Below are 60,948 nucleotides of genomic sequence, written 5' to 3'. Positions count from 1 at the left end.
CCGTCACCACAGGGTTGCTCACTGGGGATAGATTAGGGATAAAATTAGCTCATGTTTTAAGTCGTTCAAATTCTGTAAAGCTGCTTTGCAACAATGTTTATTGTTAAAAGCGCTATACAAATAGACTTGACTTGATTTAATTGGGTCAGATACAATATTTTGAACGATGACATAACCCCGACATCTGCTCAGTTCTCAAACCTGTCAAAATGGGGATAGTTCTCAAAAGGCACCAAGGCAGAACTGTCTCTGCACAATCATCGTCACCATGACTGTTCTGGTGTAAAAGAGCTCTTGGTTCTAGTGAAGGGGAATTGGAATGCTCTAACTAACCTACAAAGACACTGTGACCAGTGGTGTCGTTAGGCCCCATCACTCGGGGCTATCTTCTTTAGTGTTCTGCCTAATGCCAGGTCCAGCTCTGATGTCCATCGGAGTTTCTAGGGAACATTACAGTGGTGGTTTCCCGTTGCCTTCTACTAGATTATTATAAAGGTTTTCTCCTCTCAACCATTTACACACACATTCACACATCTGGACAATTTAGAGTAGCCAGTTAGGCTACATCCACACGACAACGGCAACGAGATTTTTTTTTTTAAATGTCGCGTCAACATGGGCAACTGATCAGTAAAATTTCAGGTACATATGGCAACGCTTGCTGAAAATGATGCAATACACATGCCACACCTCTAGGTGCGCTGTAAGACGGTCCCGTCGGAGACACCAGAACAATAGAAGAAGGGGTTTACGCATCCGCATAAACCCCTTCTTCTGTAGCATCAGCCACATAGTTTTGATTATTAATCAGTAGTGTAAAATAGTATCTATTGTCGAAGACACTTTTTTTATATTTCATATTAAAACGTCTATGTAAATTAATACATAGAAAGCCTGGCCAGGCGCTGAACGTTCTTCTGCTTTCACTTTAAGAGAAATTCAGGGCGAGCATGAGCCTAGCTTCTTCCGTGTCACTCACCCTGTCACTGTCACACGCACACACCTTCGTGCTCGTTTTTTGAATGGAGACGCGAAAAGAGGAATGAATGGGGATAGATGGAAGCCGGAACGCCAACATTCTGATATCCTCCAGAATTCTTTAATGGTCCTGAATAAATTGAATGCTACACGTTGATGGATTACTTTGTTCTTCTACGCCCTTTTTGAGGAATGTATTGTCGGACTTAAACCAACATCTGAAGAGGTGAGATCGCTCCTTTTTTTCCTTTTTTTTTCCTTTTTATTTGTTGACAACTCGCATCGAGTTCGTTACACTTCTACCCGGCGTGAAGCACTCACAGTCACATGGTTGTGACGTCATCGTAAACAAATCCGTTCTACTCATCCAGACTACTTCGCAACGGCGCCATTGCCAGATTTTTCCACTCTGGAACCCGTTCTCAAAAGATTTCGTTTTGGGGCACCCAAAACGCCGGTGCCGTGTGGACGCCAGGCCGAAACGATAAACAATTTTATCAGATTCACCTGAATCCGTTGCCGTGTGGACAGGGCCTTAACCTAACCTGCATGTCTTTGGACTGTGGGGGAAACGGGAGCACCCGGAAGAAACCCACGGGGAAAACATGCAAACTCCACACGGAAAGGCCTGCCGTTGGCCGCTGAGCACGAACCCAGAAGCTTCTTGCTGTGAGGCGGCAGGGCTAACCACTACATCACCGTGCACTCCGGCTATAGCCCCGGGTATTTTCGCCCTCAAAAAAAGTAAGAGATTAATAGAAAACAACTGACTGAAACAGATCAGAACTTAACTTGTAGCATCCAACGACAGAGGGGGGAACACAGAGAAAGCGGGGTGGAAACGACATAATTGAGTACTGCACAGTGCACATTCAAAATTTTGTTTACAGCCAACAGAAGAACTGGTTGTAAGATGACTTTAAAAAAAAAATCCACTATTGTTGGATTTTCCAAGATGAAAACAGATGGTAAGTCATCGACCATGGGTGTATATATAGGACGCATCAACAGTGTAACCTATCGAATTATGATGATGCGCAAAAACGCTCCATGTAGCCTGGTTGTGTTGAATTTACAGTGTAGGGTCTGTATGACTAGTGTTCTAAGCCAGTTCAAAAGTTCGAGTGGTTTAATGAATATCTACAGTGGTGGTCTATTTGCCCCAACTAAGTTTATTTAACAGGTCAACAATTTGTGTTTATGTAGACACCGATAGTTGTCCTGACATAATTTAATCTTATGTTTTAATGCTACATGTAGCCTACACAGAACCAGCCCATAGCCGGCCTTTGGCATATTAGTCACATATAGGGATAAAATAGGTTTTTTGTTTTGCCATGCAATATTAATGTCAACATAAATTTGTGTTGTCCCGACACCACAAATGAAGAGCTGCAGTCAACTGAGCCTGGATGCACTTGAGAAAATGGTATGTGTGCGTGTGTGAGAGAAGAAAGAAAGAAAGCACAACTTTATTCATCACACACTTGTGAAATTTCCTCTCTGCATTTAACCCATCTGAAGCAGTGAACACGCACACACCCAGAGCAGTGGGCAGCCATGCTAACGGCACCCGCGAAGCAGTCAGGAGTTAGGTGCCTCGCTCAAGGGCACCTCAGCCCAAGGCCGTCCTATATTAACCTAACCGCATGTCTTTGGACTGTGGCGGAAACCGGAGCACCCGGAGGAAACCCACGGGGAGAACATGAAACCTGGAAGACATATTTATATGATCATAGTCTTGTGAGATGGGATGTCGTCATGGGATTTTGAAAGTTGTAATACAGGGCCGGATCCAGGAAAATTAGAAGGGGGGGTCCGGAGGCCGCCAGAGGCCCCTGGAAGCTCTGCAGTTTTTAAATGCCTGGAGGTGCATTTTGAGCTGTTAGAGACATGTTATAAATGAAATCTCTTAAAGCTAGACAACCTTTCGATTTCATAAAATCGGTGAAATGTAGTTCCCTCTGAAATTTGGCCATTGTGATACATGTTTATTTCTGTAATATCTAAAAAAAAAAATCATTCTGTGGCTGGGAAGTTATTTAATTTGGGGAGATTCCCGAGCAAATAATGCGCATGAAATCGCTTGCTTCAGGCAGTCAAGCAGACAGAGGAAGTCTGTGTGCGCATGCACATAGTTTACCTTCTTCTTTTGGGTTTTACAGCAGCTGGCATCCAGTGTTGCATTACTGCCATCTACAGGTTAACCTTGACTGTGCACTGACGGTTACATCATTCTGTCATGAAACGAACAGCTGATCACACCGAGGTGCTCGCTGACCACCGATATTTATTAGTTTGGTCCTGCGTTTCCTTTCCTTCGCAACATATCGTCTTTTCTTCTCGCTTTCCGTTACTGTAGTCGGTCTTTCAGGTTTCATTCGCACGCTCACGTCCTCCATTTTCCTCTCCTGTTTCAAATTTGTATCCCACAATGCCTTGCGCGAACGGGGAAAGCCCACCACGTGATGCATGACGTAGTATCTTGAATTGGGTCATGGTGAAGCAGGAAAAAATAGCAGAGAATTTAGGGCCACGTGGGCCTAAATTCATTAATTGTTCTATTTAAAAAAAAAAACTACTAAAATTGGAAGTCTGTGATTCGAATTCAGTGGCTTTTGGTCCACTAAACAAAAATAATTGGGTGTCAGGGAAAATTCGTTTTATGACCTACACTTGAAAAATCTGAAAGGCCGTCTGCCTTTAAAGAAAATTGCCATGTCAAAAATGTGTTTAAAAAGTAGGAACTTTCAAAACCATTTTATTAGTCACTGAAAACGATATTGTTAGAGTTGCAGGTATACGTGTAGAACACAATTACAACTGATATATGGTAATATTTATGAAGGTTGCATTATCATTTACCACATGACACTACAGTGTAGCACACTGACCACAAAACACATATCAATAAATTATTACTATTTTAGCAACTGCAATCTGAGCTCCTGCTCAGGACATTCAATGTACATATACACTACCGTTCAAAAGTTTGGGGTCACTTTGAAATGTCCTTATTTTTGAAAGAAAAGCACTGTTCTTTTCAATGAAGATCACTTTAAACTAATCAGAAATCCACTCTATACATTGCTAATGTGGTAAATGACTATTCCAGCTGCAAATGTGTGGTTTTTGGTGCAATATCTCCATAGGTGTATAGAGGCCCATTTCCAGCAACTCTCACTCCAGTGTTCTAATGGTACAATGTGTTTGCTCATTGCCTCAGAAGGCTAATGGATGATTAGAAAACCCTTGTACAATCATGTTAGCACAGCTGAAAACAGTTGAGCTCTTTAGAGAAGCTATAAAACTGACCTTCCTTTGAGCAGATTGAGTTTCTGGAGCATCACATTTGTGGGGTCGATTAAATGCTCAAAATGGCCAGAAAAAGGTCTTGACTATATTTCCTATTCATTTTACAACTTATGGTGGTAAATAAAAGTGTGACTTTTCATGGAAAACACAAAATTGTCTGGGTGACCCCAAACTTTTGAACGGTAGTGTAAGACAGTGAATATACCCAGGGAAACTGAGGTAAGTGGCCACTTAAGACAGAGAGAACTATAAACAACGACTACAAGAGTTGCATGTCTCTAATATAAAGTCAGTAACTGCAATCTGAGCTCCTGAGTCTAACAGACTGAGATAACTATACAATAATTGTGTGAGTTGCATGTGAACAAGTTTGTTAAGTCTTAGGCTACATCCACACGACAACGGCAACGAGCTTTTATTTAAAAAAATATTGCGTCTACATGGGCAACGGATCAGTAAAATATCAGGTACATATGGCAACGCAAGGCTTGCTGAAAACGATACAATACACATGCCACACCTCTACGTGCACTGTAAGGCTACGTTTACATTACGTCGAATCAGCGGATCATCAGATTAACGTTCTTAAAACGATTCACGTTTACACTAAAACCGTTAGCCGTGCACACAGCAACGCCAATACGCGGATACGCTCGGCTCCGCAGGCATCCTGCGCTCCAAATCACTCCGTCCTGAACAGTGAGTGCCCTCTGGAGGGTGCGCACTCCGGCCCTGCGCAGCTCACAGAGCGCGCGAGTGAAGTGCACAAGCCACGATTCGGGACTGAGCCGCTGTGTGTGAGATCCCAGCGCATATCACTTACTACTTGCAAGTGGAAGGATGGCAAGCCTAAAGACAATCATAACTACACAATGGGCAGTATTTGCATCAGTATTTGCAGTATTTTCATACTTTTATACTCTTTAATGAAAGGTGATACAAGGTGGACGTCCGCGCCGTTTTTCAGCAGTCGCGTCACATGACCAACGCCAGCGAATCAGGAAGGTGGATGTCACAGTGACGTTGTCCAATGAGACGCCAGCTAGAGCTCAGCACAGCGTATCCGCGTATTTTGAATGTTTACACAGCACCGGAGCTGACGTGATCTGGATTGAATACGTGGACGCTGGCGGATTCCCGTTTCCAGGCGGTTTAATGTAAACGGACAGTGCATCTGCGAAGAAAACGAGACAGATACGGTCTAGTGTAAACGTAGCCTAAGACGGTCCCATCGGAGACACCAGAACAATAGGAGAAGTAGGACGCATGCGCATAAACCCCTTCCTCTACCCGGCGTGAAGCACACTCAGGAACAAACACACAACAACAAGAAGATGGCTGCGACTACGCGAGGAAATCATGCCTTCTGTGTGTACAAATTAGTTTTGTTAGTGTGCATAGTTTTCTCATCTCATTATCTCTATCCGCTTTATCCTTCTACAGGGTCGCAGGCAAGCTGGAGCCTATCCCAGCTGACTACGGGCGAAAGGCGGGGTACACCCTGGACAAGTCGCCAGGTCATTACAGGGCTGACACATAGACACAGACAACCATTCACACTCACATTCACACCTACGCTCAATTTAGAGTCACCAGTTAACCTAACCTGCATGTCTTTGGACTGTGGGGGAAACCGGAGCACCCGGAGGAAACCCACGCGGACACGGGGAGAACATGCAAACTCCACACAGAAAGGCCCTCGCCGGCCCCGGGGCTCGAACCCAGGACCTTCTTGCTGTGAGGCGACAGCGCTAACCACTACACCACCCTGTGCATAGTTTTATATAACTTAATTTTCTTATTGTGTGAACATTTTGAAAAGCATTTTTATATAATTTATATAACTTTTTATATTGTGGGTGAACATTTTGAAAAGCAGTCTTATCCAATAAAAAAAGAAATTCAAGAAATGGTTCAGTTACTTGTTTATTTAAAAGAAAAGCTGTATACAAACGTGAATGCAATGCAGTGGTTCATACAAAACAGCGAGAGTGCTGCTTGTTCTAGTCATGTGGTTGTGACGTCATCGTAAACAAATCCGTTCTACTCATCCAGACGACTTCGCAACGGCGCCGTTGCCAGATTTTTCCACTCTGGAACCCGTTCTCAAAAAAAATCGTTTTGGGGCACCCAAAACGCCGGTGCCGTGTGGACGCCAGGCCAAAACGATAAACAATTTTATCAGATTCACCTGAATCCATTGCCGTGTGGACAGCCTCTTAGTTCCCAAGACTCGGGGGATTTCAAGCAGATTTTCTTCAGAGCCATTGCAAAAATCAACATCTCTCACAGACCTATCCAGCTGCTGTCGTAAAAATCAAAGTGAGGCTCACTCCCCAAAACGGCACGTGTCCCATGTACATACACAGGGTATAGTGAGTACAGGGATACACTATTAATGAGTACGAGCAGTAGCCGGACAGCTGACACCTGTGTGTACACAGTGAGCCTGCTGCAGCATCTTATCATTTTGGCTTGTGCATATGCGTGTTAATGATACCATAAACATAAAAGGACGTCGCACACCCTTTACAGTGCAGTCCGGGAATACAGTATGTTATGTCGATGCACGAAGTTCCCACACCCTGTTAAAATCCAACAGGACTCGCCCAGCTTGCTTTTCACTGCATTTGTGTCACGAGCGAAAAAAACTGAAGCTAGGACCTACTATTAAATATACATTTATACCATAAACTCTTCAGCTCAATCCCACAGAACAACTTATTTTGTTTATTTTTTTAACCTTAATAATGTAGCTGAGAATTTGTCTTTGTGGTTCTAAAAGAGAGATATGTGAGAGAGAAATTATGTATTTTTATTCAACTGATAATAAATTTTACTTGAGCGGCGGCTATAATTATCGACACCTTCACAATCTTTCGGCCATTGCAAAAGTAGAAAAGACTTTCAGGACGTAAATTGTGCAGGAATATAATTACTCAAACTTTCACTTGGAAAAAAAAGGATTCCTGATTACTTAGCGTATCAGATCACACGACACTGTTCCACAATTATTGACACCTTTGTCCACAGTTATCGACACCATTCCACAATTAGTGACATCCAGATGATTATTTATATATTAAAAATAATCTGTATGTGGTATTAACAGAACATAGTTTTTTATTTAAAATCTGTTTTACATAGACTTATATTTAGTACAAAATATATTTTCTATAAATATATCGATGTCGGGCAGCACGGTGGTGTAGTGGTTAGCGCTGTCACCTCACAGCAAGAAGGTCCTGGGTTCGAGCCCCATGGCCGGCGAGGGCCTTTCTGTGTGGAGTTTGCATGTTCTCCCCGTGTCCGCGTGGGTTTCCTCCGGGTGCTCCGGTTTCCCCCACAGTCCAAAGACATGCAGGTTAGGTTAACTGGTGACTCTAAATTGAGCGTAGGTGTGAATGTGAGTGTGAATGGTTGTCTGTGTCTATGTGTCAGCCCTGTGATGACCTGGCGACTTGTCCAGGGTGTACCCTGCCTTTCGCCCGTAGTCAGCTGGGATAGGCTCCAGCTTGCCTGCGACCCTGTAGAACAGGATAAAGCGGCTAGAGATAATGAGATGAGACGTCAAGTTTTTGAACTATAGGATCCCCGTTTTCTTAAAAAATATGAAAAATACTGTACTTAACAGATATGTGCTTGTTTTATAAAAATGTACAAATATTGACATACAGTGAAATATGAAAGAAACAGGCATGACTGCAATGTTTATTTAACACTATGTTTTTACAAAGGATATGGCTACTGTAATTATAATTGTGTGCAAGAAGAAGAAACCTTTATTCGTCACATGCACACTTCAAGCACAGTGAAATTCATCCTCTGCATTTAACCCATCTGAAGCAGTGAACACACGCGCGCACACACCCAGAGCAGTGGGCAGCCACACTACAGCACCCGGGGAACAGTCAGGGCTCAGGTACCTTGCTCAAGGGCACCTCAGCCCAAGGCCGCCCCACGTTAACCTAACTGCATGTCTTTGGATTGTGGGGGAAACTGGAGCACCCGGAGGAAACCCACGCAGACACGGGGAGAACATGCAAACTCCACACAGAAAGGCCCTCGCCGGCCACGGGGCTCGAACCCAGAACCTTCTTGCTGTGAGGCGACTGTGCTAACCACTACACCACCGTGCCTCCTGTGCAAGTAGTTAAGGTAAAAAATTTACGTTTATAGCTCTTTCTGGAGTGTTCAACTTGAGGACTATCGCGTTTGATGCTCCAACAATAGTCAGCCATCATATGTACATCCCATCTACCCTGATAACGTTCTTCCATAACCTTCAAATAGTCTTACTACAGTGGAATTTTGATTATCTGGAGGGTAAGCTGTGGAGAAAAAACTTGATGTGCTAGAAAAAAAACTGACTGCAATTTTGGAATCAGCATGCCAATTTTAGTTTTAATCAGCATAAAAATCGAACTCAACAGAAAAATTTTTAAAAATTGTTCCCCAGTGTAATCAGCATAAATTGAAATTAGTGTATGTGTGTGATTACATATGAATCAAAATACAATCATCATAAACCAAATTATTGTTTATATGATGACATCAAGGCATGTATGCATGGTTACATTTAGGATATAAAATGACCACACTACTTCAACAATGTTATACAAAGATCGATCCATAACAGTTATAAATGTCACTTAATTCCACAGGGTGTCGATAATGGTGGACACCAGTGAAAGTGATCTCTATTATCGGCACCTCACGTGACTTCTCAAACGCGCGTTTAGATACAAAATGGCGACTGTCAAATGAAAGAGTAAGAAAGAAAGTAGGTTTTGACAAGGAGATCATGAAATATCGGTGAATTTGATCAGTAAAAACATGTCCATGACCTTTCCACCATGCTTACCTGCGATGATAACGTCCGGGTTTTCCTCAAATTGCTGATCGTACGAAACAAAATCCCATCCAAGGTAACGAGCTGTGTCATCAGATAAGATCAAAGGGTGAGGCGGGTCTTCCGGTTGATTAATTAACCAATAATAACTGTTGTAACTGAAACTCACCTTTTGTAAAATTGTTTTTTATTGGTAAATCTGAAAAGGTGTTTATAATTATGGACCGTCGATAATTGTAGCTGTTGCTCTAGTGATATTTAATAGTCGATTGACACATGCGTCAGTTTCCTGAGACATTATGGGTGTTGATGATAATCATAAGGAGACATAAACTGAAGTGAAGTACATAAATTTAAAAAGAACAGTGAAAAAATCAGTAATAAAGATGGCATAACCTTTGAATGTGTGTGGGTGATAATATTATCTTGTAAAGTTAGCTATAACCTCACCAACCTATCTATGCCAATCCAGAGGTGGACAAAGTACCCAACTTCATTATTTTAGTCAAAGTACAGATCCCACTGGTCAAATGTTACTCCGCTACAAGTTAAAATTGTACAGTCAAATTTTTACTAAAGTTAAAGTACTGAAGTACTTCCTTTTAAAAATACTTAAGTATTAAAAATACATTTTCTGTCAACGCATCGTTATATTATTGCCACAACGCTTACAAAGCCTAATGCCTCTGAAGCAACCTACTGGATTTACTGACCAGCTTGTCGAACCTGTAGAATAAACACCTGGTAGAATGTTACAAAATGAAACACAACTGAACTGAAAAAGTACTATTGTCTTTTTTTTTTTTTTTTAATTGTAACACTCCTCTCCACTCCCACAAAGCAGCATGGTAGGGTTCTGACCCAGCTCTGGCAGTGTGTGCACACATGCATGTGTATGTTAATCAGGAAGACAGTGGAGTAGCTGTAAATGCAGCTTGCTCAGAAAATAAAAAGGACAATCCAGCCTGATTAAACCCAGGTCCACACCTCGAGCTTAATAACTACCCAACAGCAACACTGCTTTAAGCAAGACAAAAAAAAGCAAGACCATCATCTGATGTCAAAAACAAAAAAATTCCAGCAATTTGTTGTGACTGACTAGTACAATACTGTCCATCTCACAGGTCTCACATGCACGCGCATGTATTCATGCACATATGAATCTGGCTGTGGAATCATGATGGTTTAATGTTAATCTAGCTAGTCAGTGAAGCTCCACCTGCCATGCTGGCAAACTCTTTTCAAACTCAAAATCATATTGGGTAGCTAACGTTACTAGAAAAGAAAGATTTCTACATTTTTTTTAATTTGGCAAGATTATGCTAAAACATTTCTGAAAGCACTTCAGATAAGTTAACGTTATTCATGTTAGCGTAACTATGTTTTTACATGCTAACTAACAGTGTCCGAGTTAATGTTAACATTAGCCAGGGACAAGGCTACAGCAACTTGGCGGGTAAATCCATAGAAAGTAATTTGACTAACCAGACTGCATAGCTATTGCAATGTTATCACTAGCTCTAAAAGCACATAAAATTTCATTGCAAGCTTTCTCTTGGAATAAAATGTTTATATACCTCAATATGCTTCTGCAGGTCGGATGGCAAGTTTTTGTAGGCTGATGTGCTCCATTTTAGGCAAACGAAGCAAACATTTAAAACGAAACAACTCTTTATTCTTTTCAGAAAACTGAAACATGGGTTCTAGCTATAGCCGTGGGTGCGTGCCTTCCATTCTGCCATCAACTGATCGTGTTTAAATAACGCTGCGGAGAAGTCATTGAACTTGATTTTATACAGTCTATGGACGTAATGTGACCCTAGTGATTACTGATAGGCTGTCTCAGTGTCACCTGCAAAAAAAAAAATCACGTTTTAGAAAAGAAAAAAACATCCACTTTCAAAGCTGTTTCACAGTAACGAGTAACGAGGAGCTTGATAGAAATGTAGTGGAGTAAAAAGTACGATATTAGTCTTTCAAATGTAGTGAAGTTAAAGTCATACATTTCCAAGAAAAATTAATACTCAAGTAAAGTACAGATACTCAAAAAGTGTACTTAAAGGAAATACGCAGAACCTTTATTTTTAAATAAATTTCTGAGTGGATAGTATCTCCACCCTTCAGCAAGATGGAGATACTATCCACTCAGAAATTTATGCATCTAAGGGTGATGCTGCATAAATGGGAATTTAAAAAATATATATTTTTGAGAGTTAAAATTGACCGCAAAGTTGGCTTTCGCGCTGCCCCGCTGAGCCAGCCAGCCCTGAGTACGTGACGTCACTGCGGTAACCGGTTTTAAGGCCGAGGCCTTTGACAGCTGTAGACCAGAGTCATATAAATAAAAATTTATGGTGAAAGTAAGAAATACCGTTACCGACTTGCTCAACTAAGACTGATGTACTTCATTACTGTCCACCTCAGGGGCGTAGCTGTGGGGGGTCCTGGGGTGCTCGTGACCCCTCCTTTGTCAGACCATACATTTTTTCAATAGCTGCATAAGAATCTTAGAAAAGCGCCCACTGCAATTTTTCTAACATTTTTTTTAAACTAGATTGTCACCTCAGCCTCATTAAGGTATAACCTTGTATGGACTTCCTGTGGTTTGGGCGCGAAAACCCAGTTCTGCGCAAGCGCAACACGATCGCACTAGAAAGCATGATCAAGCTGCCAGTGTAGCTGCGGTCTTTTTAGTTGCGAATTATGAGTATTTCCTCGTGTTAATAATTTGCCATGTCAAAACAAGTGTAACTTTCCTCCTTCTTTCGACGTGAAGAGAGGTAAAGGCCCCGTCACTGTTAGGACTAGGACTGTTTTGGCCTCTAGAGGCCGCTGTTATTTCCTTTTCATGTCGTGTTTATTTTGGCCTCTAGAGGCCGCCACTGTTCCTGTGTTTTGTGTTTGTGTTAATTGCCTAATTATCTTCACCTGTGTCCTTAATTAGTTTGTCTATTTATACCCCTGAGTTCAGTCCTCTTGTCACGGAGTCTTTGTGCTGTTATGTTTATCTCCAGTTTCCTTTGTACTGTGTTTTTTGATCTTCTTAGCTTTTGAATTTTTGCACTTTGCTTTTCTTTTGGATTATACTCTTTGGTTTTTTTTGTCTTTTGTTTTGCCCTGTATATAGTGTATATAGTTTAAATAAACCTTTTGATTCTTTTTCTACTTCCGCCTCACGCCTCTGCATTTGAGTCATCCCCCTGGTGGCCTAGTGGGGGTTTGCTGGATTATCACACCAACGAACCAGGTTCGAATCCCAGCAAAACCCTAACAGAAAGACTCCGTCATGACCGACTCAGCAGAGGCTGCTTCAACTGTCTACCCGGCCAACCTTCAGGGAATTATGGCAGCTTTGACACGCTTCGGAGCGACCATGGACGCTCATGGACGTACGCTCACCAGCCAACGTGAGGCCCTCGCTCGCCACGAGGAACTGCTTCAGCAAATTGGGAAAACCCTGGCACAGCTGACATCTCTGCCTGCATCTCCTGCTCCTGATCCAGTTCCTGCTCCTGATCCAGCTCCCACTCCTGCTCCAGTGCCTCCTGCAATGCTGCCTTCTTCACCTCGCGAACCCAGCCTTCCTGCACCACAGAGGTATGACGGCAAGCACAGTGAGTGCCGAGAGTTCCTTACCCAGTGTCAACTCACCTTTGAGCTTCAGCCTACCACCTACACTACGGATCGCCGCAAGATTGCCTTTGTGATCACCTTATTAGCTGGTAAGGCGCGAGCCTGGGCTACTGCTATCTGGCAAAGACAGGGACCTGAGTGCTTTGATTTCCAGCTGTTTTCTGAAGAGATGCTTCGGGTCTTCGATCAGGCAGACATCAGTACCGACGCAGCCCGAAAGCTCATGTCCATCCTGCAAGGAGGAAGCGTCGCAGATTACGCCATCTCGTTCCGAACACTCGCAGCAGTAAGTGGATGGAACGAGACTGCCCTGGTGTCAGCCTTCCACCATGGTCTGTCTGACCCCATCAAGGACGGTCTGGCCTCTATTGGATGCCCAAGTGACCTCGAAACCCTCATCTCACATGCTATTCGTCTGGACAACAGGATGAGAGAACGCCACCAAGCCTTGAGCCCCCCCAGCCTCCCTATCTCTACCTGGAGACCGTCTACCTCCTTCAGTGACTGTCCAGAACCCATGCAAGTGGGTCGTACTCGCCTCTCCGCATCTGAGAGGGAGCGCAGAAGGAGGGACAAGTGCTGCATCTACTGTGGCAAGCCTGGTCACTTCCGAGCATCATGTCCCGAACTCTTGGGAAAAGGACCGCCCCGTCCAGCCGAGGGAGGGTTGTGACGGGGCCTACCCTCTCTCCCGGACTCCCTGGCCAAGGAATCTACATCCCGGTCTCCATCTCCTGGGGTGAGTCTGTCCACTCTTGTCAAGCTTTGATAGACTCAGGGGCGGCTGGGAACTTTATGGATATTCACTTCGCCCAAAGCATCAATATTCCGACTGCACCTCTTGAAGTCCCACTGTCTGTGTCTGCCCTCGATGGCCAAGCGTTAGGTGATGGAAGAGTCACCCAAGTTACTTCTCCAGTTTTCCTCCAGTCTCAAGGTCACAAGGAAGAAATATCCCTGCACCTGATTCCTTCACCTGAGTTCCCAGTTATTCTAGGCCTTCCTTGGCTTACTCGCCACAACCCTCGCATAGACTGGGTAACAAGCCAGGTTGTGGAATGGGGCCCTGCATGCCATGCCTCTTGTCTGCTCTCTAGCTCTCCTGTGTCTCCTGCCGAGCCCCCTGATCTCACCGAGTTATCTCAAGTTCCCACAGAGTACTGGGATCTCAAGGAGGTATTCAGCAAGAGCAGGGCCGCCGTTCTTCCTCCGCACCGGGCCTACGACTGTGCCATCGACTTGCTCCCTGGGACTACCCCTCCTCGTGGCAGACTGTTTTCACTCTCTCAGCCAGAACGCAAGGCCATGGAGGAATACCTCAAAGATGCCCTGGTCTCTGGGTTTATTCGACCCTCCACTTCACCTGCTGGAGCCGGCTTCTTCTTTGTCGGCAAGAAGGATGGGGGGCTCCGACCATGTATTGATTACAGGGGCCTGAATAAGATCACTGTGCAAACTCCCCTCTGCTCTTGAAACTGCGAAACTTTTGTTTAATCATGTCTTCCGAGTCTTTGGTCTTCCACAGGACATCGTCTCAGACCGAGGGCCCCAGTTCTCCTCCCGAGTGTGGCACGGGTTCTGCAAGGTCATCGGAGCCACTGCCAGCCTCTCCTCTGGGTTTCACCCACAGTCCAATGGTCAGACGGAGAGGCTCAACCAGGACCTGGAAACCACCCTGCGAGGCCTGGCTATGGATAACCCGACATCGTGGAGCACCTGGCTGCCATGGGCGGAGTACGCCCACAACACCCTGCAGTCATCGGCCACCAAGCTGTCGCCATTCCAGTGCCAATTCGGGTTCCAGCCACCTCTGTTCCCGGACCAGGAGGAGGACGCGGGGGTGCCCTCGGTCAACCAATATGTGAGACGGTGTCGCAAGACCTGGAGCAAGGTCAGGAAGACCCTCATACAGACCTCCAGAACCAACCAGACTCAGGCCAACCGCCATAGAAGACCTGCACACGCTTTCCGCCCTGGGCAGCGTGTTTGGCTGTCCACTAAGGACCTTCCACTGCGGGTGGAGAACCGCAAGCTTGCTCCTCGCTACATTGGCCCCTTCAAGGTGGTGCGCAGGGTGAACCCTGTCTCCTACCGGCTCCAGTTGCCCCGGACTCTGAGGATCAACCCCACTTTCCATGTTTCCCTGTTACGGCCCGTACTGACGTCTACGTATGCCCCTGCCCCTAGGAACCCCCCACCCCCCCGCATCTTCCAGGGGCAGACTGTGTTCACTGTGAATCGCCTGCTTGACTCCCGCCGGGTCCGCGGCGGGTTGCAATATCTGGTGGACTGGGAGGGCTATGGTCCTGAGGAGCGCTGCGGGGTTCCTGCTCGGGATGTCCTTGATAAAGAACTATGTCGGGACTTCCATTCGGCCCATCCGGATCGCCCTGGGAACGTCAGGAGACGCTCCTAGAGGGGGGGGTCCTGTTAGGACTAGGACTGTTTTGGCCTCTAGAGGCCGCTGTTATTTCCTTTTCATGTCGTGTTTATTTTGGCCTCTAGAGGCCGCCACTGTTCCTGTGTTTTGTGTTTGTGTTAATTGCCTAATTATCTTCACCTGTGTCCTTAATTAGTTTGTCTATTTATACCCCTGAGTTCAGTCCTCTTGTCACGGAGTCTTTGTGCTGTTATGTTTATCTCCAGTTTCCTTTGTACTGTGTTTTTTGATCTTCTTAGCTTTTGAATTTTTGCACTTTGCTTTTCTTTTGGATTATACTCTTTGGTTTTTTTTGTCTTTTGTTTTGCCCTGTATATAGTTTAAATAAACCTTTTGATTCTTTTTCTACTTCCGCCTCACGCCTCTGCATTTGAGTCATCCCCCTGGTGGCCTAGTGGGGGTTTGCTGGATTATCACACCAACGAACCAGGTTCGAATCCCAGCAAAACCCTAACACTCACACTTATTCGGAATTAGCAGGAATCAAACAGAACCAGCCGGAATGAAAAATTTTTCAAAATTCGTGCCACATTCGGGCGGGAATTTCAAACTGACCAACATTCTTACAGCTTTGTAAGAATGCCGTTCGAATACTTAGAATGTGCTTTGAACCCGCCTCGAATGATTCTTGCACATTCCAGCTGTATTAGCTTTCGAATGCAGTTCAAATGTAGTTGGAACACAGTAGGAATACCTGGAATGCTGTTAGAATGCAGTAAGAATATTAAGAATGCACTTCAAATGCCGTACGAGCGCGGTTCGATTGCTGCCCGAATACCACCCGAAGTCTGGTCGGAAGGCGCCTCGAATGCTGTACGAATTCACCTCAAATGCAGTCAGAACGCTCCCGGAATAGCCGCTGAATATGTATCGAATGTCTAAGAATTCAAAGAGAATGCAGCTCGAATACTTAGAATGTACTTTGAATATCCCGGAATATACGAAGAATTTTCATTCCGACGGTATTCCGGCTCATTCGAGGCACATTCGGGACATTCTGGCAGGATTTGAAGCGGCTTGCAGTTTTGATTTTTCCCTCGAATGCGATCAGAATGTTTCGAATGCTGTTGGAATGCCCTAAGAATATTTAGAATGCAGTCAGAATGCAGTTAGAATACACTTCGAATGCCGTTCGATATTTCTGCTCTTCGAATGCACCTCGAATGTTTTGAGCATGAGCAAAACATTCGGGCCGGCCACAAGAATGGGCCCGAATGTTTGGAATGCAGTCAGAATTTTTAGAATGCACTTCAAATATCCCGGAATATACGAAGAATTTTCATTCTGACGGCATTCCGGCTCATTCCGCCTCTAGTGTGACTACCCTATAAGCAATTTATTATATATTTTTTCCATCAAAGTTGCATTTTGTGGCTTCGAAGCTAAGTTTTAGTGCCGTTACTAGAACACAACATCAAGAAAACGTGGAAGAAACAGCGATAATGGAAGAGCCGGTTTCTAAGCTACCTAAAACTAGCAATGGTAATTATTTTTTGTTCCATAATGTATAATGTGACCAGATGTCCCAGTTTGACCGGGACAGTCCTGATTTTGAGTTGCATGTTCCCAGTCCTGACAAAGGTCCGTCGGGACGCTGAAATGTCCCGGTTTACACCAAACACTAACAAACTGTCCCGGTTACAGCGATCATATATAGCCAACGAGATGTCAATAAAGCTTCTAGCAATTCAGCATCAATGTGCGTGTGCGCAGTCAAGCTTACAATGTATCTATTTGTACAATGTTGCAATATAGAGACCGCGTTATAACGTTTTTTTTCGCTAGCGGCTGTCAACTACTGCGCGACAATGCCGAACGGATGAGCGCTGGGCGGAGATGTTCGCGCACTTCAAGAGTAGGAAGATTCCTTACAGCAATGTCAGCCAGCTTTGCCAGTTTGCCATGTGCCTACCTGGCACCAATGCTACAGTTGAGCGAATATTTTCACTCATGAGCAACACCTGACTGACGAGAAGAATCGCATGACCGTGCCTACTCTCGAAGCCTTGCTCATTACCCGGGCCAATTTCGACGATACTTGCTCACAGTTTCACAGCAGGTTCTCGGGCAATAAAGCGCTACTGGAGCAAATTCACTCATCATGTAAATATATGCAATAAAATGGCATCTTCTTTAGGGTGGGTGGGTTGGGTGGCTGTGTTTCTGAAACATTTTTTGTTGTCTTTCATCTGTTTCATCTGTCTTTAATCTGTATCACAGATTGTCTTGACTTATTTGATGCTGTTGTCAACTCAGGGTTCACGTTTTCAAACTAGTTAAAAGCCTACACTGGTTAAGATTAAACAGAGGCATTTTGGGTAAAGGTTCGGAGGTGACAACGATTAGGCTCATGCGCTCATTCCTGTTACAATGCATAGCCTATTGTTTAAAAAAAAAAGTTCATCGCATAAAATGTCGATGTTAATATGCAAGCAATGCATTTTCTTGGCGTTTTCACAAAGGTGAAATAAATCAGTTGAAATTTAGGCTGTTGGCCTATTCCCTATCACCACATCTGCTGTCTGATTTTCTTACTTTAACTGAATTGTAATAGAAGTGCATGTCGATAACAAGAAAATACTTGATTATTCTCTGAAATGTTGATAAAAGTGAGCTTCTACAAAATGATAAAAGCACCTGTCTGAGCCATGGTTTGAGCCGGCGCATGTTTACATCAAAATGCGTGTGCGTGCACGAGTATCACGGTTACGCGCAAACTGTCCCGGTTTTAGACTCAGGAAATCTGGTCACCCTAATAATGTACTCAGGCTGCCAGTCAGTGTGTGACCCTCCACTTTGAAAAATCCTAGCTTGGCTCCTGCACCTCTGTGCCAATTTACTTTATAAAAGTACAAGCCCCAGGAAAACTGGACTGGTTTTTTCAATAGCTAGAAACGGCCCTGGGTGGCACGGTGGTGTAGTGTTTAGCGCTGTCGCCTCACAGCAAGAAGGTCCGGGTTCGAGCCCCGTGGCTGGCGAGGGCCTTTCTGTGTGGAGTTTGCATGTTCTCCCCGTGTCCGTGTGGGTTTCCTCCGGGTGCTCCGGTTTCCCCCACAGTCCAAAGACATGCAGGTTAGGTTAACTGGTGACTCTAAATTGACCGTAGGTGTGAATGTGAGTGTGAATGGTTGTCTGTGTCTATGTTGCCCCTTTTCCACCAAATCAGTTCCAGGGCTGGTTCGGGGCCAGTGCTTAATTTGGAACCGGGTTTTCTGTTTCCACTGACAAAGAACTGGCTCTGGGGCCAGAAAAACCGGTTCCAGGCTAGCACCAACTCTCTGCTGGGCCAGAGGAAAGAACCGCTTACGTCAGCAGGGGGGCAGAGTTGTTAAGACCAACAACAATAACAAGACCACAAAAAATTGCCATTTTTAAGCGACAAGAAGCAGCAGCTGTACAAACGCAGTCATCCATTATTATTTTTTTGGGGGCTTTTTTCACCTTTATTGGATAGGACACTGTTGAGACAGGAAATGAGCGGGAGAGAGAGATGGGGAGGGATCGGGAAATGACCTCGGGTCGGAATCAAACCCAGGTCCCCGGATTTATGGTATGGCGCCTTATCCACCTGAGCCACGACGCTCCCATTCTTATTGTTGTTGCTGCTGCTGCTTCTTCCGTGTTGTTTTTGCTTCGATATTCGCGCCAAGGTTTATGCAAACGTAGCGACGTAACTGACGTATACAGCGACGTAACTGACGTATATAACGACGTAATGACGTGGCTCCCCTTAGCACCACGAGCTATGGAAAAGCAAACTGGTTCTCAGCTGGCTCGCAAGTTGAACGAGTTGTGAACCAGCACCAGCACTGGCTCCGAACCAACCCTGGAACTGATTTGGTGGAAAAGGGGTATGTGTCAGCCCTGTGATGACCTGGCGACTTGTCCAGGGTGTACCCTGCCTTTCGCCCGTAGTCAGCTGGGATGCGATCCCGTAGAACAGGATAAAGCGGCTACAGATAATGAGATGAGATGAGAAACGGCCCTGGCTGTGATGACCGCGTGTCCAGAAACTTTTGGCCATATAGTTGTTTCTCCTCCCCCCAGTGTGAGCATGCTACAATGGTACAGGCATACATGATTCGAGGTGCAATTTATACTTGACATGTCCTTGTGGTGTTTCACTGCAATCCTTTCTGTGCATATGGAAGCCATTTTAAATGAAAGGTATTGGCGGGAAACTTCGGAAAGGCGGGAAATGTGCGCGTGCTCATCGCGAGATGGGAGGAGCCTAAGTGCAAAATGACTTGTGGGAGGGAGGGGCTCTGTTTTTTTTTTTTTTAAATACATATACATTAAAAAAAAATAATTTAAATAAATAATAATAATAATAAATTTAAATATACATACATATATAAAGAACAAATTCGTGAAAAATAAATATACTGTATATTAGTAAATGTGTATATTGTTGCCATGGTTATAAAGTGAAGAAACAAAAACACAAGGTTAACACAACTGTGGACAGAAGAGGTGTTCAGGGGGGAAAGGGACGTGTTTTAGGATATTTTATATTATATTATATTATATTTGAAGTAAATTGTGAAGTGGTGGAGTTCTAGAGAGGTGAAGGAGGAGGAGGGGGAGGAAACAGCCGTAATTATGCGCGTGGTTGTGCGGGGAAACATCATACATGCGCATTTGGCGGTATTTATGCAGCTGAATTAGCCATGGAGCTAGCTGACCTAGCTTACTGACTCTGTTAGCTTGTGTGGACGAAACAAAACGATTTAATTAGATTTTTTTAAATTATAAAAAGTGTTGGTTTTAAACACGAATCCGTGGAGCATCACGTTGTGTAGATAAATTAAAAAAAAGTACAGAACTAAAAGAGAAAAGACAACACTCAGGCGGGTTTGTTTGTTGCAAGGCGTGTGAGGAGGGAAAAAAAAAAACAGACCAGAAAGCGGATATTTGTGACATTCCGGCCTGTACCGGAGCCGGGAGCTGGAGTTTGTGGTCAAGCTGAAAAGCAGAAATGACGGTGAACTTGGACAAGGAGGCCTACTATCGCCGGATTAAACGACTGTACGGCAACTGGAAGGTAAAATGCATCCAATATGGACGGAGTGAAAATCCGTGTAGCTGCGTTTTGACATGGTGTGTGTGTGAGAGAGGCCTGTAGTGTATTTAGCCTTCAGTGGTGATGTAGCTTTATTAAAGCGTTAAATTATAACCTGTTTGGAGTTATTTTATACATCAATTTTGCTTGTAAAGCAGGTCTTTCTTTTTGTCTCCAGGGTTAGTTTTGTACTGGAAGACGCGTCGGGTTTTCTTGCTAGATGCTAGCGTTATATCTATTAGCATAGCATAGCAATTACCACCAGGCTATGTTGCTATGCTATGTTGCTATGGTAGCTCGCGCTCTCTGTGTGTGCGTGTATTTCTTTTTTTTTTTATCCACTAAACCATATAAAAGTGCAGCCGAGGGCTGGAAAGAAGTATTTGTTTTTTCTTTTGTTGGTTTACCCGTAGTTAGTTTGCGAATTATCCGTAAATGTTGCCATTCTAGTTAGTTAGCATAGCTAGCACTTGCAGCCACGCTTCAGTCCTGTAGCTAGCATTTTCACTTGACTAGCTTAGCAAGCTAACCGACTGGTTCGCTTGTTCACGGGTGAAGTTTTGCAGCTTTCTATTCGAAAGGTGAACAGGAAAAGGAAACCTTTCCATCAGTTACTGGTGAATTGTTAACGCATTATTATATTAGCTGAAGGTGTGTGTGTGTATGTATATATAGATCAGTGTGCAGTTTCTCGCCCTTGAAGCCATTCCGCCGCTGCACATGATGTAATTCTCATCATTTCTCTCCCTTTCCGGTCTGTCTGTCTGTCTGTGCATTTTACAGAAAGGTGAAGATGAGTTTGGGAAGGTGGATGCCATCGTGGTGTCTGTTGGAGTGGATGAGGAGATCGTGTATGCCAAGTCTACTGCCCTCGAGGTAAACTTCACTGAAAGAAAGAACTTTATTTATCACGCACTTGTGAAATTTCCTCTCTGCATTGAACCCATCTGAAGCAGTGAACGCACACAGGGGGCACCTCAGCCCAAGGCCGTCCCATATTAACCTAACCGCATGTCTTTGGACTGTGGAGGAAACCCACGCAGACTCCGCACAAAAAGGCCCTCGCTGGCTGCTGGGTTCGAACCCAGAACCTTCTTGCTGCGTGCTAACCACTACACCGCCGTGCCACCCAAGGGTTTGGCAGTGGTGGGATTCGAACGCACACCATCGAAATGACTCGAGCCTAAATCCAGTGCCTTAGACCACTCGGCCACGCTTTCATAATGTCTTTAATTATCTCATCTCATCTCAGGCAAGCTGGAGCCTATCCCAGCTGACTACGGGCGAAAGGCGGGGTACACCCTGGACAAGTCGCCAGGTCATCACAGGGCTGACACATAGACACAGACAACCATTCACACTCACATTCACACCTACGCTCAATTTAGAGTCACCAGTTAACCTAACCTGCATGTCTTTGGACTGTGGGGGAAACCGGAGCACCCGGAGGAAACCCACGCGGACACGGGGAGAACATGCAAACTCCGCACAGAAAGGCCCTCGCCGGCCACGGGGCTCGAACCCGGACCTTCTTGCTGTGAGGCGACAGCGCTAACCACTACACCACCGTGCCGCCCGTCTTTAATTATGAAATTTAAATTATTAATGTCGAGCACAGTGAGATTTCATCCTCTGCATTTAACCCATCTGAAGCAGTGAACGCACACCCAGAGCAGTGGGCAACCATACTACTTGCTCAAGGGCACTTCAGCCCAAGGCCGCCCCACGTTAACCTAACTGCATGTCTTTGGACTGTCGGGGAAACCGGAGCACCTGGAGGAAACTCGCGCAGACACAGGGAGAACATGCAAACTCCACACAGAAAGGCCCTCACCAGCCGCCGGGCTCGAACCCAGAACCTTCTTGCTGTGAGGCGACAGGGCTAAAGCCAGTACCTCACTGGGCTGCGACTAGTTGGGGAGACAACAGTTGTGATAAATATGCAAATTAATGGCAATTTTCACTTGGAATCACACTGAATTGATATTCGCATATTTTATCGCAATTGTTGTCTCCAACTAGTCGCAGGCTGTCGCAGCTCAGTGAGGTACTGGCTTTCCCTTGGCAGGCAGGGAAGTAGAGGAAGCCTCATGGAAACTGACTTGAGAAGGGTTCGCGACGCATTTGCGGCTATTTTGAGAGACATTTTGTCGCACAAATTTTTTGAACATGTTCAAAACTTCAGCGGCGAAGGAGCGACACTTTGCGACTCACGCGAGGAAATTGAGAAGCCCCGCGAATGTTTCAAGACACTTTTGAAACTCTCTCGCGAATGACGTTCGCAAGCTGTCGCAGCCCAGTGAGATACTAGCTTAACCACTACACCACAGAGATGCACCAGTCTTATAACTGTTCATTCTTCATACACGACATAGCAGAAGAGTTGGTGTCAAACTTATAATACTGCTACTGATGAATATAGTGCTGATGCTCGGTCTTTACAGGCATATGGATCACGAGAAAGCAGAAAGCCATGAGCTAGAATCTTTCAGCTGACACCCGTGTAGGAAAAGTGTTCAGGGAGAGACGGTCCAACACTTAGTCATAATATTACTGTTTGAATTTTACACTGTAGAGGTTGTTTTGAAGCAGTTGTTTTGAAATTAGGTTTTTTTTTTTTAAAAAAAGGTTTGCTCTCATACAGACATGGCTGTTTGGCTACGAGCTGACAGACACTATCATGGTGTTCTGCGAGACCAAAATCATTTTCTTGGCCAGCAAGAAGAAGCTGGACTTCCTTAAGCAGGTGGCTGTCACAAAGGGAAATGAGAACGCCAACGGGATCCCACCCATCACGCTCTTGGTTCGAGAAAAGGTAGAAATGCTACAAATCTCCTTGCTCGTTTTGTTTTGCTGTCAGAGATTGCATCCATCTGTTATGCCATAGCCTTGGGGATGTTATGGCAATGTTATTTTGAACTGATATAAAATTTGTCAAAGTAATCATTATTATTATTCATAAAGATTGTGTATATAAATATAGCCATAATCAGTTATATTACAGACATGAGTGTTTTACTGGGAAATACGAGTGGCGCATTTCTTCATTTGCGCTCCCGCCTGGACATGGAGATTTCACAACCGTGACACACATCTGTCACTCGTGAGGAAATCAATGAATTGTTTCGATAAATTTGGGTACTTCTTGTTTGTGTCGATATAATAAAAAGAAAATCGCATGTTGGCTTGAAGGTTTGAAGTTTATCTTCTTGTGTTGAAAAGCTCGCGTTTTTCTTACAAAATACATTGCGGATCTGAGTGACACGTTTAAATAATATTGGCTGGCTTTGAGTGGTATATCGGTTATCTTCCATTCAGCTAGCATGAGTCAAAGACGAGTTCGGTATCATGCTTGCTGAATGGAATATATCTGCTGTACCACAAAAAAAGCTAATAATTATTATTACACTCTTCATATCGGCATTCTCGAAGGCCAACGCGAGCTTACTTGCAAATTGGCGCTGTTTGCGCAGCAGTGAGGTCACCTTCAGCTGCTGTAACGTTCATCGGTAGCACAGGCTAATGACCGAGAAACTAAGATTTCTGTCTCCAGACTCTTCTTCCATGCACACTCGTCACAGCATTTTTCACTCAGACTTAAGTATTCATTTCCTTGTGTAATTTACTTTTAAAAATCAACAACAGTTGCATACAACTGAGCGACGTGGCAGCCAAAATTTTCTCAGTCTTCTGCTTTTAATGAAGCAAACTTCGTGGTCATGTTTGTGTACAGACTGTCAGTCACTCAGCGCGGAAGTCAATGTCCATTGGTATATTTTTCTCTTGTAAACACGCGTGAAGATTATATAACTAAGTTTTGGTAGCCTTTCGGGGTGTTCAGCGCATCTTTAGTTTCAATTTTCAGTTTGTTTATTTAGTGCTGGGTTAACCCCGTCTTCTCTCTCTCCCGGCCGACAAAGAAATGATTGTGCTCGTTTGCGGCAGAAAAGTTTTGTCATTGTATCTTTGCATGAGCTCCGTTGTGTGATTGTGTTGTCTTAACATGCAGTATTATAATATTGCACGCTCATTCTCCGTTGGGGAGAGTGGCGTAATACATGAAGGGTAAGTGATATAACAGTGTTGCATACCGTCAATAAACCCACTAGAAGGGAATAGAATACATGTTATTTACCAGCTGGGAGGTCTGTATCGTGAAAGTTCTGACTGAGGCCCTCTGGGCTGAGATCAGCGTTCAAGACCGAGGTCACGGTATTTCACCATATGGACAGACCTTAAGCTGGTAAATAATATATTTATTTTTTCTTTACCAAATTCTAACAGAAAACGAGAGCGCCCGAAAGGGAAAGCCGCGCCACCGTTTTGAATGCTCATTGACAGCTGTAATGCAAATTGCTTCCTCCTCGGTATACAAGTGCACTTCCATGGCAGGAAAAAAAACTACATTTTGCCGCCTATGTAGTCCCCTATTTATACAAAATTGAGTCATTCAGGATTCAGTCATGATTTTGCTCAGCATTGGCAGCAGTTAGAGGTTTTTAGCTTTCTCCTGAAATGTTTCTTTTATTTCTTCTTCCTCAGGGTAGTAAAACTCGCTTTCACTGTGAACACTGTCGTTATCGCTATCCATGCTGTAAAATTAATGCTATTCTCCTGAGAAATGTGAAAATGAATGTTGACACACATTGCTATGATGTTTGTTGTTGTGAACGAACGAGTGGCCAGAGGTCCGTGACCGGGGTCCGTATCATAGGGTACGGACCCAGTTGCCAGCCAATCAGAGCGCAGGATTTGATGGAAACCGGACCGCGAAAAAAAATAAATGCTTTTATTCCATGGAAAAAGTGGCTTGTATGTATAACAGTTCCTGATATTTCACTCTGATTATGTCACTCCCAGTGTTTTCCCACTGACTAGATGCACATTGTCAAAATAGTGTACTGGTTCAAAATGAAAATTCTTTTGATTTTAACTTGCTTTTTTTGTGTATAATATAAAGAAAATTGCATGGTGGCGTGAAGATATGAAGTTTATCTTCTTGTGTTGAAAAAATATTTCATTCATTCACCTGTGATGTATCCATTCACCACTCAAACTTTCTATCTTCATGCAGCTGCGTAATATCCTCTATATGTCGACAAATTTTTGAGGCAATTATAATTTTGTTTGGTTTGATATATGTACATAATTTGTGTTATATAATATTTAAATTCTTTTTTTTTTTAATTTTATATATTGGATATTTCTTATCAGATGGTAAGATTAGCAGTGCTAAATTGGCTCCATCTTTAAAGATTATTATTACATCTTGGATGAGTGGTGGGTCTGGTTTGCTGATCAGAAGGATGAGTTCCAGCACTGCCAAGTTGCCGCTCTTGAGCAAGGAAGGAAACCCAGGCAGACACGGGGGAGAATGTGATGCTAATTGGATTCGTAGCTGTTTGTGTACGTCTGCGGTTTTTGCCCAACCAGTTATCACGTTCTTACTCTGTGGTGATGGTGTGCCTGTAAAATGTTGTAGTATTTCATTTCATCTGTGTTCAAGATTTCATCCACTTTGTTGTTGACTCAGAATGAAAGTAACAAGGCTAACTTTGAGAAGATGATCGAAGCAATCCGTGGCAGTAAAGCAGGGAAAACAGTGGGTGTATTTATCAAGGACAAGTTTCCTGGAGAGTACATGAAGAGCTGGAACGACATGCTCACTGCTGAGGGTCTGGAGAAGGTGAGAACGATTACATCAAGACCCAGAAGTGAAGAATGACCGTGGCTATAGAGAGAACTGGAATTGTGTGTGTCTCTCTCTCTTAGGTGGACATCAGTGCGGTAGTGGCTTATACAATGGCAGTAAAGGAGGATGGAGAGCTGGCATTGATGAAGAAAGCAGCCTCAATCACCAGTGATGTCTTCACAAAGTTTTTCAAGGAAAGAGTCATGGAAATTGTCGACGCAGATGAGGTGACCACAAGGGTTCTGGGGTTGGGGCTTTTTTTTTTTTTTAACTCTTCAAAAATAAGAGGTGCTTTCTGAGTTTTTAAAGAGCACGTTTACTTTGGTCATACCCCTGTCTTGATGTCACTTAAAAAAAAAAAAAATTATGGGGTGCTGACAACTTAATGGGATCTAGTCTTTGACTTCTGTATATTTTTGCATTATTTGAAATTAAACAAAAATGAAACTGCTTTCTAGAAAAGTTTGTTAAAAGTTTTGATTTGTTCCTGTGACTTTAGGGTGAGAGCTTGTGGTTCTGCAGAGACTATTCATACACTTCCAGGCCATACTAACTAGCTAACTGTAGATTAGGTCACATGCATATCAAATCCATCTTTCTCCCCCTTCCCTTTTGTTACTTCTCCCATTTCATCAAGAAGCTCCTCCATCAGCAGCGGTTTTGTTATGAGCTCCTCATTTAGTTTTGCACTGGACGTGCACGACTACACAGCTTGTTCATGTGTTAACAGAAAGTGAAGCACAGTCGGCTGGCGGAGTCGGTCGAGAAGGCGATCGAGGACAGGAAATTCTTGGGTGGCGTCGATCCTTCAACTGTAGAGATGTGCTACCCTCCTATCATCCAGAGCGGTGGTAACTACAGCCTCAAATTCAGCGTGGTCAGGTGAGAACGTGATACCAAGACGTTTTTTTTTTTTAAATGTATAGAAATGTATTAGTTATGAACACACTTGCTTCCTTTTTCTCTTAGTGACAAGAATCACATGCATTTTGGCGCAATAACGTGTGCGATGGGCATCCGCTACAAGTCCTACTGCTCCAACTTGGTGCGTACACTCATGGTAGACCCACCACAGGAAATGCAGGACAATTACAACTTCCTCCTACAGGTGGAGGAGGAGTTACTCAAGGAGCTCAAGCATGGTGAGGCGGTGTGAGGAAAGTGTGTTCTGTGTGGATTTATTTTTTTTCAAATGTTTTTGGGCCTCGTCTTTGAAACGAGTGAACATATTTTCCCTTTCCCACTTGTAAAAATCAGTAGGATTAATCCGCCTTTATGTTTAAACCTAGGGGTTAAGATCTGCGATGCCTACAATGCTGTCATGGACTACGTCAAAAAGGAGAAATCGGACCTTGTTAGCAAGCTCACAAAGAACTTGGGGTGAGTTTACCGCAAGTAGATACAGAACCACAGTCTCCAAAAGCACATTGCTGTTTTCAGTAGGTGCGCTGTTATGATGTAAATCTCCTGACTCCGATGTTGCTAGGCTATTACAGGTGCATATTTTTAAACCATTTTCTCTGGCTCTCATTCTGGGGCTTTTAATTATTTTTTTACATTTATTTTTAATACCGTTTACAACACAGCTTAGATTGTGATTTATATCTGGTTTGTATTACACACGTCATTGTACTGTGTGTTTCAGGTTCGCCATGGGGATCGAGTTTAGGGAAGCCTCCCTGGTCCTGAATGCTAAAAATCAATACAAATTGAAGAAAGGTAAGAATGCACACCAAAGGCTTGAGGAAGAATGCTAGAATTGTTTTCAAGAATGGGGTTTATATAAACGTACCTTTTCTTAAGCAGTGTTTTGGTATTGGATCCAGAAATCTCATGATTGAGGCTAAACCTTTAAAAGAAGCGATCTAAGATTGCACAGCTATGGCCCTTATTATCCCCTGCTGGCTGAAAGGTCCGTAGGGGGATCATTACCCCTTTTCCACCAAATCGGTTCCAGGGCTGGTTCGGGGCCAGTGCTGGTGCTGTTTCACAACTCGTTCAACTTGCGAGCCAGCTGAGAACCAGTTTGCTTTTCCATAGCTCGGGGTGCTAAGGGGAGCCACGTCATTACGTCGCTGTATACGTCAGTTACGTCGCTGCGTTTGCATAAACCTTGGCGCGAACATTGAAGCAACAACAACACGGAGAAGAAGAAGTAGCAACAATAATGGATGACTTCGCGTTTGTACAGCTGCTGCTTCTGGCTTTACGGTGCTTCATTGGGATCAGAAAACGGCAGATCCAATATGCTTGTGTTGATCGACAGGTTTTGAGTGGACGGCAATTACGTTCTAGGAGACGGGTAATAACCTAATAACGTTTTGACTCTTACACTGAATGTGAGATGGTTATGTTAGCCTTTGTTATGAGCTAACGTTGGTCTTAACAACTCCGCCCCCCCGCTGATGTAAGCGGTTCTTTCCTCTGGCCCAGCAGAGAGTTGGTGCTAGCCTGGAACCGGTTTTTCTGGCCCCAGAGCCAGTTCTTTGTCAGTGGAAACAGAAAACCCGGTTCCAAACTAAGCACTGGCCCCGAACCGGCCCTGAAACTGCTTTGGTGGAAAGGGGGCATGTGTCGTGGCAATTTCTGTCTGTCCTGGGAAGGGTGCTTGCCTTCTGAAATCAACTCCTTTCAATTTTTGGAGGAGTTTCATGAAACTCAGCAGGATTCTTTGTTATATGTCGGGTATTACGCATATTGTAATTTCATTAAATTGGGTCGCATTTTACCAGAGTTGCAGCCCTTGATTAACAAACTCATACTTTGACAATTTTCACGAGTGTTTTCCTTCTGAAATCAACTCCTCTCTCAATTTTTGGAGGAATTTCATGAAACTTGGCAAAAGGCCTTGTTATATGTCGGTAGTACACGTGTATTATTTTGTTCAATTTGGTCACGTTTTACCAGAGTTGTGGCCCTTGATTTAACAACCTTGTACTTTGTCAAATTCATGAAGGTGTGCTCGCCTTCTGACATCAACTCCTTTCACGATTTTTGGACGAATTTCTCAAAGCTTGGCAAAAGGCCTTGTTATATGACTGTAGTTGCGATTTAATTTAGTTTCTGAAAATTTTACCAGAGTTTTGACCCTTGATTGACTAACTTTGACAATTTCACGAGTGTTTATGTTCTTCTGAAATCAACTCCTCTCACAATTTTTGGAGGAATTTCACTAAACTTGGCCGAAGGCTTTGTTATATGACCGTTATACGCATATTGAAATTTCGTTTAAGTTGGGCAAATTTTGCCAGAGTTATGCCCTTGATTTATTAACAAACTTTGGTAATTTCATCAGGGTGTGCCAGCTTTCTGAAATCAACTTCCCTCACAATTTATTATCCCCTGCTGGCTGAAAGGCTCGAAAGGGGATTATGTCATGGCGATGTCTGCTTGTCCCGGGAAGGGTACTTGCCTTCAGAAATCATCAACTCTCTCAATTTTTGGAGCAATTTCACGAAACTTGACAGGATTCTTTGGTATATGTCGGTAGTATGCATATTGCAATTTTGTTCAATTCGGTCGCATTTTACCAGAGTTATGGCATAGTTGCCAGCGGGGTATATTGCGCTCTTGGAGTACTCTTGTTCATCATTCAGGGTGTTCCAAGTAGCTTGATAATCACAATTGATTCAATGTGACCTGTAACCGTCCACACACGGTTAGATGTTGCCAATATCAGTAATGGCTGTCAACTGGCTTATTTCCTGTGATTCCCCCCCCCCCCCCCCCCCCCTTTTTAAATTGGCTTACTGCCTCTTAGCTGAAACTGTCATCAGTTGTGATCAAATCACTGCTCGCTTCCATGCTGTACAGTAGGTCCGTGAATCAGAAGCAGGTTCGTTGGTGTGTCCGCTTCAACAAAATGATGGTTGTCGTGAAGTAAAGTGATTCAGCAGTAAGCTTTTATTGTGACTTGTATGTGTGTAGGCATGGTGTTGAGCGTGAGTCTGGGATTTGCGGACATGATGAACAGCGAGGGAAAGAAGGAGGAACAGAAGAAGTATGCCCTGTTCATTGGAGACACGGTTTTGATCAACGAGGTAAGCTGCATTGACCTCTCCAGATCAAGTTTATGGCTGCCATCTTTCATGTAATTGAATGGGAAATGAAGTCTAGCTAACTGAACATGCGTTTGTAAATACAAAATGTATCACATGGTTGGGTGCAAATGGCATCTTTCTGATATCTTGTAGGAGGATCCAGCCATCATTCTAACGCCTGTCAAAAAGAAGATCAAGAATGTTGGAATTTTCCTCAAGGTACGTTATTTTATAAAAATGTTCCGTGTACGGAGGCAACTTGAAGTTGTGTGTGTATTCAGGGTGGCCGCGGGTCCTTAAAAAGTCTTAAATTTAATTTTCCTAAAATAAGGCCATAAAGTCTTAAGTTGTCTTAAATTTCAAACCCCGTGGTCTTAAATTTTCAATCTTAAATTTATGGAGATTTTACTGTCATATCGTTAATGTGGTACACTTTGGATGGGGAAAAAGTTTAATCGTTTTTGATGCTCGCAATTATACCGCGCAGGCTCCGAATCCACCGGTTGCTAGACACACGCGTGCTTGACAACCACTCAGTGCCTGATCTGTTGATGGAGGGTAGTCCGAGCCACAATGGGTACATGTAAATTTAATGATAACTGGCTGCAAGATGCAAAATACTCGTGGTGGCTGAAAGCTGTACCCCAAGATGCCAGCGAGGCATACTGTGTAGCATGCTGTAAGACTTTTAAGTTGGGCACAATGGGGATAAGAGCGGTGGACTCATATGAAGAGCGCCAAGCACGTTGCTTTTGCTAAAGGCCGCGAGCATCAGCCTCAAATATCCGACTTCAGCGCTGCCACCACTAACGGTCGTGGAGAAGAGGACAGATCTGCGAGATGTAAGAGAATTGTGTGTGTGAGAGAGAGAGAGAATATGTTCTATTGTGTGCATGTGAGAGAATAGTATTGTTTGTGTGTGGGTATCGTTCCAAGTGTTTTAAGAAGTGCAAGTGAGCATACCTTTCAAGTGAGTGAGCCGAAGTTTCAGGTGTATATGCATTCACATTGTTTAACTGTTGTTTTCTGCATTGTTGTTTGACCAAAAATGGAATTGAACAATTCTGCTTACAATGTGACTCCCCAAGCAGAGAAAATAATAGTTAAAAAAACCTGTTGCATTGGATTGTGTGTGAGACTTCATTCACATTTTCACATTGTTACATTGGATTCAAACGTTGTGACTGCATTCTGATTGTCACATAGTTACAAGTTTATCATTATATTGTGTTCTGAGTGTGTGAATGCCTGTCAAAGAAAAGAAATGAAGTACTTCTACTAGAATAGTAGCCTGGCAAGCCAGACTAAATGTGAATATTTAGTCTGGCCTCGCTCGTAGACATTTCCGAAGGGTGTGGGAGGAACAACCCGCTGTCTTTCAAACTGTCTCTGTGCGTATAGGCCAACGCTCTGACCAATCAGCGCAACTGTGACGTAGTCAGAGCGACAGAAAGCAGTGGGGGAGGCCTTGAAATAAATAAATAAATTTTCAAAATGCGTATTAACAGGTTCTAGATATTAAGAAGTTTGGAGATAATGACCAAGTTTGGAGTCTGTACCACATACTTAACATACACTTTTTTTTTTCTCAAGTGTTTTTCAAGGGTTTGCTTAAACTGTTTTTGAGAGTTTTTATTTAGTGGTGTTTGGTGAAATAATTTCCCTTAAATTTAAAATAACGGGAAAATAAGAAACAATCAAAAAGTAATGTTTCAAAGCTGTTTATTAATTCTTCGTACTGCACAAACTAGCCCATCCTTTTGGCTACGAGCGGAGCCAGCTGGTAGATCACACTTTTGCCATAGCCGGTCGGCAAAACAGCGAAAACGTCCTTCTTGAAAAGGAATGAGCGGAGAGCCTCTTCCTGCTCATGTTTCAACGAAAACTCCAAGTCTAATTCTTCTAAAACTGATTCCAAAGCGGAGTCAAACGCGCGCTGTTCACTAGCCCGAAGCCATCTTTCCTGCTGCGCTTTCTCCAGCATCGCGCAGCCTTGTCACTCCTGCAAAAGCCTGCCCAAAGAATCCAAACAAAAACCTTGGGTTGTGATTGGCGGGCACGATTTGATGCCTGGGGTGTTTTGTTGATATGGTGCGAGGCTAGACCCACTCGTAGGCAAAAATATTTTTGGCCGCTAGGCGGGTGGGTCTAGTTTACTAGGCTACTAGAATAGTGTTTTCTGGTGAATGTTTACAAGAACAGTAAGTTACATTAAATTATATAGTTTTTTTTTTTTTCAAGAGTATGTTTTTGCATGACTTTAGATTTGGTCTTAATTTTTTTTTGGAACATGGTATGAAAAAGTCTTAAATTTAACTTAAACAAACCTGTAGACACCCTGGTATTATATACCATCCATATTCTCTCTCTTCATGTAGAATGATGATGAGGAAGATGAAGAGGAAGAAGAAAATAATGCTGAGGAACTACTGGGTAAAGGAGCACGTGCTGCCCTGTTGGCTGACAGGACCAGGGTGAGCGCCTTTTTGTGTTTTGCTGTTTCTTATTCACGAAGCTGTGTATAATACTCAAGTCGATAAAAGAACTAACACTTTATTTAAATTGGTTAGAATGAGATGACGGCAGAAGAGAAGCGGCGAGCCCATCAAAGGGAATTGGCTAATCAGATGAACGAAGAGGCCAAGAGGCGTCTAACAGAACAGAAGGGCGAACAGCAGGTTCAAAAGTAAGAGAACGCACGTTTACTTTGCTCAACAATATGAACAGCAAAGCCGAAAGTGCTTTTGAATTGAATCTCTGTTCACTTACCCAGCTTACTAACACTGAATATAGATTGTCTTCATGGGTTCCATAGCAGTGTTTAACACCCTCGCTTTTCAATATTCTTAGGGCCAGAAAGTCGAACGTGTCTTACAAGAACGTTTCCCAGATGCCTCGCGAGAAGGATATTCGGGACATGAAGCTTTATATCGACAAGAAGTACGAGACCGTCATCATGCCGGTGTTTGGCATAGCAACACCCTTCCACATCGCCACCATTAAGGTATCCTGTACAGCACGTTTGTTCTGAGGAGCAGCAGTAGTATTGTGCAATCTCATGATGATCTGCACAGACTGGGCTATATCGCAAGTCCCATTCTCTTAAAGGGATAGTTCGGGATTTTTTACATGAATCTGTATGGCATCCCCATCAATAGTGTCGTGCAAATACACTGACTTACCCCCTGACAGCATCCTGTGAGTCCAGTTTTGGTCCAGACGAAAGTAGTTCGGCAAGTTTGTTGGGGTCACGAAAGTAAAATGTTTTTCGTCTCAAAACAGTATGTGTTCAAAAGAGTGATATATTTGCATCACAAAACCGTTGCCAAATAAAAAGTCAGACCTCGAAATCGCTTGGCACTATTTTCCTGCGCGCTGCCGGCTTCATCCAGCTGCGGCTCCAGCTTCAAGGATAAGCTGGAGCCGCATAAGTAGGAGTCCCGGCGGGTGGTTTGTGTTCGATTCGTTTATATCCCGACCTTGTTAGCTGTCAGATTTATGTTCATGGACCCGGTAAGCTGGTAAATAATATTTATTATTATTTTTTTTCTTTACCAAATTCTAACAGAAAACGAGAGCGCCCGAAAGGGAAAGCTGAGCAGGAGCCGCCTCAGGGCTGTAATGCAAATTGCTTTCCTCCTCAGTATACAAGTGCGCTTCCATGTCAGGGAAAAAGAAACTACCCTGACTGCTGCCTATGTAGTGCCCTATTTATACAAATAGGAGTCATTCAGGATTCAGCCATGTTTTTGCTCCGTGTCATGGCTGAATCCTGAATGACTCCTATTTGTATAAATAGGGCACTACATAGGCAGCAGTCAGGGTAGTTTCTTTTTCCCTGCCATGGAAGCGCACTTGTATACTGAGGAGGAAAGCAATTTGCATTACAGCCCTGAGGCGGCTCCTGCTCAGCTTTCCCTTTCGGGCGCTCTCGTTTTCTGTTAGAATTTGGTAAAGAAAAAAAAAAAAAATAAATATTATTTACCAGCTTACCGGGTCCATGAACATAAATCTGACAGCTAACAAGGTCGGGATATAAACGAATCGAACACAAACCACCCGCCGGGACTCCTACTTATGCGGCTCCAGCTTATCCTTGAAGCTGGAGCCGCAGCTGGATGAAGCCGGCAGCGCGCAGGAAAATAGTGCCAAGCGATTTCGAGGTCTGACTTTTTATTTGGCAACGGTTTTGTGATGCAAATATATCACTCTTTTGAACACATACTGTTTTGAGACGAAAAACGTTTTACTTTCGTGACCCCAACAAACTTGCCGGACTACTTTCGTCTGGACCAAAACTGGACAAGAACTGGACTCACAGGATGCTGTCAGGGGTAAGTCAGTGTGTTTGCACGACACTATTGATGGGGATGCCATACAGATTCATGTCAAAAATCCCGAACTATCCCTTTAAAGCAATATAGCACCACTAGGAGTTTTTGTCCACCCTACGTTTGAAAACAAGAACGAGTTTGTTCTTGATGAAAAAAGAAGCTCTAATATTATTACTCACCCAACACACACACACATGCATATTCACACATGGCTACATACCTGGTTGCTTTTTAGGAACTCCTTCATCTGACTCCTGAACCACCCATGATTATGAATGGCCTTGATTTCAGGGGGCAAACTATTCCATAAATGTAGTCCTTTAATTAGGAATGAGGATTGACCAAAGGATGTTTTACGGTGGGGTATCCTACAGTTCCCTGCTACAGCACCCCTGGTGGACCGCCCAACAACCTGCATTGGTTGGATAAGGTCACAGAGCACTTGAGGGGCTTGGCCATGCAGGCATTTATAGATCAAGTTAATATTTGACAAAGCAATATAATTATCAAAACTTAGCATGTTCAGGTCCAGCTGGACATCAGTGATGAGCTCTTATTGGCCTCTTACCTAGGGTCATTGTCTTTGACTACAAAATATGGCATCAAATAGATACACATTATTGTTAAATTCTGTTGCTTTTCTATGTTAAATCTATGTAAAAAAATGTGTTCTATAGAGGTTTTCGACGTGACGTCACAGGTGACGTGACGCCCCGGTGTCCGCCATTTTGAAGGTCAAGCTAGCTAATGTCAACAACAGTAGCTAGTATGTTACTGTAGCAATGTTTACGTTCAGTCATTTGGATGACTGTTAAAACCTTTCAGTCAAGTTTTTCCTTTACTGTATTTACTAGTTTACTGAGCTAGCGCGCTCACTCCCAGCCTGCCCGAGCGCGCTAGCTCAGTAAACTAGTAAATACAGTAAAGGAAAAACTTGACTGAAAGGTTTTAACAGTCATCCAAATGACTGAACGTAAACATTGCTACAGTAACATACCAGCTACTGTTGTTGACATTAGCTAGTGCTAACAACTAGCTGCTAGTGCACTGCTACAACACAGACACCGACCCTAATAATACAGTTCTTGGTCATTGCCTGGTAACAGCAAATTTATAACGGGCCATGTCTCAACAGACTAAGAAGTTCTTTCAATGACATTTAATAACATTTTGTTTATCCTGAGGACCGAAAGTAAATGAAAATGTGAACAAACCTTAGCTGTAATAAGATGGCGACCACCGGCTCCAGGGACGACCCACTGATGTAGGCATGTTACCCAGCCTGGTTTTTAACGACATAGGTATACAGATCATGTGGGCCGAAGTCAAGTAAAGACGAGGGCTTCGTGTACTTCCGTACGTCAGTGAACAATCCTGGTGGAAGCAGGTAAACGTCGTTCTCTAAGCCTGCTAACCTCAATTTTTGCAAATACCTCTCCCTCTGCTCGCCCTGTAAATGCCCTACGTCGCTGGATAGTGAAGGTGTTTTCTGCATCTCGCTCCTTTTTCTTTTATGTTTTTTCCCTGGTATTTCCCACACGCCTGACTGCAGGTCAGGAAGATCACCCGCGCTGCAAAGCCAGAAAAAGATGGCCTGGTAACGTGTACGGATCACGTACACCAGCATCATTGATTTTCTGGTGATATCGCTTCTTACTCGCGTCATCTAGGCCGGATAAAATACTCGACAATGAGACTTGGTCATGATCAACAGTGTATCGCTACCGGTAGTCGCCATATTTGTGACCGTCAAAATGGCGCCGGCTACTTGTTGACATGGCAACGGTCACGTGGGTCGAAAACCTCTATAGCATCTTTTAAATGTTAAAATCTCAACAGCTTCAGGGGGCTTGCAGCCCCTTTGACCCCTGCTGATAGTTTCTTATATTCCTCTATTTTTTTTAAATTACTGCTGGGATCCCTGCATATAATCCGGTGTGCCTTATCGCCCGAAAAATATGGTATGTGCCCAAATTGTCTTGTTTGTGTGTTTTAGAACATCAGTATGTCAGTCGAGGGAGACTACACCTACTTGAGAATAAACTTCTTCGTGCCTGGCAGCTCTCTAGGGAGGCACGAGGGCAACATCTTCCCCAACCCTGAGGCCACCTTTGTTAAAGAGATGTGAGTGCTCTTTGGTTACATTTTGTTTTATGTTTGCGCTAGTTGGGTTAAAGATCATGTAAAACAGACATCAGGATGCGGTGTTTTGTAAATTTATCTACTTGCATGTAAGAACAGGTTGAGTCTATAGTTTTTGCTTGATTGCTGGGGGGGGTGATGAGAGAGGAAGATGGAATGTCGTGTTATTGGGCTCACCCCCACCCCTCTGGAAATTTAGAAGGCAAAAATGTATTCAATTCAAGAGAATGGTGGTTGTGTACAATTCATAATGTGCCCAGGGCTGTAAACGTAGCAGTTTCGTTTCATGGTGTCTTGGTTCGAGCGATGTGAAACTGATTTTGGAAATTATAAACCTGCTTTTTCAGGGCTGTACCTTCATTGTCTTAAATTTTCTACTTGGGCAAAATAATATTTGACCAGTGTTTTTATTATTATTTGATGGTGATTGACGTTTTTGCCTTTTCTTAGCACGTACCGTGCCTCAAACCTGAAGTCTCCTGGTGACACGTCCGTGCCCTCCACCAACCTGCAAAATGCCTTCCGTATAATCAAGGAGGTGCAGAAACGCTACAAGACGCGTGAGGCTGAAGAAAAGGAGAAAGAAGGCATCGTCAAGCAGGACTCGCTAGTCATCAACTTGAACCGCAGTAACCCTAAGCTCAAAGACCTTTACATTCGGCCTAATATTGCGCAGAAGAGGATGCAGGGCTCATTAGAGGCACACACCAATGGTGAGGGCGAGGTTTTTTTTTCTCTTTAATTGTCCTTTTAATTTTTATACTTTTTTCAGGAATTTCTGCACCGTCACACATGAAACTAAAGCTGCAGAATAGTACAGTATATCAACAACATGACCACAGGCCAGCCTATAATGACTAGGGATGGGTGTCATGAAGATTTTAATGGTGGTACCACTCTTAGAATACTCCTCATCAATCTGGTACTCTTATTGGTACTTGTGTAATATCTGTATCGGATGGACTCTGACTCGATGTTTCGTCAGATCGCTCGCGTTTCCGCCCTTGCATGCAAAAGACTTGACGCTGCGCATCGTCGACATCAACTCTAAGTATAACCACACTTGAATTTTCAGTTCTCTCTGCTGTCGTCACTGAGAGCAGGGTTACTGTTTGTGCTGCAGTATGAGAGTGAGAGCTGCCCCTGGCCCGCCCCTCGCGCACAGGCTCCGAGTGGGAGAGCTCTCTTAAGTGGGAATAATGAAAATGCATCGTAGACGAATGTCTTAATCAGAAATGGAGCTGTGAGATCAAATGTACAAGGTAACGTTTTGTATAGCAATAATAATCAGATGTATTTTCTTAATTTCTCCAAGATTGAAAGCAGATCCGATAATTCAGGTGCCATTGAATACTGGATTGTAATCAAGGGCTTAGCCAGAAATGAAAACGTGGGAGTCGTGAACAATCAGTGTGAATGTGCTTGGCGAGGTTTAATTAACTTTTTTTTTTTCTAAAACTGTAACAACACTGTTAAAATGAATTCTATAAAAAAATTTTATTTTAATAGAAATCTAGCTTACTAAGAACATCCGTCAGCATACATTTCAAAATAGCATCAATAAAAACATGAAATGAGCTTATACAGTGTGAACAAAAATCTGACTTAATTTTACCGTACATACTTTCATGCTTCAAAGGAGGTTTTGACATCGTAATAAATGCTGGCAGTACCATAATGTGGGGTTTCTGCTAAAATGATGCAAACAAAGCATACAAAATATCACTATGGTCATTTATTAGCCAGCATAAAGTTTCTCAACACCTGCAACTTGTAATTGGGGTTTCACTTAGCAGTGAACTGTCTAGTGGCTAAATGGTGAAATATGAAAACTTTAGCAAGAAAGAAATTGAAGTAAAGAGAATTGTGATCTGTTTGGGCTCACCTGAAGTTTCTAGTCCCTCCATTTGCCCAAGGACCAATGTGCTTTGCCTCTTCTCTTGTCAGGGGAAATAAATAATACAGTATTCCCCCCCGGGCGACTCTTCTTGTTCCACTTCGCTCTCTGATGCTGATGTCAATTCACACGGTGGTGGTCATACAGGAGCCTCATGTGAAACGGAAGCAGTTTCTTTCAACGAGCCCCCCAAAAAAACCCTGTGATTTTTGCCATCACCTGCTATCATCTTTGGAATAGCTTGAAACAGTGTCAGCTGTTCTCTGGTGCGAACGCACTCTGCGCTGGTCACATGATACAATTGACCAATGATGTATCTGTATTTTGGCAGTCGGCCTTTTCCATAACCACTCCTCAAAAATGAAACGGAGTTGTCAAATCTCCCATGGAAACGAAAATATACAATGGATCAGAGAGTAAATGCTTTAACAAAGCAGTGACGGGCAGGACGAAAAAAATTCCCGTCATGTCAGATTTTTGCCCGTCACCCACTGGCAACTGCCCGTCACAATGACTGGGTGATGGGTTTCTGGCTAAGCCCTTGGTTGTAATACCAATCCCTATTAATGATGCAAACCTAAACCAGTTTAGAGAATAAAAAGCCATATCTGGCAATGTATTATATGCCAAGAGTGAACAAAAATTTCAGTCTTCTGAAAGCCTAGCAGCCGACGGGGGCCTTTCTGTGTAGAGTTTGTATATTCTCCCTGTGTCTACGTGGGTTTCCTCCGGGTGCTCCGGTTTCCCCACAGCTCAAAGACATGCAGAGAGGTTAACATGGGGCAGTCTTGAGCGAGGCACCGAACCCCTAACTGCTCCCTGGGTGCTGTAGCATGGCTGCCCACTGCTCTGGTGTGTGTTCACTGCTTCAGATGGGTTAAATGCAGAGAGGAATTTCACAAGTGTACATGTGATGAATAAAGTTGTTCTTAACAGTGCAAATGTGAAAATATAGATAATTCACAAAACACACGATGTTGGCCACTAACTGACTAGCTAAAACAGCTTAACTGACTGAGTATATAAATAGAATAATTTGGCTGCACCATTTCCTTTAAAGTCATTGGTTGCACAGCACTATGGACACTCGTTACCTGTAAATTGTAGCTGTGACAAGCGGCTACGTATGCTTTCGCTGATAAAGGACAGGTAGGTGTCTTCTGTTAAAAGGAACTTCCACATGGATGGTAATGTCACCTGTGATGGGTCACATTCTAACATATCTGCCTGTTCACAGGTTTCCGTTTCACATCAGTGCGCGGTGATAAAGTAGACATCCTGTACAACAACATAAAGCACGCCATATTCCAGCCATGTGATGGAGAGATGATCATCGTATTGCATTTCCACCTCAAGGTGCACATCTGTATATGCTTTTTATGTTGGTGCAGGACAATTTCCACATGGTTTCCCAAGCATGAAACTAGTCAGTAAAATTGGAAATGTTGCTACAGTTTGGAGCAGTTAGTGTTTGTGTTTTTCCTTCTCAGTTGTCTAGAGATGCCGTTTTCATCAGGCTGTTAAGATCAGTAATGTAAGGCTGCAGAGTTCTTGATAAAATGGCTGTCTTAGTGTTTGGGTTAGATTTGGGGTCACAATTCTCTCGCTGATTCTTTGACCAGTTTTGCAAGAAGGAAGAATATGTATAATAATTTCTGACCCTATTGTAGCAGACTACGGTAGTTAAAATTTCAAGGTAGATGTTTGAATGATTGCTCAGCTCGAACTATTGATTCACTGCACATTTGAAATAGACTAGCCTAAATACCAAGCAAAAACAACTATTTAAAGGAGATGCGCAGAACCTTTTTTTTTTTTTAAATAAATTTGAGTGGATAGTATCTCCATCCTTGACTCTTGTATGCTGCATGAAATGGGAATTTAAAAAAATTATATTTGAGGGTTAAAATCGACCGCAAAGTTGGCATTCGAGCTGCCCTTCTGAGCCAGCCAGCCCTGAGTGCGTGACGTCACAGCAGGAACCAGTTTTAAGGCCGAGGCCTTTGACAGCTATAGACCAAAGTGATATCAATAAATTTATGGTGAAAGTAAGAAATCCCGTCACCGACTTGCTCAACTAAGACTGATTTGACTTCACTGATTGTGGGTTGACTCTCATTAAAACAGGATGGGTGTTATAACTTATGCAACACACATGTACATGCATGCATTTTCACTGATAAAACGTAAACGGCTAATTGAATAATCAGATGAACTGAGACAATCACATTCTGAAGCAAATTAAATAATCTTATACCGGTAACTTAAACACACAAGTTACATGTATTAATCTAAATGCAGGTAAACAACGTGTGTGTTTTATATCCAAATGACGGTTGGAGTTTACCCATCTGTGTTCTCGCTTCTTGAAGGCCGACCTTGTGGCTGATTTGTTTCGAAACAATCTGACTTTCAGTTCATTCAGTTCTCCGTTCATTCACTTCTTCCACGTTTGGGCGAGGTGGCAGCAATATCCAGCAGAGAAATCAGATGGCTGCTCCACTCATTCTCCATGACTGAGTACTCTGCCATTACTGCTCGGCTCAGGCAATTACTAAAACCAGGGACGGAATGGAACGTCACCAGTTTTAGCAACAGCCACGGGGAGATCGCTCGGGCAGTGACATGTTCCGTCCCGGGTTTTACTAACAACTCTCGGCTCACTCCGGGAAAACTGGTGTAACTAAACTCAGTTTCCTTTTCTTGTAGTTTTAATTGTTGGTACTGCACCCTCCATCAATACGGGCTTATAGCCAACACTCCTCAACATATCAGAGGTTTCATATGAGTCTTCAGTAAAATGTGCAGATAAGAGACCACTTCGTAGCTGCCCAATGTGCCTGTGAACTTCTCGCTTAACATGTCCAAATCTATGCAGTTTGAGCGTTCTTGGGCTATGAATGCAACGTAAATCCACCTTATGTCGTGTTGCTGCACTGGCCAAAAACATCTGCGTGGCATGGCGATAAATTAGCTCAAAATGGAGGATCGGAGTTGCAGCCAGCTCTGTTTTAGTATAGCGGAAATGGCGATGAGACTGATAGACTTCCTGCTGTGACGTTATGGACATCAAGGTCATTCACTCAGACCGCTACCTATATGAATCACTTTAATCATAAAAATTACTATATTAGATTTATTGTTAACGCTTAAAACTGTTCCTGTGCCATTCTTGAGGTCTCAAGGCATTTATAAACGAAAGTGAGGCATTTTTTTTTTTTTTTGTGTGTGTCCAGAATGCCATCATGTTCGGGAAGAAACGCCACACAGATGTACAATTCTACACAGAGGTGGGAGAGATCACTACAGACCTGGGCAAGCACCAACACATGCACGACCGAGACGACCTGTATGCTGAGCAGATGGAGCGTGAAATGAGACACAAGCTCAAATCGGCCTTTAAGAACTTCATTGAGAAAGTTGAGACGCTTACAAAGGAGGAGCTTGAGTTCGAAGTCCCTTTCCGAGATCTGGGGTGAGACTGTAACAACCATGAGCCGGGGTGGGGTGGGGGTTGTTTTCTGTTGAGGAACTTGGTATCAAACTGTTTTTTGCATCTGTGTGCAGGTTCCAGGGTGCTCCTTACAGAAGTACTTGTCTCCTACAGCCAACGTCTAGTGCACTCTGCAATGTGACGGAGTGGGTGAGTGTGAAAAATTCAAAACAAATAAGGGCGTTACTGAGTGGACACACCTTATGTCAGGGTGGTTCAGTTAGTTCAGAGTGGGCACCAGCTTACAAAAATGTGTGAACAAAAATTGTCTTGGTTTCTTTCAGTCGGCCTGTTTTTCTTTATTGTAAAATATAAATAGGGGTGTAAGAACACCGGTATGGTTTGAGTCGCAGTACCAGTTTCATGATTTTGTGGAATGACAGCTTTGCGCACACTTGGGCATTATCTTATCCAACTTAGTCACCTGGAGTGCTTTTCAGTTCATAGCTGTGCCTTGTCAAAAGTTAATTAGTGGAATTTCTATTTTTTGAGATCTAGTAAATATCAGGAAATAGTATCTTTCAGGGAATAATAAAAAAAAATGCAGTAACCCTGTTCCACAACTGTAGTGATCCATAATGTCAAGAGCCGCTCAACTAAGTCCCTTATTACTTTTAAGACATGATTTTAAAAAAACAAATTGATTAATAATACAAATAAAGATGAATTTAACTGGCTGTCCACACTTTTCACATTTTTTATTTATTCAAAAAAAAATTTGGAGGGGGGGGGTAATAATTTAACCAACATTTTATCTATATTTTACTCTGTACTTGAGCTGCTGCAATACCTGAATTTCCCATCATGGAGTTCAGTAGAGGAGTGTCTTGTACGTTTTTAACTTTTTTTTTTTTTTTTTTTTTAAACTTATTAAACTATATCTGCATAAACATGCTGCATTTTTTTTATATAGTGAGAGAAATGGCTTTATTTCCAAGCAGTAGTTATGAAGTGAAGCAAATAAGCTGTTAGCTTTCATAGTTTGTTTTATTTATTTATTTATTTATTTATTTTTTGGGTGGTTTTCTGAGGAAGCTTAATCACGTTATGTGCTACTTCTCTGATCTGTGTCAAAAAAAAAATTAGATGAAGTGGGAACGGGTGGCACGGTGGTGTAGTGGTTAGCGCTGTCGCCTCACAGCAAGAAGGTCTGGGTTCGAGCTCCGAGTTCTGTGTGGAGTTTGCATGTTCTCCCCGTGTCCGCGTGGGTTTCCTCCGGGTGCTCCGGTTTCCCCCACAGTCCAAAGACATGCAGGTTAGGTTAACTGGTGACTCTAAATTGACCGTAGGTGTGAATGTGGGTGTGAATGGTTGTTTGTCTCGATGTGTCAGCCCTGTGATGACCTGGCGACTTGTTCAGGGTGTACCCCGCCTCTCGTACATAGCTTGCCTCTGACCCTGTAGAACAGGATAAAGCTGCTACGGACGATGAGATGAGAAATGTTGGCTCGAGCTGATGGACGGTCTCAAAGGGCCGGTAAAAATGTACTGAATGAACAGTACCGCTGGATCTGTTCTGCAGGCCACTAATGGAGGATTTCTGTGTGCCTCTCTCTAGCCTCCTTTCGTAGTGACGCTGGATGAAGTGGAGCTTGTTCATTTTGAGCGTGTGCAGTTTCATCTGAAGAACTTTGATGTCGTCATTGTCTACAAAGACTACAGCAAGAAAGTAACCATGATCAACGCAGTGCCTGTCAACTCTCTTGACCCAATTAAGGAGTGGCTCAAGTAGGTTCACTTTTACACTTGATGCTAATTAAAGCGTTATTGTCCTTTCTGTTATTTGCTTTTACTGTTTTTGTGATCTCTTTTACGTTGGTACTTGCTGCCAGATGATGGCACACCTCTGTGATTTCACGTTACATTTGCCAGGCAGGCTGTAACTTATACATTCTTGTTGAAGTAAGTTACATTTCTTGCCAGGCTTTCAACAGCTATCAAAAAGTTAATGATGCAGACCATAAGATTAAAATGTTTCTGGCCTTGGCCTGCAGTACTGGTGGTGAATGAACCCAAGCAAAGAGGATAAAAGTCGTCTTAATATGATAAAGTAACTGATTTCACCACCCGTGACATTCAAAGAAATGTTACTATTACAGTTGCTATTGTGGAACGGGTACTTGAATAGGGGATGGATGGATGGATGGATGGTTCTTGATTTGGATTGGACTGCACCATGCCATGCTGCAAGGTCAAATGAAAAAGTTTTTAACTGCATTCAGTGTGTCGTCTTGGCAAGTAATGCAGTTGATCCATGTTAGCAAAGGCAAAACAGTTTGTGTCTGTGAATCTTGCCTGGAATAAAGGATAAAGTCCTGATAATACCCAGAATTATATTATTTATTTTTAGTTAAATCGAGTTCTACGGTGAACTAACACCATTTTCTTTCCAGTTCATGCGACATTAAGTACACAGAAGGAGTTCAGTCACTGAACTGGACCAAGATCATGAAGACCATCGTTGATGACCCTGAGGGCTTTTTTGAACAGGGTGGCTGGTCCTTCCTTGACCCTGAGAGTGAGGTAAGTGAGAAGGAAATGTATTGGTTGGTATGAGCATGGTCATTGAAAAAAAAAAAACCCAAAGACTACATCCTTTTTTTTGTTTAAACTCTGAATAGCATTAGTACACTGACAGTCAATGAAAATGTCCAGGTGACATTTATGAAAATAATTTTCTTCATAAGCTATGAAATCATGTACTAGAAGCTTACAGATCAATATACTGACATTTAACTCGAGATGAATAAACAAAAAATCACAATTGTTGTGAGCTTTGATAATGTACAGTCCGAACAAAATGGATGCCCTGTAATTGGAAAGTTGCAGCTTCAGTACCGAGTATTGTCCCCACCGACAGCAATACAAGCCGTCAGTCTGCGACGCATACTGCGTATCAAACGGCGAATCCTGTCTTGTGGAATGGCCTGCCACTCCTCTTGAAGAGCCGGGATCAGTTGACCTCTGTTCATGGGACGAGGAACACGGTTCTGGATCTGAACACCAAGGTGATCCCATAAATGCTCAATGGGATTGAGATCAGGTGAATACGCAGGCCATGGCAGGGTTTGGACATTCAATCGACGCCCAACTTCTGAAAAACTTAGGCCGGCTTGCACCATGCCGAGGGCCCGCCATCTGTCATCTGGATTTAAGCGTGGCATCTTGGACATAAGGAATACAAAAGTCGGCTTTTTCATGGCCTTAATAAAGGCTATCCAACCCATCCTTTCAACCGTGTACAAATTTTTGTTTTTCTCCAAAACAGCACTTTGAGCTGCTTACTAAAGACCACTCCCTGAAGACTATTGAAAAATGTTTGGATTGAGGAGAACTCATTAATGACTTCTGTGCACGCTATTCAATAGAAACATCTCAAAACAAACATTTCCCCAACTCCGTATTGCATAATATGTTGAATTATTGACCTGGACTTTTTCATTGACTGCCAGTGTATTAATGCAGTAGCAGGAGTCTTTAATTATCGACAGAAGAGCAGTTGGCTGTTAATGTACACAGAAGAATAAAATGTAAAACCAAGTGTGACCAGCAGAGTGCAGGATTTGCTGAATGTTCTCTGACCTGTAGACGCAGACATTTTTACAAAGCAGCAGTTTTGTGTCTCTTCTTGGGAGTCAAAATTCTCAAACCCGTGTTGGCTTTTAAATAGGTGATCTTAAATATAAACACGGTATTTAAGAAAAAGGGTGTTAGTGTGCGTAATGATGCTGAATACAATCGGATTGTTATTAACATGAAGTTAATAACACACACACTTGTAGGGAAGCGGCGGAGAGGACGACTCGCAATCCGAGATGGAGGATGAGACATTCAACCCTTCAGCTGATGAGGAGGAAGAAGAGGAGGAAGACAGTGACGAAGATTACTCTTCTGAGACTGAAGACTCTGGTATTTGTCATGAGAACCTATTCAGTTTCAAGTGCCGTTAAAAACGACTGGATTAGTATTTTATTTTTAAGTTCAGCAGATCACAAGATGTGGATTTTTTATTTTTAAGTCTTCATGAATTAAAATCAGTACTGAATAAACACCAAACTCTGATCGATTCTATAAAGCAAGTTTCATCTTTTGTATGTGCCAATCACGATAAACATTTTGTTGTTTTTCTGTTTTTCCAGACTACAGCGCATCACTGGGCAGCGAAGAGGAAAGTGGCAAAGACTGGGACGAACTGGAGGAAGAGGCCAGAAAAGGTGAGTGCTTCACTTTCCCTTTTGGACATCTTCAGCAGGGAATTAAAGCTGCTGCCTCTCATCTTTTTTTTTTTTTTTTTTTAAATGTATTTATTCATTTTTGTTCTGTCTTTCTCTCTAGCTGACAGAGAAAGTCACTATGAGGACGATGAGACTTCAAACAGAAAAAGGAAGGGCCGGTCATCAGCTGCACCTCCCAGCAGCAAGAAGAAACGGCGGCATTAAAATAAATTTCTATACACACACGTACTCTCTCTCCACTCACACTGCCAAATCATGGTTTCTTTAACCCTTCCTTCCCCCTCACACTCTTGCTGTCTCTGTCAGACACGCTGTAAATAAAGGTTCCTGCCCTTTAGTCGTGCTGGATAGTGAGTGTTGAAGAAATGATGCAGAGAGCAGAAAGACTCCATGCATATTTCTCACCCTCCCTTTTTTTAAGATTCCTGTTTGGCAGGGTGTGTGCGTGCTTTAAGTGTGCGAGTTCATAAGAGGGTTTTCTTTTGTAAATTTCATCAAGCTTTTTTGTTACCCATAGTGAGGGGTGTATTTTTCCCCTTTTTTTTCTTTTTCCCTTCCTTGTTCCTTGTGCTTTATTAGATTATTCTCTCCGTTTCTGTCACTGTGTCCTTCCATCTCGTTTCCCCATAGTTCATTCTTAAGGAACAGATTGAAGAAAAGTATGTATAGATTCACTTTGATTCCTGAATTCACCCCGGGCCTTTTTTGTTTTGTTTGAGGAGTTAAGTTGTAAGGCGATGGAAGAGGAATGGACAGAAGTGGACACAGATGACCAATTTTCAGACATGTGAACATTTCCCCCCCCCCCCCCTCCCCCCCCACCATTTTCTTCATTCTGAATTGGTAGTCTTGTTTATGAAATCTTTTTTCCCCTTTTTTAATAAAAAAAAATGAGTCTTAACATTTGCTCGTGGCTTTTTTTTTTTTAATGCGGTTTGTAAATGTACTTGCTGGAGAATCGTTGATGTTGCATGTACTTGCTTTAGTTACTGAAGGTTTTTATAAGAGAAAACTGACTGGCCATTTTATTATTTTATAACGGCAATGAGGCAGCAACACAATGCATAAAATTATGCACGTGCAGATCAAGGACTTTAATGTTCAATTTACATGAGAATGTGACGTCGGTGACCTATTTAGACAGTTCATTAACTTTTGATCTGGGGTTTTCATGCACAACACTGTGGAGCTTCTACCATGCAGGGGAGGGGAATGTGCCTGATCTGTGGGCAGAAATGCCTCACTGAAGAGAGAGGACAGAGGCGAGTGTCCAGACCGGTTCAAGCTGACAGGAAGACGACAGTAACTCAAATATCCACTCTATACCTGCGGTGAGCAGAAAAGCATCTTGATGCACTACACATTAAGGCAGATGGTTAGCGTGTGCTTTGTTTTATTCTGCATTGCTGTGTTGTATTTCTCAGTCACACTTGCTGCCTTTTTTTGGTCCAAGTTCGATGTTGATGAGACAAGTGCTAAAATGAGTCATGATACCACAATAGACGCTTTCCTGTATGCAGAGGGCTGGTGGTGACCAGTGTACTTTTAAATAACATGCAGAGATGTCAACCACAGAACAAGCTGTATTCTGTGGACGCTTGATCGATGATTAGTGCTACTTTATGTGGGCAAACTAAGTTTTTATTCAAGTAACATTTCAGCACTGTAGGTTATTCTTAAATGATGCTTATTATTCCAAAACAGTCATGGTTTACTTTTTTCCAATACATGCGTTAAAATATGAAATGGCATAAAACCCCATCCTCTTTGTTTTCTCATACGTTTCTATATTTTTCCCTGAGTTTCATCAGGATGTATTTTCTATTGCTCTGGTTGAATCATACGGTCATTGAAAAGTTTATCGTAACTTCGGTTACAAATTATATGAAGTTATCTAAACACTTTTTTTGTATTGATCACATTTTTCATTTTGTTCCTCTAAAACAATGTGTTAATCAGGGGCAAAGCGAGATGTTGTAAACATTTGGGGCTTCACACAAACGTAGGGGATCCAGAGGTGTTTGTTTGTTGCAAAATGGCAGACGTATTTATGATACAGGACACTTGGTTAAATTAAAAATGTGCTTTCATATCAAAATACTTCATGTAGATAGTAGGTTAATAGTTTTCATAATACTAGTGCATCTCAAAAAATTAGAATGCCATGAAAAAGTTCCTTTTTTTCATAATTTAATTCAAAAAGGTAAACTTTCATATATTCTATATATAACTTTCATATATTCTATATTCATTACATCTCATCTCATTATCTCATCTCATCTCAGGCAAGCTGGAGCCTATTCCAGCTGACTACGGGCGAAAGGCGGGGTACACCCTGGACAAGTCGCCAGGTCATCACAGGGCTGACACATAGACACAGACAACCATTCACATTCACACCTACGGTCAATTTAGAGTCACCAGTTAACCTAACCTGCATGTCTTTGGACTGTGGGGGAAACCGGAGCACCCGGAGGAAACCCATGTGGACACGGGGAGAACATGCAAACTCCACACAGAAGGGCCCTTGCCGGCCATGGGGCTCGAACCCGGACCTTCTCGCTGTGAGGCGACAGCGCTAACCACTACACCACCGTGTCGCCCTATTCATTACATGTAAAGTGAAATATTTAAAGCCTTTTTTGTTTTAATTTTGATTATGGCTTATAGCTCATGAAAATCAGAAATCCAGTATCTTAAATTATTAGAATATTCCCTAAGCTCAATCTCAAAAAGGATTTACAGTACAGAAATGTCCAACTTCTGAAAAGTATATTCATTTATACAGTGGTGCTGGAAAGTTTGTGAACCCTTTAGAATTTTCTATATTTCTGCATAAATATGACCTAAAACATCAGATTTTCACACAAGTCCTAAAAGTAGATAAAGAGAACCCAGTTAAACAAATGAGACAACAATATTATACTTGGTCATTTATTTATTGAGGAAAATGATCCGATATTACATATCTGTGAGTGGCAAAAGTATGTGAACCTCTATAGGAGTAGCAGTTAATTTGAAGGTGAAATTAGAGTCAGGTGTTTTCAATCAATGGGATGACAATCAGGTGTGAGTGGGCACCCTGTTTTATTTAAAGAACAGGGATCTTACAAAGTCTGATCTTCACAACACGTGTTTGTGGAAGTGTATCATGGCACGAACAAAGGAGATTTCTGAGGACCTCAGAAAAATTATTGTTGATGCTCATCAGGCTGGAAAAGGTTACAAAACCATCTCTAAAGAGGTTGGACTTCACCAATCCACAGTCAGACAGATTGTGTACAAATGGAGGAAATTCAAGACCATTGTTACCCTCCCCAGGAGTGGTCGACCAACACAGATCACTCCAAGAGCAAGGCGTGTAATAGTCAGTGAGGTCACAAAGGACCCCAGGGTAACTTCTAAGCAACTGAAGGCCTTTCTCACATTGGCTAATGTTCATGAGTCCACCATCAGGAGAACACTGAACAACAATGGTGTGCATGGCAGTGTTGCAAGGAGAAAGCCACTGCTCTCCAAAAAGAATCAAATCAAATCAAGTTTATTTGTATAGCGCTTTTAACAATAAACATTGTCGCAAAGCAGCTTTACAGAATTTGAACGACTTAAAACATGAGCTAATTTTATCCCTAATCTATCCCCAATGAGCAAGCCTGTGGCGACGGTGGCAAGGAAAAACTCCCTCAGACGACATGAGGAAGAAACCTCGAGAGGAACCAGACTCAAAAGGGAACCCATCCTCATTTGGGCAACAACAGACAGCCTGACTATAATATTAACAGTTTTAACAGGTATAACCCTCAACTGTCCTCATGGGGCCGTCCTCCACAGGAGCGGGGCGATAAAACTCCGACCAGACACAGGGCACCAGGATGGACCAAGCAGGTCCGAGGGGCAGAAGAGGCCAGCATCTCAATCCCAGGATCAACATGTAACTCAGAGGGACAGATGGGGGGGGGGGGAAGAAAACACGTTGTTAGGTATGCCCTAAAAATGACAAGTATTAAATCTGTGTGGTAGGCTCGCAGAGACAAGAGTCTTTACATCAGGCATGACGCACAATGGCATGTTAATATGGTAAAAAATATATCATGACCTGCTCTGGCTGGATGCTTGATTGGGTGATGGGAGCACACTCCTCAGCAATGATGAGATGCAGATGGGACTCTTAGGCCTGGCCAAGACAATTCAGTTACATTTCACCGGGTCTGGGACATGCGACAGAATGTCTGACGGCCGATTCCCTGCAGGCTACGATAGCCAGTCGAGGTCCCCACCGTCTCCACCAAAAGATTTCCTGTTGACTCCATGTAACTCAGAGGGACAGATTTGGGGTGGGGGGGGAGAGAAAGAAAACACAGGTGGTTAGGTATGCCCAATGTCACCTGAATAAGTAGGAACAGTATACATATTGCACCGAGTACAAGCAGGGACTCCGGCAACTAACTATGACAGCATAACTAAAAGGAGAGAGCCAGAAGGTAACACAGGCATGAGGGAGCCCCGGGACATAAAGCAGCCAGCCACTGCACCGTCAACAAACTCGAGTGAGCAAGCGAGTGGGGACTGACAGCATCCATACATCCCAGTTTACCAAAACACTCTATGTCTGAGGACCCTCCAGATCTACTCCTTTACCTCATAAACACCATTAACAAAAGGCTTGACTAAACATATGTTTTCAGCCTAGACTTAAATGCTGAGACTGTGTCTGATTCCCGAACATTACTTGGAAGGCTGTTCCATAACAGTGGGGCTTTGTAAGAAAAGGCTCTGCCCCCTGATGTAGCCTTCAATATACGAGGTACCAGCAGATAGCCTGCACCTTTTGATCTAAGTAGGCGTGGCGGGTCATAGAGGAGCAGAAGTTCACTCAGGTACTGTGGTGCGAGACCATTTAGTGCTTTAAAGGTCAATAGTAGTATTTTATAATCAATACGAAATTTGATTGGGAGCCAATGCAGTGTGGATAAGACAGGCGTGATGTGGTCATATTTTCTAGTTCTAGTAAGGACTCTTGCTGCGGCATTTTGAACTAACTGGAGCTTGTTTATGCACTTATTGGAACATCCAGACAGTAAGGCATTACAATAATCCAACCTGGAGGTAACGAAAGCATGAACTAGTTTTTCTGCATCATGCAATGACATTAAATTTCTTATCTTTGCAATATTTCTGAGATGAAAGAAAGCTATCCGGGTGATGTTATCAATGTGAGTTTCGAATGAAAGACTGGGGTCAATAATCACTCCGAGGTCTTTTACTGCTGCACGTGAAGAAACAGAAAGGCCATCCAGAGTTACTGTGTAATCAGAAAACTTACTTCTCGCTGTATGTGGTCCTAGCACAAGTACTTCAGTCTTGTCAGAGTTAAGCAGAAGGAAATTAACGAGCATCCAGTGTCTAATGTCCTTAACACATTCCTCAATTCTATTAAGCTGGTGTCTCTCATCAGGTTTTGCAGAGACATACAACTGTGTGTCATCAGCATAACAGTGGAAACTAATACAATGTTTACGAATAATATCGCCCAGAGGTAACATATATAGAGAAAAAAGCAGTGGACCCAAGACAGAACCTTGTGGAACACCAAACTTTACCTCGGTACGTCTAGAAATATCACCATTTATATCGACATACTGATAACGATCAGTTAGATAAGACCTGAGCCAGGAGAGGGCCATTCCCTTAACTCCCACAACATTTTCTAGTCTATCCAGAAGAATGGAATGATCAATGGTATCAAATGCTGCACTAAGGTCAAGCAACACAAGTAGCGAGACACAGCCCTGATCAGACGCCAACAGTAGGTCGTTTACTACTTTAACCAGTGCTGTCTCTGTGCTATGATGAGGTCTAAATCCTGACTGATACATTTCATGGATGTTATTCCTATGTAAATATGAGCATAACTGCTGTGCCACAGCTTTTTCAAGGATCTTGGAGATAAAGGGGAGGTTTGATATTGGCCGATAATTGGACAGCTGACAGGGATCAAGGTCAGGTTTTTTAATCAGGGGTTTGATAACTGCTAGTTTAAAGGATTTGGGTACATAGCCAATCATAAGAGAAGAATTTATTATTTTTAGAAGCGGTTCAATTACTCCAGGCATTATCTGTTTGAATAGATGTGTCGGTAAGGGATCTAGTACGCAAGTTGAGGCTTTTGATGTAGAGATTAATGAGAGTAATTCAGTTTCTTTTAGGGGAGTAAAACATTCTAACTGATGATCTGATACAGTTATATTGTTAACTACAAGGTCACTTTCATTGTCTAACCTTAAATTAGTAGTTTGAATTTTTTGTCGGATATTCTCAATTTTGTCATTAAAAAAATTCATGAAGTCGTTGCTACTACATACTGCAGGTGTGCATGTGTTGATAGTGGACTTATTCCTGGTTAATTTTGCTACAGTATTAAATAGGAATCTAGGATTATTTTTGTTATCTTCTATTAGGGAGGAGAGATATGTTGATCTCGCAGCACTAAGAGCTTTTTTATACTTCAGGAAGCTCTCCTTCCACGCCAATTTGAACACTACCAATTTTGTTTGACGCCATTTACGTTCCAATTTTCGAGTGGTCTGTTTTAATGTGCGAGTGTCATCATTATACCAGGGTGCTAATTTTTTGTCTCTGACCATTTTCCTTTTTAGAGGAGCTACATTATCTAAAGTATGGCGGAATGTTGACTCTAAGCATTCAGTTGCCTGATCGAGTTCTGCAGGGGCTGACAGTGACCCAATCAAAGTTGACAGCTCTGGGAGATCATTTATAAAGCTCTGTGCAGTAGTTGACGTGAAAGTACGTTTAATACAGTAGCGTGGTGAGGTGCATATATTATTACTCAGACATATTTTGAATGAGATGAGACAATGATCTGAGATAACTTCAGACTGTGGAAGTATGACTATATTGTCTACGTTTAATCTGAATGTTAGTATTAGATCAAGGGTGTGACCACCATTATGGGTCGGTCCTATGACATTCTGCTTAATCCCGACTGAATCTAAGATGGACACAAACGCTGTTTTTAAAGGGTCTTCTGGGTTATCAAAGTGAATATTAAAATCTCCGACAACTAAAGCTTTGTCTAAGGAAATAACCAAATCTGAGATAAAATCTGCAAATTCAGAAAGAAACTCAGAATATGGCCCCGGGGGCCTGTAAATAATAAGCAATGGAATTAACTGGGTAGACTTATTTTTTGAGGCTACATACATTATATGAGTATGAAGAACTTCAAATGTATTAAATTTATAACCAGGTTTGTGTGTTACACCTAGATAATCGTTATAAATTACCGCGACGCCTCCTCCTCTGCCAGTTAGACGAGGCTGGTGTATATAACTGTATCCAGGAGGACTCGCTTCATTTAATGCTATATATTCATTTGGCTTAATCCATGTTTCTGTTAAACACAGTACATTAAACTCCTGATCAGTAATGAGTTCATTAACCATTAGCGCTTTAGATGTAAGAGATCTAATATTTAATAGCCCCACCTTTAGATCAAAGGTGCTGGCAGCAGCTGTACAGTCAGTCTGATCTAATTTTATATTGATTAGGTTACTGGAACAAACTCTCTGAAAATTTCTACCTTTTTGTTGAGCTCGGGGAACAGACACAGTCTCGATGTAGTGGGCCCTGAGTGACGACTCTGTGCAGCTAGCAGACAGTCGGTTTAGCCTGTTCGTCTGCTCCCTGGCCTTGGCTCTGGATTGTCAGAAATTAACTAGGCCTGTTCTGAGACTATGACCTATGCTGCAGGAAATGAGAGCAGCACCTTCCCGAGTGGGATGGATACCGTCCCGCCCTAACAGGCCAGCAGTGCCCTCAAAATTAGCCCAATTATCTATAAAGCCCACACTGTTTTCAGAGCACCACCTGGACAGCCAGCAGTTCAGCGACCATAACCTGCTGTAAGCTACATCGCCACGCCGCATTGGGATGGGGCCAGAGCATACTACAGCATCGGACATCGCCTTCGCTAATTTAAACACCTCTACAAAGTTACTCTTAGTAACCTCAGACTGACGAAGGCGTATATCATTAGCTCCTGCATGGATAACTATCTTTGAGAACCTATGCTTGCCTAGGACCCTAAGATTACCTGCTATGTCCGGCGCCCTGGCTCCTGGTATACACCTGACTAAAGCTGCTGGTGCCCCTAAAGGCTGAGCTAATTTCACATGCCGTATGATAGAGTCCCCTATAACCAGAGCTCTTTCAGGTTTCTCAGTGGGTGCATCACTAAGGAGAGCAAACCTGTTCGGCACATGACGCGGAGAGGAGTGGTGCTCCCGTGGGCGAGCCTCAGCGGTAGCTTTGGCTCTACGCTTATGCCGCCGAGCCGTCACCCATTCGCCCCGCTGTAAGGGCTCTAATGCCGGAGTTGGGGGATTGCTAACTCCACCTAGGGCGTCCAGACTTTCCCTAACAGAAACTACACTGTTCTCACGCTCACTAACCTGCTCTAAAGCCTGGACACGCGCTTCTAGCACTGAAATCTTCTCCGTCAGAGAGCTAACTAATCTGCACTTATCACAAGTAAAGCTAATAGAGCTATCGCTAGTGACGGAGGAAGAATGACTAAACATCCTGCACTCAGCACACTGAACAGGCTGAAGGTGTGCCATGATGAAAAGATTCACGTACCTTAAATGAAGATCTGTTGATATTAAAGCAGATCAGATGGCCTCCGCTTGTGGAGGAGAAAAAAAGAAAGCTTCCGGTCTCGGGGTTCTTCCGAAAAAAGAAAGAGAAAAAACCGGAAAAAAAAAACCGGAAAAAGGAAAGCGAAAGTGAAAAAAAAGAACATTGCTGCTCGTCTTCAGTTTGCTAAAGGTCATATGGACAAGTCAGAAGGCTATTGGAAAAATGTTTTGCGGATGGATGAGACCAAAATGGAAATTTTGGTTTAAATGAGAAGCGTTATGTTTGGAGGAAGGAAAACACTGCATTCCAACATAAGAACCTTATCCTATCTGTGAAACATGGTGGTGGTAGTGTCATGGTTTGGGCCTGTTTTGCTGCATCTGGGCCAGGATGGCTTGCCATCATTGATGGAACAATGAATTCTGAATGATACCAGCGAATTCTAAAGGAAAATGTCAGGACATCTGTCCATGAACTGAATCTCAAGAGAAGGTGGGTCATGCAGCAAGACAACGACCCTAAGCGCACAAGTCGTTCTACCAAAGAATGCTTAAAGAAGAATAAAGTGAATGTTTTGGAATGGCCAAGTCAAAGTCCTGACCTTAATCCAATCGAAATGTTGTGGAAGGACCTGAAGCGAGCAGTTCATGTGAGGAAACCCACCAACATCCCAGAGTTGAAGCTGTTCTGTACAGAGGAATGGGCTAAAATTCCTCCAAGCCGGTGTGCAGGACCAATCAACAGTTACCGGAAACGTTTAGTTGCAGTTATTGCTGCACAGGGGGATCACATCAGATACTGAAAGCAAAGGTTCACATACTTTTGCCACTCACAGATATGTAATATTGGATCATTTTCCTCAATAAATAAATGACCAAGTATAATATTTTTGTCTCATTTGTTTAACTGGGTTCTCTTTATCTACTTTTAGGACTTGTGTGAAAATCTGATGATGTTTTAGGTCATATTTATGCAGAAATATAGAAAATTCTAAAGGGTTCACAAACTTTCAAGCACCACTGTACACTCAATACTTGGTTGGGGCTCCTTTACCATGAATTACTGTATCAATGCGGTGTGGCATGGAGGTGATCAGTCTGTGGCACTGCTGAGGTGTTATTGAAGCCCAGGCTGCTTTGATGGTGGCCTTCAGCGTATCTGTATTTTTGGGTCGGGTGTTTCTCATCTTCCTCTTGACAATACCCCATAGATTCTCTATGGGGTTCAGGTCAGGCAAGTTGGCTGGCCAGTCAAACACAGTAATATCATAGTCAGCAAACCATTTGGTGGTAGTTTTGGCACTGTGGGTAGGTGCTAAGTCCTGCTGGAAAAGGAAATCAGCATCTCTAAAAAGCTCGTCAACAGATGGAAGCATGAAGTGCTCTAAAATCTCCTGGTAGATGGCTGTGTTGACTTTGGACTTGATAAGATCCAGTGGACCAACACCAGCAGATGACATGGCATCCCAAATCAACACAGACTGTGGAAACTTCACACTGGGCTTCAAACACCTTGGATTCTGTGCCTCTCCACTCTTCCTCCAGACTCCAGAACCGTGATTTCCAAATTAAATGCAAAATGTACTTTCATCTGAAAAGAGGACTTTGGACCATTGAGCAACAGTCCATTTCTTTCTCTCCTTAGCCCAGATAAGACACTTCTGACATTGTCTCTGGCTCAGGAGTAGCATGATATTAGGAATGCGAAAGCTGTATCCTCTTTCTTGAAGATGTATGTTTGTGATGGGTCTTGATACACTGACACCAGCCTCAGTCCACTCCTTGTGAAGCTCTCCCAAGTTCTTGAATCAACTTTTCTTGACAATCCTCTCAAGACTGCGGCCATCCCTGTTGCTTGTGCACCTTTTCCAGCCACCCTTTTCAGCAATGACCTTTTGTGGCTTACCCTCCTTGTGGAGGGCATCAGTGATCATCTTCTGGACAACAGTCAAGTCAGCAGTCTTCCCCATGATTGTGGTTGTGTGTACTGAACTAGACCGAGAGATACACTGTGTTCATACTGTTTTACTCAAACTCGAAATGAAATATTCTCATATTTTGAGATGGCTTTTTTTTTTTTTTGTACTGTATGCCATACTGATTAAAATTAAAATGGAAAAATGCTTGAAACATTTGTTTGTGTAATGAGTCTATAATATATAACATTTTCACTTTCTTAAATAACTGATGGAAAATATTGAACTTTTTCACAATATTCTAATTTTTTGAGATGCACTAGTATATTTAAGCTTACCCTATGCAATCACTTTCTAAGTATGTTTTTTTCATATAATTTTGTACTGTCATTTTGGAAATGAAAATTTATAAAAAAAGTGCTTGTTGTAAAGTTAAACAATTAAGTAAATTTCTAGGTGTTACAATTCTGTTTTTAATTGCCTTTATTAAAATATTCACATTTTGCTAATTTACTTGTAAGTTGCACATTTATGTACAAAAATAGTATTCAGAATCCAGTGCATCACCCGAGTTGTTCAGAGTTGCAGTGTGAGTTATACGTTTTGATAAACCAATCTTGCAATTTTGTACAACTGAAAGTAAAAGCACCAAGGAAAGGACATGGCCTGCATGTTTATAGAAGACAGATGAACAATACAAATTTAGCTTTAATCTCATGTATACAAAGTTTGATAATTGATAAATATTTTACTTTCTTATGAATACATAACTTTAATAAAATATGAATATTTGTTTACCTGACATAATCTAAGTTACATTACCCACCATGATTATTGGCAACCTCTGGAAAGGGGGTGAGAAGAAAAAAAACCCCACCTTTTGGTGACGTTGCTTCATCTTGCACTACAAAAATGAGAAACATCCAGTCTTTAATTTAAATAAATTTATTCAGAGGAAAAACAAATCCCTCATCAAGAAATAATTATTTTCAACAAAAACAACCCTGTATTTAATACTTGGTAAAATCTCCCTTTGTCAGTAAAACAGCACTGAGTCTCTCCTATAACATTTTATATGGTTGGAGATGCAGAGCAGGGCATCTGAGACCATTCCTCTTTACACAGTCTTTCCAGATCATCCAGGGTCCTCAGCCCTCTCTCGTGCTGTCTCCTATTCAGCTCACCCCACAAGCTTTCAATGGAGTTCAGCTCAGGGGACTGAGATGGCCAGGGCAGAAGCTTAATTCTGTGCTCAGTGAACCATTTTTGTGTTGATTTGGACATGTGCTTCAGATCATTGTCCTGCTGGAGGATCCACTGGCAACCCAGTTTTAGTTTCCTGACAGAGGCAGCCAGAGTTTGATTTAAAACGTCCTGGTATTTCACCGGTACTCAATATCTATACTCAAACACAGTCAAATCAGCTAACGTTAGTGACCTAGCCAGCAGCAATCCAACATGCTAGACACTTCACCAACTCACTGCTACAAGCCTAAGCCCATGTTTACATTAGACTGTATCAGCGGATCATCAGATTAACGTTTTTAAAACGATTAGTGTGCACACAGCAACACCAATACACGATTTGCGTGCACACAGCAACACCAATACACGGATACGCTCGGCTCCGCAGGCATCCTGCGCTCCAAATCACTCCGCCCTGAACAGCGAGTGCCCTCTGGAGGGTGCGCACTCCGGCCTTGCGCAGCTCACAGAGCGCGCGAGTGAAGTGCACAAGCTGTGATTCGGGACTGAGCCGCTGTGTATGTGATCCCAGCGCATATCACTTACCACTTGCAAGTGGAAGGATGGCAAGCCTAAAGACAATCATAACTACACAATGGGCAGTATTTGCATCAGTATTTGCAGTATTTTCATACTTTTATACTCTTTAATGAAAGGTGATACAAGGCGGAAGTCCGCGCCGTTTTTCAGCAGTTGCGTCACATGACCAACGCCAGCGAATCAGGAAGGTGGATGTCACAGTGACGTTGTCCAATGAGACGCCAGCTAGAGCTCAGCACAGCGTATCCGCATATTCTCAATGTTTACACAGCACGGGAGCTGACACGATCTGGATTGAATACGTGGACCCTGGCGGATTCCCGTTTCCCGGCGTTTCCAGGCGGTTTAATGTAAATGGACAGTGCATCCGCGAAGAAAACGAGACAGATACGGTCTAATGTAAACTTGGCCTAAGTGTTACAGCTATGGATTCACAAACCTGAAACAACATTTTTCCGTGGTTCACTGGTTGATGCTGTCACTGGAACATTGGGATTGTAGCAGGAGTAGACTTTGGGACACCATGCAAACACATTCACAACTCGGGACAATTTAGATTCACCCATCCAATACCTTTGGAAGGTCAGAAGACAACCATTCAAAACTCTACACAGACAGTAATCTCATCTAAGGATGAAACAGAGACCCAGTTTAATACACACACACAGTATATTGACCTATGCGCAGTCCAGCATCTCTGTTGTCTCCTCTCTTTCTCACACTGCTACAGACAAATCTGTCAGTTTTTTTTCCTTTTTTCGAATTAAATTTTAAGGTTGAATATTCCTTGAACAGGGACACCCAAGTTTTCCACGTAAATGTAAGTTAGTTCACGTTACTGGTTTACATTTAGGAATACTGTAGTTGCTCAATTCATTATTTTATTCAGGAATGTGTCTCGATCAGCATTGTTTCTGTCTCAGGACAGTATTGGATTGGAAATTCTCCTGATCACAATATGTTACTAATTAGATAAGTGTTGTGAATTTGATTTTACTCTGTATTACTTATTATTATTGTATTATTACTGTATTACTCTGTATTGCTTTATTTAAAGAAAGATTTAATTGGGATTTTTCTGAGTGTCGTGAAATGTTGACAAAAATCCAGGTCAGAGCAAATATTTGATTTGAACACCATAAATACCACACTAGAATAAATACTACAGTAAGAATACCATAGTTAAACTCTTGTCTCTTGTATTTTTGCACTAAAATGACCACAAATGAATAATGTCACTTTGCACTTGTCTTTGTCTTGACATTTATGTTGTTTATCGTACTTAGATAGCTAATGGATAGCTTGACGGATTCCATAAAAGTGAGGCAAGAGTCGCCATGGAACATGATGTTTGCGGATGATATTGTGATATGTGGTGAAAGTAGAAAGGAGGTTGAGTTGGGTTTGGAGAGATGGAGGTATGCATTGGAACGAAGAGGAATGAATACTGAATACATGTGCATCAATGAGAATGGGGATGAGAGTGTAGTGAAGATGCAAGGAGTAGACATAAAGAAAGTTGGTGAATTTAAGTACCTGGGGTCAGCTGTGCAGGAAAATGGGGGCTGCGATAGTGAGGTGAGAAAGAGAGTGCAGGCAGGGTGGAGCAGTTGGAGAAGGATTTTGGGAGTCATTTGTGATAGGAAAGTCCCAGCAAAAGTGAAAGGTAAGATGTATAAGACAGTAGTGAGACCAGCTGTGATGTATGGATTGGAGACCGTACCTTTAACGAAGAGACAGGAGGCAAAGTTGGAGGTGGCGGAGTTGAGGATGTTAAGGTTTGCGATGGGAGGTTGGACAGGATAAGGAACGAGCACATCAGAGGGGCAGCACATGTGGAGAGCTTGGGAATTAAGCTAAGAGAGATGAGACTGAGATGGTGTGGGCACATCCTGAGAAGAGATGCAGAGCATGTTGGAAAGAGAATGTTGAGGATAGAGCTGCCAGGTACAAGAAAATGAGGAAGGCCAAAGAGGAGATACATGGATGTGGTGAGAGAGGACATGAAAGTGGCAGGTGTGGTAGAGAAGGATGCGGAAGACAGGGAGCAATGGAGACGAAAGATCCTCTGTGGCGACCCCTAATCGGGAGCAGCCAAAAGAAGATGATGATTGTGGGTGGTAAAAGAGAGCAACTGGACTTGCTTGAAGATTCTTGAAGATGTTTCACCTCTCATCCGAAAGGCTTCTTCAGTTCTGTCTGACTGGTAGGGAGCATCAGGTATTTATCCTCTTATGGATGAAAAGCTCATCTAAGGTGTCATTGAGTCATCCTGTTGGTGTGGGTCACTGGGGGCTGGTTGTGAACGGCCTCGAGAGTCGTTAGGATGATCAATGGAATGCTGATTCTCTCTGTCCTCCTGTGAGTCACTGAAAACAGCTGGGTTTTGGTGTGCATTCAGTTGTCTTGGAAGTGTGCCAAGGACTGCATTGTAGGTGGCTGATAAATGATGTCTTAGACCACCACCTCTGTTCAGT

The 60,948-nt window shown here is 42.9% G+C and overlaps 1 protein-coding gene across 1 annotated transcript; it reads left to right on the top strand.

Moving 5' to 3' along the window:
• Nucleotides 1–19,701: 19,701 nt before the first annotated feature.
• supt16h (SPT16 homolog, facilitates chromatin remodeling subunit) lies at nucleotides 19,702–47,014 on the top strand. Its single transcript, XM_060916972.1, has 24 exons — nucleotides 19,702–20,262; nucleotides 21,064–21,156; nucleotides 22,925–23,095; nucleotides 25,814–25,966; nucleotides 26,053–26,199; nucleotides 26,703–26,854; nucleotides 26,942–27,114; nucleotides 27,262–27,352; nucleotides 27,618–27,691; nucleotides 29,900–30,012; nucleotides 30,166–30,231; nucleotides 32,391–32,486; nucleotides 32,583–32,698; nucleotides 32,863–33,016; nucleotides 36,343–36,470; nucleotides 36,939–37,201; nucleotides 39,623–39,741; nucleotides 41,622–41,860; nucleotides 41,953–42,028; nucleotides 43,437–43,606; nucleotides 44,272–44,401; nucleotides 45,661–45,787; nucleotides 46,018–46,092; nucleotides 46,214–47,014. The coding sequence occupies exons 1-24, from the start codon at nucleotides 20,197–20,199 to the stop codon at nucleotides 46,315–46,317; spliced, it is 3,096 nt and encodes a 1,031-aa protein (XP_060772955.1). The 5' UTR covers nucleotides 19,702–20,196; the 3' UTR covers nucleotides 46,318–47,014.
• The last annotated feature ends 13,934 nt before the right edge of the window (nucleotides 47,015–60,948 follow it).

Source organism: Neoarius graeffei, chromosome 3 (genome assembly GCF_027579695.1).
Source record: "Neoarius graeffei isolate fNeoGra1 chromosome 3, fNeoGra1.pri, whole genome shotgun sequence".
Lineage (NCBI taxonomy): Eukaryota > Metazoa > Chordata > Actinopteri > Siluriformes > Ariidae > Neoarius > Neoarius graeffei.
The sequence above is the reverse complement of the archived record's forward strand: the minus strand, read 5'-3'. Positions and strand labels throughout refer to the sequence as shown.

Excerpts from the sequence above, each read along its gene's own strand:
- supt16h (XM_060916972.1), top strand. The coding sequence starts at position 20,197 with ATGACGGTGAACTTGGACAAGGAGGCCTACTATCGCCGGATTAAACGA. Across the intron at positions 23,096-25,813 it reads CGCTCTTGGTTCGAGAAAAG|AATGAAAGTAACAAGGCTAA; the intron begins GTAGAAATGCTA and ends TTGTTGACTCAG. Across the intron at positions 41,861-41,952 it reads GTCCCTTTCCGAGATCTGGG|GTTCCAGGGTGCTCCTTACA; the intron begins GTGAGACTGTAA and ends ATCTGTGTGCAG.